Source organism: Seriola dumerili, unplaced genomic scaffold, assembly GCF_002260705.1.
Source record: "Seriola dumerili isolate Sdu_G_001 unplaced genomic scaffold, Sdu_1.0 BDQW01000302.1, whole genome shotgun sequence".
NCBI classification, from domain to species: domain Eukaryota; kingdom Metazoa; phylum Chordata; class Actinopteri; order Carangiformes; family Carangidae; genus Seriola; species Seriola dumerili.
Genome location: NW_019174557.1, coordinates 32,453 through 102,801, shown reverse-complemented (window position 1 = coordinate 102,801; position 70,349 = coordinate 32,453). Strand labels below are relative to the sequence as shown.

Genomic DNA, 70,349 nt, shown 5'->3' with positions numbered 1-70,349 from the left:
TGCTCCCAGGCACTTACTGAGTGGTCACATGTAGTCCACTCACAGAATGGCAGCAATGTGCTGACTGTCTCTGGTCTGCAGGATTTGCTGGATGTGCAGATCATTGCCTTCACATCTATTTTGATCGAGTATCCATCTGTCAGCACTGACTAATTTGATAGAGTGCAGGCTAAGTGAAGGAAATGAGAGAAATAGAAATAGTCATAGACATGGAGGATATTAAACGAGGAATTGATTTCACATCATTTTCCTGAACATTGCATTTTCTTGTGTGTCGGGTTCAAAAGATCACAACATGGGCATTCTTTTTTTTTCTTTCTTTTTAAATTGCAGATAACAGTCTTAATTAGAGGCAGCAGATGCATTCATCTTCCAACTGCTTACAACAGTTCAGATTCTCAGACAGATTGGTGTCTGTTGCATGTGTGTTGGACATCAGCTGTTGGAGGTAACCAGAGCATCTGGTGGAAACTTGTACAAACATGTGGAGAACATGTGAACGCTACACTGAAATGACTGAATGAGAGCAAGGGCGGAAACCACTGAGTTAAGACAGGTGCTTGAAGATCCCATTAATATCTTTTTTTAAAAATGAAAAATATACAGTAAGTCAAAGAATCAGAAAGATTTTACACTTTACTCCTTTGCTTTGCTGAATCATTACTGATGGATATATATTTTTTTCTTTAGTAAGAACAACAATGCAAGAAAAATGAATTTTAACTTGCTTTGGCAGATCATCTAAAATCTAGATTACCTATTTTAATCACATCAAATCAGATTTTGTTTCGTGTTACCAATTTGAAATAACAATCAACAATCTGAGGACACTCCTGCTGAGTCTGCCGCTTCAGCTGTTCTTGTGTTGGTAGTGACCTCTTAATGCATCATGAAGTATGGTTGTTAGGGAACTCAAGTCAAATCCATTTTTATTCATATGGTGCCAAATCTTAACAGAAGTTATCTCTTTTCAAATAGAGCAGGTCTAGACTCTTTATAATATTGATAACAAAGACCCAACAATTTCCACAATGAGCAAGCACTTGGTGACAGTGACACGGAAAAACTTCCTTTTAAAAGGCAGAAGCCTTGAGCAGAACCAGACTCAGGGTGGGCGGCCATCTGCCTTGACTGGTTGGGTTGAAGTCCCATGTGATTTCATAGAAAACACTAACAACTTCATAAAGTTCCCTATCTCTTAAGTACTGAGAGAGTGACAATTTTTTTGCAACAGAGAACACTTAATAAATAAGCTACACTAGATTCTTCAAAGAAAGTCTTTGCTTACCTGCTTTGCTGCATCTGTAACTTACTCTCATGTATTTATGCTTCTGCGCTGGCCATGGGGTTGTCCATCTGTCCGTCTGTACATCCCTCACATTCTCATGGACACAATATCTCGGTAACGGAACCTCTTCAGATTTGACACAAACATTCACTAGGACTGAGTAGATTTTGGTGGTCAGAGGTCAAGGTCCCTCTTCAAGGGAATCCTTTCACATTTGGCACAAATGTCCACTTGGACTCAAGGATGAAGGGGATAGATTTTGAAGGTCACAGGTCAAGGTCAGTGTGACCGCACAAAACTTTTTAAGCCATAACTCAAGACTTCACAAAGCAACGCTCACAAAATTTCACACAAATGGTTAATAGTCTGATAGAATCTGGATAAACAGGGATGTACAGTAATCTGAAACTAGTCTGAGTGGCGGAGGCATACAACCACAAGGCGGTAATTCTATTTTTGTTTTTTGTTTTTTTTATGTATGTATGCATTCTATATTTTTTTGGGGGGTTGGAAAATAGATAGTTTTGCTCACATCTCTTTTGATGAAAATGACCTTTTACACATTGATCAAGCTGAATAGCAATATAAAGTCTACCTGTCAAGAAGCAATAGAATAAGACAAACATTTGATCCTAGCTATGGTATGGTGGGTAACAGCAAGAGATGCATTTTAGAGTGTCATCTGTTTTTTTTTCTCCATTGATTTACTAGTTTAAGTTCAGCTACACATAGCCATTTTAAGAAATGTTCCCTGAAATAACAAAGTTTCTCTTTGTTTTATTTCATAGTGATTGTTGTCAATTGGTCATGAAGCAACAGGGCAGCATTTACTGGAAATGAATGCAAAAAAAAAAAAAGAAAATTTCATTTGCAGCTTCAGATGCCACCTAAATATGAATGTAGCAATGACAGCAGAATGAGTATGTGATATGTTTCCCCAAACTTTAAAACTAGGTTTGAAATAGCTGGAAATGAGACAATGAAAATGTCACAAAGTAACATAGATACACACCATACACACACAGAGACATTATAAAAACTAATAGACTAATATGCTTTTTCAGCTGACTGTGCCTCGCTGCAATATTCTTTTGTTTTCTATATCTATCCTCACTTAACAAAACTGAACAACCTTGTGGGTGTCTGATTGTAACCATGGAGATGAACTTGAAGGACCCTATCAAAGGGAGCCATAACCTTACTCAGCCAAGCCCAGCTGGCGAAGAATAACAATATCAGCTGTCCCAGTCCCCTGCCCCGAGACACACCCAAACCCATGTGCCCCCTACACACAAACACACATGCCCTCAAAGACACACTGATAAATTGCTTATGCAGAGAGGAGGGGGGAATGCTATGTGTGTTTATTCATCCCCCATATTGCTGCAGCATAAAAAAAATCACTCCCCAACATCCCTGCACCTGACCTTCAGTGTTATTAAGGGGGCTCCTTTATTCCTGACACTCTCACAGCTCTTCCCTGAAGAAACCAATTCATCCATTTTCCAATAACTCACCACCCTAGGCAATTATGTCTGTTTTTCTGCCACCTCTCTGCTTCTCAATAAAGTGCTCATAAATGGGGAGGGCAAAGATGTGAATCAAGGAAGTGATTTTGAAAAGATTGCTGGGTGTGTGAGGAAATGAGACAGTGAGAAAGAGAGAGAGAGAGAGAGAGAGAGAGAGAGAGACAGAGAGTGTGTGTGTGTGTGTGTGTGTGTGTGTGCGCGTGCAAGAGTGAGAGAGATGGTTGCGTTAACAGATGCGTGAAGATAGCAAAAGTGAAAGTGATTAAAAAGCAGGAGTTAAAAGGAGAGAGCGAGGGAAGGGTGGGTGGCAGAAGTTGTGAATGTGACATGTCTGAAGCACAGAGGCTGTGTTCAGCTCAGCTGGGTCCAGAAATTGCTTTAGCGATGCATACAGTTAAAGAAAAAGTGTTACGCATTTGAAAAATTGAAATCATAGGTACATCAGGTCACCCACATAGTGATGTTATTAGCTTACCCTGTTGAATTTTTATCATAGTTTTTGTCATTATTATCAATAACCTAAGTTAAGAGATAGTAATAACTGCATGCTTTATGCTAGACTCCATTTATAAAACGAAATCAATCAATTTATATATCATTAACAAACTAAAGATGCTCCAATCAATTGATTTATGTTTCCTGTTCTAGCCTTGCAGAGGAATATATTGGTTAGGCTAGTAAAATACTACTTGTATGATAACATATAACACATTAAAATATAATGCAATGCCCTGTTCAGGTTCTGTTTTGCAAAAGGTAAAATAAATAAAATAAGTCACAGTTTATTAATCTGTAAAAGTAAGAAAAATGTAAGTGGATCCTCACCGGAAGTATTAGATATTATTATTAAAAGTAAATGTTGTTCAATTAATCCAATCAGTCTTAATTAAACATTACACCAGTCAGATTTCAAAGTAAATGTGTTAATTCTGTCCTACAGCAAAGAACAGAAAAAGTGAGCTCCTTTGGTCTCACTGCAGTGTTCTATAGAAAGAAGGCTGAGGCTGATTTGCAGTATCTCCACACACACACACACACGCACACACACACACACACACAAACACACACACACACACACACACACACACACACACACACACACACACACACACACACACACACACACACACACATACACATTTACTTTTGTCACTTTTGGGGAAAATTTATAGACTTGCTTTCATTTCTTGGAGACTTAGCCCAACCCTAACCTTAACAAGGACTAACCAAAACCTAACCTTAACCATTGGCCCAGAAATCAACTGTTTCCCAACTGGGGACACACTTTTTGTCCCCATAAGCTGCCCCGAATTAATTGTTTTTTGGTCAGAAATTTGTCCCCAAAAAGTAACCTAAACTCTCTCTCTCTCACTCTCTCTCTCTCTCACACACACACACACACACACACACACACACACACACACACACACACACACACACACACACACACACACTTGATCCAGTGTTTAATGTATTCTCTGCTCAATCAGTGACCAGAAAAATGGAAACTCCTGTTCAGTATCACCTTTGTCTCTGATAGCAGCTGCCACATGTTGTGACCGTGACTCAGTTAGAGACCTGTAGCCTCCTGTGTTAAAGCTGACCATGCGGACAGCACAAGCTTCAAACAGCCAAAGTTGATTTCATTAAGTAAAATTTAATATATCTTTTATGTCCCTTGGGGGCAATTTGTATAGAGGTTTAAGCATGCCACTGAAATATTTATAGACTTTGTTGGTGCTTAGTTATAATTGATTCATTCATTGATACATTGAAACAAGTCATTAAGTGATTAATTAAATTTTCATTTAAATTGTGCAATTAAAAACCAATTAGCAAAATTAAGTAAAGTTTTTAATTCATCATTACATATGCCAATTAATAATTCCACTTCATTATTCTGTCTTTAAATAAATCAATTAATTTTAGATGGATTTTTAAAAATTCTTTTAAATTTTCATTTTGTAGTTCAATTTACAAATGTATTTACATAATACCTAACAACTCATCTGTCTCATAGCCTACTTTGAGGTTTCCATTTCATCCACACTTTAATTTAAAGACGCCTCTCTTTAATTTTAAGACATTTCATTTAAAGTTGTCAGATGTTACGTCTAATCATTGTTAGTGTCGTCAAGCTGTATACCACAACTGCAAACTAAGGTTACAATGTGTAACCTTAGTTACTCCGCTTCAGCTGCTTTGAAATTGCAATATTTTACTTGAATTCCCCCATTTAGTATTTATGAGCAGTATAAATTTAATAGATGGTTTATAACACACTTTAATGTAGTTGTGAGGCAACATAAGTGTATAACTTATATGTCAACATCTATAACTATATCTATAGGACTCCCATAAGTGGAGGCTTATGTATTAAATAGATAATCTATGACAATATAGTATAACACATTTTTAATAATATGAAATATGTCTTCCTAAGACAATTATAATGGCTTTTTATTAATAAGCTGTTCTTATAGCTGCTTATATTATGGTGTGTTGAATTAATGTGTATGAACCATTTATTTAATGTTGACAGCTTATAAATGCCAATATAGGGCGACATAACGTAAAGTGTTACCTAAAAAATGAACGTTTGTGATTATTGAGAAAAGAGGATTAATTGTGTCCATATTTTAAAGGACTACTCCATTCCATAAATTACGCTTCAGCTTTTATGAATCATTTAGGTTGCCAGATGAAAAGTTTTGAACTTCATAGAGAATTAAACATTAAAACAATATCAACACATCAGTAGAAACTCCCTATTCTACTGATTTACACTTAGTACATATCAGTTTTTTTCACTGAAATATAGAAAGAGAAACCAGCTAGAGGCCATCATCAGGAACATGGGACCACTGGAGCTGTGACTGCCTGTCAACGTGTTGACATTGGCGCCCATGAGTACTCAGTAGTTATTACTATATTATGACATGATATACTCAGTACTCATGGGTTGGATCAAACCCGTCTTCTATCTAATCCTTCATTTTGATCTCAGCTACACACCTGTAAAGTTTTATTCTTCATCTTGCACGTTTGTGAGGCTATCATGGCAAGAAATCTGTCCACAGACAGACACCTGTCGAAATATTTAAAACCGCCTCTGTGGTAGTTCTCCTGTGATCGTGTCTCCAGGCCCACATTTGCCATGATGACACACACACAATCAGGAACACTCTCACACAGTCATAACCCATGACTTCAACTTATCAGAAATGGCTCCCACTTTTGGAGATTCTGTTCCTGCAAACTTTTTCGTCAAGCATTTCATTAAAGAAGGTGTAATTAATAAAAAAAAATTGATAGTTTTGGGAAAGGTATTCCTTTAATATTTATCTCTATGGTTATTTTCTCATTAGTGTGCTACTCCCTCTGCATCCCCCCGCTGCTCATGTCTCACAGTTGGTTTCACCTCCTTCTCTGACAGTGGCGTGACTTGTTTACAGGTGGATTTCTCCAGAGAGACTAATAATACCCACAACTAAGATATCAGTGCTGCCTACACCACACACCCAGGCTCAGCGAGGGAGAGTGAGGTGGAGAAAGCGAGGTGGAGAGACAGAATAGCATTTGTGGTGCTATACATGTAATATGTAAATACATTCATACACACATAAGTGAAGAGATTCACAAGACAAGAAATGTTCAATTATGTATTTTTATACAACTTTCTTTCAGCTTTATTTTTTCTGTCTTTTTCTGGCTCCCCACCCCCCCACCCCCTTCACTTGGACACACACTCAGACTCACACACACAACACTCGATTCAACACTCATCGTCTAGACCTCTACACAGCCAACACACAACATCACACACACACACACACACACACACACACACACACACACACACACACACACACGTACAAACACTTTCAGGTTCGTTCTGTACACTCATCCACTGACACCAAAGTGCCTGGTGATTGCTGGGACTTAGCTGGATTGATATTTTAGACCCCATGTGTAACCACGTATGTGTGTGTGTGTGAGTCTGTCTATCTGTGTGTTAATCCGTTTTCACAGTAAAGTGTGTATGTGTGGATGTGGATGTATACACATATACACAGCATATCTACACAGCAGTGAATGAGTAGTTATAGCAGTGTCTCCTGAAGGATCTGCGGCTGCATGTGCTCGACTTGCTGTGGAAGCTTCAAAAAAGAGGGATGAAGGGGTGTGTGGGAGGAGGGAGGAACGCTGGACAGAGGCAATCATCTCTTCATAATGACTATTAAATCTTACCCAAAATGGAAGAGAGCTTGATCCTCCACATTCAGACTCCAAGACCAGAACACTTAGATGACTGTCTTCATTATGCAACAGCATGCACAAGGTTCCCATTACCATTCTCCTGGTGATCTGAATATTGTGGGTTTTACTCATCACTCTGTCCATGTTGCAGTCCATATCTTTACAGCATATTAATGACTCAGAGCTGCACTCAATCAATATTTTTAGTAATGCTGGTGGTGTGGCTCTAGGGATGGCAACTTTGTACTGACAGTCAATCTCAACAATTACTTTATGGATTCTCATGAAATTTTATACTGACATTGGTCTCCAAAGAATGAATCCTGATGACTTTGATGATTAGCAAATGTTAGCATGCTAACATGCTAAACTAATATGATGAATATGGTAGATGTGCATCAGCATGTTAGCATGATAAGATAGCATTTATCTTAAAGCACTGTTGTGCCTAAGTACAGCCTCACAGAGCAATCGCTGTATACTCTCACAGATTATTATCACCCAACTCTGTATTTCACCTCAGCATCTATGGAGCTTTTTTGCCAACCGTAGCGATTTGTTAAGGTTTCCAGCTCATAAACTCAAAACTCCCCTTTTATTAACCTCGTTTCCAGAGGCAGGCACCTATCTTCAGAAAAAAAAAACTTTCATAAAATCACTGTACACTACCTACCTTGCACCAAATAACACAAGCTATCAACTAGCTGGTGATCATATAGTGGAGCATCTAGGAAGCTAAAGACAGTTGGTTCTCAGTTCTCAGTTGGTGGTGGAAACATTCAAACGAGAGTGATTATTGGACATACATTCATTAGGTGGACAGGAACATCAAAATGAATGCTAATATTGCATATCATGCTATAACAGTTTTACAAGGTTATATATATATATATATATATATATATATATATACTCTCACACAGTACACAGCCTCAGTCTGGGTGAAAAACTGCAGCTCCACTCGCTGAGCAGAGTAGACGCAGAGAGAGGTGTGCCTCTCACTCGCAGAGCAATACTGGTGACTCTCTTTGATGGAAAAACTTGTCCAAAAAGTTGCTAGATTGGTCACTAGGTGCACTTTTGAAAAAAAGTCATCAAAGGGATCGGAAACAAAATGAAATGAAACGAAATGAAACGAAATGAAACGAAATGAAACAAAATGACGTAATAGAAACTGTTCATGCTAAATCATTTTGAAAGAGAAACAACTGGAAAAGTCCAACATTTGCGCGACCGACGGTGAAACTCACTCACTCACCATTCAAACATACTGAGGCTTATAAAAAACATGAGACCTGCATAAACAAAACAATTTGATCGCCAGTACATTATGGTTCTTGGCAAAACTATATCTGATATATAGAACTTAAAATGTTCCCTGAGAGGGAATGCTTGGCCTCAGTTATAGAGGATTGAGCATTATTCAGTCTTCCTGTTGTACATTCCAGATTTAGTTGATTATATAACCAATAGCTCTATTGGTTGTTATTTGACAAAAACTATGGTAATCTGCCTCTAATATAGATACATAATGAATCATTTTCATGATAGAAATTAGTGTGTAGCTAACCTAAAAAGGGATTCAACAGAAATAATAGAGGAAATAAATTAAAAATTACAATATTGTACTGATAGTTTCTTTTATTTACTGAAACAAGAATGAAAACAAATGTCTAGTATTCTTGGGGTTGGTAAAAGGACTGGCAGTATGCTGAAATTCTTTATTTGAAATGAGAATATGGTGGAGCATGAATTTTGGAGATATGTCATACACATTCTGTGCTATTGGAATAGTAAAAATGTCACCCAGTACACTCTTAAATATATTTTAAACAAGTAGAGAGATACTGGGTAGAATATGAATATGTCTCATTTACAGTTTTCTAAAGGAATGGCCTTTAAATTATCCACAATGTCCAACCTAAACAGCCTATTAAGCCACCCTGTTTGCCTCATTAGTGAAGATGATAAGAGGGAAAATATGTGAAGTATTGTATCAGATTGTACTTCATTATTCAATTGGTTTTCCATTTTGGTCTGGGAAACACTTATGAAAAGGGAAGAGGATTATGAGAGAGGCTGGGAAAGTAATGTGTGCCAGCTAATATCAGGGGAATTCCTGAATAAATTAAGCACAAAACACACACACACAGACACACAGACACACAGACACAAATACACACACACACACACACACACACACACACACACACACAAACACACGCACACACACAAATAACTGACCCTTACTATTCCCACGGCATCTGCTACCACAGAGTCCAGTTGGTCGAGTATGAAAGCCACAATGATCCAGAACATAAGAGGAATTCACAAAAACATGATAGGGAGTTGGCCCAGAACAAAAATAGATGAGTGGATATGAGTGGCTTTAGTGAAACTGTGTGATTTTAGTCATTTTATTAACAGGTGATTAGCAGTACTCCTAATGTTGTAATGCAGATTATAAAGCAGTGATAAGCCATGGATGACTCAGTCATTATGACCTTTTTAAATACCTAATTCTGGAGAGACATTCAAAGCACAGGGGTGGACTTTGCCTATGTACTTGTTTTTCCATCATCAACAAATTCCATGAAAAGGACAAAACCATCATTGTGTTCATCTCTCAGTACTTTCCAACTTTAATGCCCTGTCTGTGACACTCAGCACCAAGCCAGTTCATTCCTATACTCAAGATTTAAATCTTTAAAACCGTATGTCACAAATATATAGTTTCATTAGATCAGCTGGGCACTGCAGTTTATAGCCAGTGTCATTCAAACAAGAGAAACTACTGCATTTGTTAGGGACGATTCTCACCTGCATGTTAAGTGGCCGGTCAGAGGATGTGAGATTGTCTAATAATAAACTACAGTGCCCATGTTCCTTTAAAATGAAGGAACATGTAATCAAGTGCATTTATGTGTTTTAATAATAGTTCTGGACAACAATGGGCCATTCTCACAGCAGACATGTTGACTTGTGTTTGAATGTCCGCTGTGAAAAGAGTAATACACAAAGACTAATGAAATGCAGTGTATTAGGCTGTGGCTACACAGGCAATACTTGTTATCAGTTCAGTATTGGTTTTGGTTGTTTCATATGATTAATTGACAGTACAAAAAACAATGAATATCATCAGCCCTATCCTTCAACCTTTCTGTGTCAGGAGCGAATACCAATGAAACAGTGTAATATGATGTTTCTTGTTTCTGCGAGTTGTTTTGTTTTTAGCATATACATATAAATCATTAGTGCCATATCTGTTTCTTTGATGAAGTAACAGCATAACTGTAAATGCCTTGTCTTCCTTTGCAAAACCTAAAAGTTGCTTCCAACAATAATGTGGCAGTTGCACTGTGGTATGGAGTTTTGCTTCCCTGATAATGACAGTATTTTGCTGTGTGTAACAATTCAAACACCATCATTATGGGTTCTGCCCATGAGTAAGACAACCCGTCGTGTTATGATTGTCATAGAAACTGTTTTATAAACTGCACTTTGGCTTTATATGTGCGACCCCCTACCATCAATACCACCACCGCTGCCTGTCCCCCGCAGAGTTTGCCTCTAAAAGCTGTAAATATACACCTTTTTTAACAGGGTGTACTAATGAAATATAGAAGGCTTGGATGCATTTGAACTGCATTTCATAATGTTTTTGCAAATTAAAGCTTATAAACACACCGCAGGTGCTTCTAAATATGAGATATGTAGTTTGATATGCTGTGCACTTCAAATCATTCCATTATTCTGGCTAAAAATTAATGAGAGCCTCTTTTTTTTAATGTAGTGGCTAAAGGGAAAATCAATCTTGTATTATACCTATAATTCTGGACAGTGTAATCAGTATTTGTAACACAAACAACTCTCTCTCAAATGTAGAAACCAACTGAAAAAAAAAACAAGAGAAGAGACAGAAAATGAGGCACAAGCAGTAAGAGAGCAGAGAAGGAAAACATCAAACATTGCTTGTTTGCAGTTGTTCATTGTCTTATGTTTTGCACACTCCCAGCTGGCAAAAATGATGTGCTGCTGAAAAGTCCCCATGAAAAACAAACATTAGCATCATAAAGCATTGCTTGACACATACATTTTCTGTTTCTATTTGGCAATGATGGTCAAAAATTCTCTAGCAAGCACTGTGGCTCTGCTAATTGTTTTTTTTCTGTTTTTTTTTTTTGCCATGAGGAATAGAATAGGACAGACTGGTGACAGACTGTAGGCGGACAATGCTAGCCTGAATCCAGCACCATGGAGCACTCGTTTTTTGTTTTCTCCCACATTAGTCACATGGGTAAGGAATAAATTTGAGTGAAAACAAAAATGGGGATTCATGAAGCTAAGGCAGGCTTGGAGATAGTTCATGTTGAATTTGACAGTGTTTTTATACACATGTGAACTAATTATCTTACAGCCGAGCCACTTGAAAAATATTGTTAGTGTGACATAGCAGAATAAGTGGGCCTAAAGTGACACTTGACAGCCTGACAGAACAGTGCTTTGACTTTCTTATTTCTAACTTTAGGAGAGTTGTTCATGAATATGAATCAAAACTTAACTGCAAACCACTTGGGAAAAATATATGAAAATCCATTTTGAAATTTTGTGGTAAGCAGATGTTGTTTTGAAGACTTTGTTTGTGAACTGCACTGTACTGTGGACGACAGTTATTAAAGATGCAATAAGAGAATAGAGAATGGGATGCAGAAGAGAGGGTTACACGCAAACAAGACTGTGCACACAAACATGTGCGCACACTTTCTTATGTCTGCACACACACACACACACACACACACACACACATACACACACACACACACAAACATCAGTAGAAATGATACGTTTGAAGGGTTTAATAGTGGAGATTATCGAAACGTGCACGTGCACATGCGCAAGCACACACACACACACGCACACACACACACACACACACACACACACATCAGTAGAAAGGATACGTTTGAAGGGTTTAATAGTGGAGATTATTGAAACGTGCACGTGCATGTGCACATGCGCATGCACACAAACCACGCACACACACGCACACACACACACGCACGCACACACATAATGTGTGGGCCCACATTATGGGCCTGCTCCTCAGGAGTTGGCCCTTCTGTGACATTTGGAAAGGGCAAGAGGAGCATCACTCAGACACACACATACACACACAGCTTTGACCTCCACACCATCAGGTGTCAGCATAGCCCCCCCATACAGAAGCTCAATACTCAGATTAACATCAGGAACCAGGATTAGCTTGCCCCTGCAGGGTTTGGACAGCACACACTCGTTTCACCTGGCTGTCCTATAGCGCTTGGGTGCCACCCACACAACCACACAGCACACTGACACATACGTGCATCCGGTCGTAGCACGCACAGACATATTTGCACACACATGGATAGGGTAAGACTTATTTGGCATTTACTTGCGAAGGCTGACATTAGGGAATGAAGCTAAGGGAATGAATATAGTCAACGAAGGACTTCAACTATATAGTATATAGATGTGTGTGTGTTTAAGAGGAGAACAGTGGAAAGAGAGGGGTGCCTTGAACCCTTGGTGTACACTCATGATCCTCCATCTCCAGTTACATAAACAGCAGAATAATGCACTAATGCTGTTCGTCATCTCATATTCACATGCCTATAAGACTCAATTCTGGGACACTATTTCTGCTACAAAGTACAGAATAGTTGAAAAACTGCCTCGGCAACAAAACTCTGCCCCATCCTTGACTATCTGTACTGTCTTACATAACGATGCCTCACCAGCCACCTCACAGCAAGTGAGCTTGTTCAAAATCCCTAAGAGGCGTCTCCTTCTTTTAAATTGTCAGATTTAGCAAAGGATTGTCTGGCTTGACCAACGCACTTATCACCAGTCAGTCAAAATCAGACCACTGGTTCCTTTGATGCGAGGTTTTAAGAGAGGGTATGCTAAAAAGTGTCTGAACAAAAACCACAGACTGCTGGCCTGGTTTAGAGCGTGACAGCATGTCAGACTTGTACGTCTCCTCTATTAGAGATGCCTTGTCCCATGATCTCCTCTATTTATATTTAACGAGGAAATCTGGATGCTTCTGCAGTAAAGGTGTGCTTTTCATTCAGAGAGGTTAGCAGAGGAGCTACAGCCCTGAGACTGGGGTCAATACAGCAGGTTTGGCTGTTTTTATCTCCTCCGTCTGTCTGAGAGGCTGCAGCTCCTCTGGTACGATGAGTCACTCACCAGGCTGCAGCAGAACATAATGCTGTTCTACTGCCACCTTGTGGTTACTTCAAGTTCAATTCTAAAATCATCCTTTTTCACAAAATCACCCATTACAGCAAAACAGTATTTAAATGTTTGCCAACACAAGATGCCACTGTAAATATATGCACCTTTAATTTACTTTCATACCAATATTAGATATAAATGGCCTGAAATTACAGTTTTATTGATATATACAAATATTGTTATACACATAGCTTTATGCACTTTTGTTCAGGGCTGTTTTTCTGTGGTTTTATAGTTTTTCCAAGGTCCAGTTAATGGAAATTTTAACTCTCCATGCATACAGTGATATTTTAGATGAGAGTGTGCTTCCAGTTTGGAGAAGTCTCTTTGGACAATACCAACCATCCTCTCCACAACATTCTGGCAGGACAGAAAAGCAGCTACAGCTGCAGCAAACGTCTCATCTCACTGCGCTGCAGAACAGAGAGGTTCAGGAGATCCTTTGTTCCCACTGCCATCAGGCTATGCAACACCTCAGCCAAAGGAAGTGGACTAATTCAATTATTTTTGTTCATTTATTATTAACTGTTTTTATTATTATCATTATTAGTAGTATTAGTATTAGTATTATTATCAAAAATGAGCTAATGGACACATGAATTTCTATGTATTTCTAGTATCTATCTATCTATCTATCTATCTATCTATCTATCTATCTATCTATCTATCTATCTATCTATCTATCTATCTATCTATCTATCTAGTTTCAACATGACACTGCCCCGTGCTCACAGCTCAATGCCCCGTGCTCACAGCTAGGTGCATAAAGAAATGACTTTCTGAATTTGCAGGGGAGGAAGTTGACTGGCCACCACAGAGCGCTGACCGCAACCCCATCCAACACCTTTGAGATGAAGTGGAACACCAACTGCGGGCCAGGCCTTATCTAAACACCATCAGTGGCTGCACCTCACTAATGCATTTGTGGTTGAATGAGAGCAAAATCCCCGCAGATAGGCTCCAAGATGTTGTGGAAAGCCAGAAGTGAGAAGCCTGTTATGGCAGTATATTTATGCTAATGGTGCTGGAATGAAATGTTGAATCAATCACATATAGGTGGAAAACTTGTATGTCCTCGTATTTTGCTTCATATACTTTTGGTTATGTAGTTTATCTCACAGGTACTGGTCGGCTTTCCTTGTATTGTGGTAATGACATCCTTCTGCCTGTTCAACTGCAAACCTAACCAGAAGTGGGGGCTGCAAATTAGATTCAGCTAGATGACCTATATACTGTATAACTGTTGCACTTCTTTCCTTCCTTCTTACTGTAAGTATTATTATTTTTCAGTTTTGTCCTTATTAAATAAACTAACAAATAAATAAATATGTCATAATCCTTGCTTAGAGTTTGTTCCCTCATGGCCTTTGCTGCCCGAGTAAAGGCTGCAAAACAACAATCTACATCGATGGCATACTCTCAAACACTCTGGGGCACATTACATAAACCTACACATGATGTACAGTAGTACACTGAGTTCCAGTGTGCAGTATCTGCCTTTTCTTTCTTTGCCTTTTAGAGAGTCCAACAGCAGTTCGACCCAGGCACCAGAGAATACAGCAGAGACAAATGTGAGAACGAGACAGAGGATAAATAAAAGGGAGAGAAACTCTGTGTGTATGTGTGTGTGTGTGTGTGTGTGTGTGTGTGTGTGTGTGTGTGTGTGTGTGTGTGTGTGTGTGTGTGTGTTTGTGTGTGTGTGTGCATGTGTGTGTCTGTGTGTGTGGCTTCTCTGTGTGTACATGAGGTACTTTCAATTCAGAAGCTGTGACATCGAACTGTCAGTGAAGCCCAGAAGTGCTGACAGGTAGTACACACACACTCACACACACATGCACACACAAACACACACACTTTCTCATACCGTTGTAATTGAAAGCCGTCACTTTGAGATTTTCTCCTCCACAGGGATTTGCACTGGTTGTCTGCAGCTCCAGGACTTCACTCGTCTATTCTCTTTGATACTACTCCTCACCTGTAGATTACAATGCTGACTCTCTCTTTCTCTTTCCCCCTCTGTTATTGCAGTACATAATACACGGAACCCCCCACCCCCCACCCCACCCCCACACACACCCACACACACCCACACACACACAATTTAAGCAGTGAAAAACAACACAACACTAGACCCCTACAGATTAACAAAGAGAACACGGTGACTCTTAAAATGAGACTAATCCTGTCTCCAGTCCAGTGGTTACACCTTGACTTGCCGAGGTTGTTGTGGCTTCAAAGTGTCTGCAGCTGAAGTGGTAAGGTCGAGGTTTCTGAAGCAGTCACTTCATAAGTCTAACTACGCTCTGATGTCCAAATCTTTTCCCTCTCTCTTCCATTCTCTCTCTCTCTCTGCTATGACTAAACAGTGTAATTCATTCATTATGGATTAGGCCCTAAATTAGGTTAGCACATATTTAATCATTCATGTGGGCTCACTTCTTTGACTGGCCTGCTGAATCATTAATTAGGAGTTTTGGAGATGCTAATTTGTTCTATGATCCACATGAACATCTGAAAGTTGGATGAGCTGATGCCCGTTTTTATCTTCTGTGCTGTTTTTTTACCTGCACATAAAGAGTTTTCTTTAATATTGCTTATCAAGGACAGAGGATAATTTTTTTGGAATAATACACCCAACCAAGGACTTGTGTCCACTCACCCACCCACACACATAAACAAACACACCAGAGATCACACTGAGACTTTATAATCTCAACATCTTTTTGATATTAAGGCACATGGACAGATGGAGGATATGCGATAAGATGAGCTTACACCAAAAATATCGAATGCACACAAACATGCACATACGCTCCTATTCATTTTTCTTTTTTTCATTTCCCTGTGGGGTGGCTAATAACAAACTTTATATAAAGAAGAACTCTGGCATGGCTTTTAAAGAGAAAACACAACACATGAAAAACTAAATTAAAATAACTTATCATTGAGATATTGTACCTTGCTCACTTTACATACACATGCTCGCATCTTTATACGATAGATACCCACATAAGAGACAAAGAGAAGCAAACTGAGTTTCAAATTTGTGGCATTTTCTTTCACTGTTGGGAGTAAAAAAAAAAGAAAAAAAAAGCTCAGTACAGTGAGTGTGCTCAGTATCACTGTGTGCAGTGCATGAAGGGATAAATTACTACAAACTGTGGAACCTTTCAAATCACACTCCCTGCTCCACAGGCAGAGTCATGAGGTCAGACCTGCATTTCACTGAACAACTGATCTGTGAGTTAGTCTTACTGTTTCCACAATTAATGTATTGAATATATTTGTAAAGGCATTCCAAGGATTTCTTTGAAGACCCTGAAAATCTATTTTTGCCAATCAGCTGTTTTACTGTGAGTGATGGGCTCCTTTATGAATGTATTATTCTCTGCTGAAACAGCTTTGATTATTTCACACAGAAGATTTTTATATTTCTTTTTTTTTTCTCTGCGCTTATCTCATTGGTTTCAATCAAATCTGACCACCAACTCAGAATTACCTTGGAACAAAGGTTTGATGCACCTCCACTCACAAAGTAAGCAAATTTACTTTTAAAGTATGATCTTATCTTTATTAATATTTGCATATATTTTGAATAATACAAGGAAGCATCTTTTATGTTAAATCCTGTGCCAATTAATCTATGCAGGAAACCTTATGCATGTATTGGAATTGAGAACTGATTTTAAAAAATGCCCTCTATCCGCCTCCTACATTTTGAGCTGAACACCATACTCTGTGGCTTATGCTCCACACTCTGCTGCTGCTCGGTGCTTAGCTCTCCATTTGCTACAGTGACCTGGTTATACTGCAGCCTTATCTCACCTCTTCCCTCACCTGATTACCCAGTGGTGGAGTCGCCTTTCCTCCTCAATACAGCAAAGTCTGGCTTCAGATGGATGAACTCCTGTGCTCGGTTTCATAACAGAATCTGTAGTATGTGGTGTAGTTATGGCCTTTTCAAACTTGCAGCAGCTCCAGCCTCCCATACAGCTTGTCTTTGGATGCAGTGAGTGGTGACAGGTAAAGCTAAATCATATTTATTGATCAATATGCAAGAGAGATTATAACGCAGTTGTGGCCAAAGTTGCAATATATGCACATAATAATTGTCGATTCCTTTAGGGAGTGGAATTTTTTCTTTGAAAGGATGCCAGAAGACACTAGCTTTGAGAGCTGTAAGGGCCTCACATCTAAACTCATGTAGTCTCAAGAAAACTACAAAGTCATATGTTCATTCTAAAACGATGGATGCCGGTGTTTTCATCTCTGCGATCTGTAACTTTCCACATTGTCAAATTGCAGATGTTATTTTTCTACTTTGTTGTATTCAGTTGCTGATGCAAAGAAACATTATTTCAGTTTCACTGGTTTATAACAGTTGAAACAACAAAACAAACATAAACTTGTTTTACTTGTTTGTTGTTGCATGTACTAGGGAATATCACTGACTAGGTGATGACACACAGGTGGCGGACACATGAAAAAATGTGATCAATGTACAACATGAACATTTTCTCTTTTTTTATCTTAATTTGTCCCTTTCTTTGTTTGTTACCCTGTTTGTATGTCTGTCAGGTGTTAGTCTCTCTTGTCCCTGCACTGATAAGGGAAAATAGGAGAGAGTAAGTACTTAAAAAGATCCACCAGGTGACGCCCTTCTGCTATTTACTGCCTGGAACAAGAGGTGTAATAATCAGAGGCGCAGTGATTAAAGAAATACATCCAGCAGTAGGCCGACTAATGAGAAAATGTATTGAATGAGTACTCTTATAATATAATATATAAATATATTTAAAAAATAAAATCCTGCATTTCAGGCATCACCTAAAACAGTACATCTTATTGTTGCAATGAATTTCTACGAGGTTGGACTGTGATTTGTTTTGTTAAAATAATAATGCACACTTGTGTATTTAATGAGTGTCGATGATGGGGGGTGGGAAGTGGGGGGGGGGGCGGTGGTGGTGGTATTGACCACGAAAAAATCTGTTTCCTCTTTTACGATATGTTGTTTATTCAGTCGTTCTAACAGTACAGTATATAATATCTTGTTTATTTTGAATGATTAGTTTTCGATGAATGCTTTTCTTTTGTTATAATGCACTAGTATAATATGACCCACATAGAGAATTGTCGTACGTGATGACGCTTCCCAAGGATTAACTGTCGACATCAGACAAATCGAACAAGAACCGGAAGCGCAGCGTGAGAAGGAAAATGAGATGTTTTGTGTGCATGAAGTTTGTTAGCTATCGTTAACTTCTATTATCTTTGAAGAAACCAGATAAAGCGGCGATTTCTTGAACGAAGCATCTTCCCTCTGGTCTATATCCTCTGAAATTACGCAGTCCTCCCGGACAAAACCCGTCACTTTCTCTGAGAACAGGAAAAAAGTGTCAGGTAACAACGTTCAGTAAATCGGAACGCTAATGCTAACGTTACTAACAAGTGTCAGACGTTTGCTAACTTACGTTGGTATCCAATTATACGAAGTAGTAAAGCAACATTTGATGAAATGAGATAACGTTAGTTATTTTGGAAAGGTTTACATTATCACAAAAAGCAACAACGCCAGGCTAACCTAGAACCATGCCGACTGACAAGGTACTTGTAATCTGACTGGTAAACGAGCTAGGCGATGTCAATTTTAGCTAACTTGGCTGTTATTTTCCTCTCAGATGTTATTATATTGGTGCGAGAGAGCTCATCATTCATGTTCATACCATGTCCACACACTTTAGCCGCTGGGATCAACATCAGCAGTTAAGCTATGGAAAACCTCTCGCTTAATATCAAATTGATTTATGCTGGTTCCCCTAAAGGCCTACGGTCATTGATTGTCGGTGGGTCATGTCTTGCAGAGGAGCCCTGTGTGTCAACATTCAGACCTTTGTTGTTATTACTATTGTAAATTATATTTAGATGGTGCTTATTCCTAATAAATGAAATGAAATCAAAAAGTGACCCACAGAAACCTTAGAGCCAGGTACTGTAACACCAGAATAGAAGTACAGGTTGGTTTCTGGTTCTCTGTGGAAATGATGAGGCTGCCATGTGTCGTCTGCTAGGTGCACTTGCTTGATGAAGGTGATAGGGAACATATTCAATGCGCAGGGGGTAGAGATGAAGGTGTCAGCCGGGTCTCTGCAGCACATTGTTACTACAGATTCCCCAAACCAGGTTAACACAGCTATTGTTACAGTGTGATACCCGCTTCTGTACCAATATGCAACAGTTCACTCTCCTAATTATATGTAGTTTTGTGAAACGTGCCTTAACTTGCTAGGCTATGTTTGAAGAGATGCGGTCATCTGTGATAGATGACTTGAAAAGTTACACAAACATCTCAGTCTGAAGGAAGCTTTGTTGAATTGTCTTTTGTTATGTCTTTATCAAATTGTTGCTGTTTTTGATTTTATTTTGTGCTCTGTCTGCCAGGATGGACCCAGCTCTACTGAGGGAGAGGGAACTGTTCAAGAAAAGAGCTCTGTCCACTCCAGCTGTAGAGAAGAGACAAGCATCCTCAGACTCTGGATCACACAAGAAGAAGAAGCCCAAAGTTGACAAGGAGAGCTCCTCAGGGTCCAAAGGCGTTGGTAAGTGAAGCAGATTATTTTAAAAATGTATTATAATGTGTTTAGTTGTAGCAGTGAATGGCTTCTTTCTGGTGTTGTAAGAGGGCTATATATAGACGGAAGCCATGGTACTGCTAACATAATGCATCTTTGTAACACTGATTCTGGTGCCCATCACCACCGTACTTTTCACATCAACAGCTGATACTGTCTTATTATATCATTATACTGGCTAAAGCAATGCCATTTTAATTCCTATTAAAACTGTCATATTATTTTCATAATTTTAGTAGCTCCTCCAAACAAGTAAGGTTTGCTTCGATATGCCCCCCCCCCCCCGCACACACCTTTAAATGATCAGAGCATAGCTTGAAAGTAAAAATGATATGATGGGACACACAAAAATAGTTGTTTGTGATATAAATTTGACATGTTACATGTCATTGGATGTAGTTGGATTTTGAGCAGTGGCCTCTTGTCACCTGGCATTTCATGTAAGTTTGTAACCTCATAAACTGATCTCTCAGTATAATCACAGACCGCCCGCTACTTCTTTAGCAGAAAAAAAGAAACTGGTACATAATTAAGTGACAATTTATTAGGCATTTTGTGGTAAGGCATATGAAATTATACATTGTGCTCAATATGACATGATAAAATACATCACTGTGCAGCAACAAAGTGTAATTTGTCATCTAATAATAATAATGCAATGCTTAACATGTTGACGGCACTGGCACAAAATTTACTAAAGAACAGAGAAACACAGGCTTTGTCCAAAGCAACGATGAAGTCCAACCAAACTTGATCAGTTTCTTTGTTGCCTAGCAGGCCCTTTTGGGAAACAACAACATTTTCTGTCTGTGTACAACATTTTACCATGTCTCATAGAAACTCATTTGTACGTGCAGTACTCACAGGGCAAATGTCGCTGAGCAAGAGAACCTGTTTTTTAAACTCACTCATATTGAGGCTGAGTGGTGTTTTTAATTTTAACATGTTTTGGCCATGCAACGTTATACTCCATCAAAGAAAACAAAGGAAAAAAAGTCCCACCTCAGTGTAATCCATTCTGCCACAGCCTTCATTTTTAAGTGTTGTCAGTGTTGTGTATTTTTTATTTTTTTTTATTGGGCCGCACTACTAATACTATTTCTACTGAGGTGCTCTCTCTCTTTATCTCCTGATTATGTCAGGTGTAAAATATGGCTTACATGGTCTGCCCTCTGTGTTAAGTGGTAGTGAATCTGGATTGTGTGAAGATTCCTTTGTAACTGAAGCGGTAATTAGACTCACTCCAAATCAGTGAAAAACTGCCCCCTTCTTCTTTACATTGTTCCGTTACCTTATCTTGTCTCTTCCCTCCACATCCACCAAACTGTGAGCAATTGAACTACTATTACGCAGTTTTAGACGTCCATTCCTCAGGGGGTCAGTGCCGTAATATTGCCCAACTTAGCAATGACACCCGAATTCCTGCTATTCCTTTTCTTCATCATTGCTGCCTCTATACCACCTCAGTGTGGGATTCTGGCTCCTTGCAAATGCTGGTCATGAGCTTACTGCAGCTTCCCGGCCCCTCCTCCTGTAGCTGGTGATGTGTCTTCCCTTTGGCACAACACCCACAGTCCAGTAACTCATAGAGCACGGCCAAGGCAGCCAGAGACAGGACAGTGAGGATGAAGAGCAGAAGGATGACGAAGCACGCCACATTCCAGCCGTCATGGAATGGGTACACTTCCTGGACCTGCAAGGAGACAAGGGGGAGAGAGACCGCCCCTGGGTGCCATGGGAGATTACTTGGGTGTATAGTGGTAGTGATGTTGGCCATGATTTCTCCTTGGAAGCAACAAAAACAGGGAGAAAGACAGATTGTTAATGCCTGTGCCTGTGGTTCTGGGCTTCACTGCTAGGTGATGACAGCAAATTAGAGAGTGATGGTTGTAGTACTTGTTTCCATGGTGAGAGAAGGATTAAAGAACCACTCTTTAGGCCATAATATTTAGGATCGTCTTTCTTTTGAATGTGATGTAATATTTTTAACCTGATATAATGGGCTGTGTGGTGCCAAAATTTTAGATGCATTGGCCCCTAAAATCAATAAATATTTAAAACAAAACATGTGCACTGCTAATGTGCTGTTTGAAAAGGACACAGTCTCACTAGAGACCACAGACAGAATGGGAAGGCCATTTCCTCTCTTAAAACCATCAGGGTTTCTTTTAGGTAATTTGCTGTAATGTGATTATAGTACTATATATATATACATATCATGTAGTAATTTGATAAACTGCAGTGTCAGTATGTACACAACATAAACCCTAGCCTACATCTTTCAGTACAGAAAGGACTCTTACCTAAATAAAAAGACACTGTTATTAAAGCAAAGTGTTATGTTGCTGAAGAGCACAAACCCTACTGAGGCCATCTGCTCAGAACCAAAATAAGACTTAAAAGCCTGGTTGGCAAGGATGGGTGCACAGCAAAATGTTGCATCTAAGCTTGGTTTGCAACTCTTAGGTCACAACACTTGACAGAATGTTGTAGTGAAGGAATTGCAATAAAATAATGAAGGTAAAAGATGTGCAGGGTGCATATTGTCAGGGTATTTGTCTTTCTTCGGCTATCCTTTCACATTTTCAGCCAATGCCTACCATTTTAAATCCTCAGGGAACAGCATGCCAGTATCTCTGTGTGTCCCCCCCACATACAGAAACACACATATACACACACACACACACGTATACATACATGTTTTAAAGACACACTTGTATGCACCCCCTGCCTTCCGCACACACACACAAACACACACACACAGTCACAATCACAATCACAGACATCACCTACAGAGATCAAGGCAGCTGACCCAGATTATTTGAGTCAACCACTGAAAGGCGTTGCGGGAGAGGGGCATAAGTGCTTCTTTTTACAGTAGAATAATCCTGTCTTTTTTTGTGCATTTCTTCCTACGATCGTACAACTTTAACTGGGCTTACTGTGTGTCAAAGGATAGATTTGTGGCAACCTAGTACAGCTATGTGTGAGAGTGTATTTTAGTGCACTTTGACAGAGATAGGTGAATGCTCCTTGTGTGATTGTAATTTGGTTTTCCATGTTACCTGAAACTGTAATGTGATAGAACCCGCTGTTGCAGTGGCGTCAGTTGTCTCAAGAGATCACACATTTCACCTCAGAACCAAAGTGCCTAAGTTATAGTCTTGCACTGGTTCCCTTACTCAGCATGATATGTCCTCAATAATGTGGGAAAGGCACCTATAAATTGGAGGTTTGTGTGTGGTTAGGGTTGGAGTTAAGGTTACCTTTTGTTCCAAAAGATTACTAACAATCATTGCCCTGAAAAATACAGGTGACCATGTCAGTTCATTTCGGTGGGATTGTTTCATCATTGAAGCTGTTGTGGTGTATTTATTTTTTGGCAACAATTTTTGTTGAAATTTTTAGGTACAAGTTTGGTTTGATTGTGTCTCAATACAGTGTAATACATGTGTTTTATTGTAAAGTTAGTTGAGCCTCTGTTCAAGTTGAAAATTGGCATATTTCACCCTTCTTTGGATGCTGACAAAATGCTTACACTGTGACTGGTATAATCCACACAGCAGCTGGTATCTCACCCTAAATGAGCCCCGCCCCGGCTGAGCTCTTAAAGGTGTTGTAGGACTATGATATTGCTCTCTGGCTAAACAGTGGTTGTCTCTCACTAAACACACAAACACACAGACACACTTAGACACTGGTAGTGCCCCTGGTTGACTCCTCAAAGCTGTTCGTCGCTCACTGATTTATCTTCAGAGCCGTAGTTTGCACCGAGTTCTGAGGCATTTCCACAAACATAGCCCGACATGATGCACACGAGTACACACATAGACCTAGAAACCCACGCAGAGTTTCTGATGCTTGAAATTTAAGTGGCACGAGTGCAGACACATCCATGTTTATTTAATCCATTGCGTGTCTGTGTTTCATTCTTGGCCTTAATATTAAAATTGCTATGTAATGATCTCATCTTAATTGATGTTTTAGTATGAATTCCATTTCCCATACATAGTTGTCATTTGTTGGTTTGCATTTTTAGATTTTTCTAATGCATAAGGAATTGGCTACAGGAATAGATCTGCTGCATTAAAGATGTATGATTTACCAAGTAAATGCTGGATTACTCAGAAAACCCCTCATACTCATAGCTGCACATTTAGACCAATAACAGCCTGCAGCCTGTAGCTTAAATTCATACTGTGGATTGTTATGATCTGTTGATGTATAATATGCACACATTTTTCTGAGGATGCTATTCTGAAAAATATGCAGACTCACCTTTGTCTGGCTCAGTCCTGTAGAAGATGCAAGTCAACAGATGCACTCTCCTCTTTTTTTTTTTTTTTTTTGGTGCTCCACCTATCGCTCTGTCTTCCACTCTCTCCCTCCTCCGCGTTCACTCCTCGACCTGTTTTCCTCCTTAGCACTCTCATGCACTTCCAGCCGTTGCTCGTGCACTCGCTCGCTCCCTCCGCCACTCCTTGCAGCTCTTCATGTCTCAGCTGAACGGCACGGGCTTCTGTCCATCATTGGCTCTTTTCTTTTAGCCCTGCCTCTGCACCGTTCGTTAACCGGCCTGTCACAATTTCGCTGTCCTGCCCACAGTGCAGCTCACAGCGACAGAAGCTCCCGCCTACAGCATGAATCATTCATGAATCACTGTCTGTTTTCAGCTTTGATAGGCGAGTGCTGAGCCCAGACCTCAGACAGTCTCTGGGGGGGCGGGGGGGGGGGCAGCATTATTGAACTCCCAACAGAGAATAGGACCAGCTGGCCGGATTTCAAATCACTCTTATCAAATTACGCTCATATGATGCTTCAGCAGTATCTTTAGAATAATTTTGTTACATTGCAGGATAAGGCAGGTGATATTTTATGTTTTTCGTTTTGTCAACAAACCCCCCTGAAAAGACCAAAACCAACAATAAATTGATCCAACTAACAAGATGTGTAACCAAAGCCTGTTCCTAGCTTGTTCCTCTGTACAGTTGAGCTCCAATAGAAACACATCAGTGGTCCACATTGTTGTTTTAGGTGACACCTTCCTTCTTTACCATGAACACATAAACATGGACAATGTATCTTATTTTGAGTAAATTCCACATACACCTTCCTGCTGATTTGAAATTACTTTTTTTTTTTTTAAGTATATATTTGTGACCCGTTTTAAAGAAATGCAGCTTCAGTAGGAATGGTGCCACAGAATATGAATAAGAAAAATGTAGAATAATGGATAGTTACCTCATGAAAATGTTGATTGCTGATTTGATAGCACTTACACAAGCTGGTGAGAAAATCGTGTGTAATTGATTTTGTTTTGTTTTTTAAACAGTTTTTTAACAAAGGTCTTTTCACTAACACCTGTGCTATCTGTCTGTCCATAAAAGTCCACTGATGTCAGCCTTTATAATACATAATGTGATATTTAAACAATTCACCCAAACTGTTCTTTTTTTCCACAGAGTCTAGTAATGGAAACTTTAACATCAAGACGAGCTCTGGGTACAAATTTGGCTGTCTGGCCAAGATAGTCAATTATATGAAGGTAAGCCTCTGTAAAAGATTTGTCGTTCACACAAAAGGAACTTTCTTTAGTAATTTAGATGCGATTGTATTAATCTTTGAGGTTTTGTAGACATTTCAGTCTCATGGACATTGTTCCCCTCCAAGTTGATTTAAGTTCTCACAATAGCATCCATTTAATTGCTAGAATTTAAGCATGTTGTCATCTCCATCAAAGCTCCATAAAACCTTGACTTGTTGTCTATTGTGTCAACTGAGTGAGTCAGCTGTGTACACTGTGTAACATTTGGTCCCCGGTCTTTCTTTGGTATGTAAACAGCTTGTTTATCGTGCTGTGGCTCTGCAGAGAGGCAGGCAGGCCTTGTCACACTTGCCGTCTGACTCAGCCCTCGCTGCAGAACTCATACTCAACTTGACAGATTTTCTTTGAATGTGTGCCTTTTGGTGCCATCTGTTGAATAGTTAAAACCGTGTTCAATGCCCTGACAGTTGGATGAGAGGCGCAAAATCACTGTAGACACTGGGCTAAAACGCTGTCAGAGGTGTAGGATTAAGAATTGCTTACATTTTAAAATAAGCTCTGAGGAAGATTTTATGCTGTTGTTGACTCTGTATGTGTCTTTTCTATATTTAAATCCATGTGCTTCTCTGTCCTTAACTCTCAGACAAGGCATCAGAATGGTGACACACACTTCTTGACCTTAGAAGAGATTCTGGATGAGACCAAACTTCTTGACATCAGCATGAAACAGAAACAATGGCTCATGACGGAGGTGTGTTTGTGTCTCTTTTGTATTATACAACATTTTATTTATCATCAGCAGTACACTTGTCCTTGTCCTACACCATCACACTGACCTATTTTACACCTGAAATCCACAAAAAATACTTGATTTCCTGCAGTCACTTGTAGGCTGACGTGAGCCACTGGCAACAATTTTTCTATAACGACATCCTGTATGTTGCAAAAGGAGGAAGCCTCTGAGTAGCAACTGAGTGATCATGCTGATAGCACGACATGAAGTTACTTCTGTTAATAGCAACTACATGATCTGAATAAAATATTGGAACAACTGTAGCTGAAAATTGGCTTAAAGTGTGTTCAAATGATTATTTATGTCTGAGCCGTATAAATATAAGATGTAATTTTTTTTATCTATTTAGTTTATTTTTAACGGGTAAGAAAATTAAATTAATACTTTTACACATCTCCTAGCTGGTCTACTACTTAACTAGAGACTTCAAACTTGAAATTTATTACTGCACATCTCCCTGCAATTGTCAGGCCTTGGTCAGCAACCCAAAAATTGAGGTACGTGATGGGACATATGGCTTCAAGCCCAAGTACAACCTGAAGGACAAGAAAGCCTTATTGAGGCTGCTGGACAAACACGACCAGCTGGGCCTGGGAGGAGTGCTGCTGGACGATGTAGAGGAGGGGCTGCCCAACTCAGCCAAGGCCATTAAGGTAACATAATAAATACAATTTAAGCATATGCATGTATGCAAAGATGTCACCTAATACATACTGTTCATTATGTTGATTCGTGAAAGGGATGTGCATTTCTGTGCAACACCCAAACACTGTGGTAAGTAAACAGTAAAGCTGTATTGACAGAGAAATGAGCTCTCATGTGATCATTCACAGGCTTTAGGAGATCAGATCATCTTCGTGACAAGACCAGACAAGAAAAAGATCCTGTTCTACAATGACAAACACTGCCAGTTTGCGGTAGATGAAGGTGAGAATTAGTCAGCTTTTACTAAACTTTTACCAGCTCATTTACCAAGCACATTTTGATACTAATTTTAGCCATTTCCTCCAGGCCTCTACTTGGTTTAGTTTGTGTTATTTCACGTGTTTGGTCAAAATCATGAAATAATTGGATGTCTAGCTCATTGATCATTCCTGTTTCAAAAACCTTTTTTCTCTAAATTGCAGAATTTCAGAAACTGTGGAGGGGCGTTCCCGTCGATTCCATGGATGAAGAGAAGATTGACGAGTATCTGAAGAAACAAGGCATCTCCTCCATGCAAGAAACAGGACCAAAGAAAGTGGTCAGTGTCTTTTGGTCTCCAGTGCTTGATTTTTGTTCTAACTTCCCAAATGTAAATAAAAATTGCCTGATTTATTTCCCTAAAATTAAAGGCTTTTAACATTTTAACACTGAATACTGATATTTGTTCTTAGTTAATTACGGATTATCATAATCAGTGCTGATTGCGTTTCTGTGCCCCCTGCAGTTACCAGTTCAAAAGAGGAAGAAGCAAGGTGGGCAGAGGAAGAGACACTTCAAGACTCACAACAACCATTTGGCGGGAGTACTGGAGGATTATTCAGATGGCGTTCCTGTAAAGAAGTGAAGTCCCTTCCCATCACTGCTACATGCCCTCAGAGGAGCTTTGTAGAATCTGTAAATCAGAAATGGCTGTAGATGGAGACTCTGGCCACACTACAAGACTTTTCATGGGTGTCTGTTATGTCAAACAAACTAGCTTCTTTTCCTTTCTTTGAACTCCTTTCAGTGATCCGTGGTCTTGTATTACATGGAGTGAATACAACCTGTGTTGTGGAATCCTTTTCAGTTTGTTTATTGATCAGTGATGACTGAAGGACACTGGAGGAAAAGGGTATTGAGACCATTAAGAGCAGTGAATGCTTTTACAAAGACTGTCATCCTTAAAAGGGGCGCAGCAGCCTGACTGTTAAAGGTAATGAGTTTAAGTGTGTACATACTTTTTTCTTCATTTCACTTGATATATTACAAAGGGGTGTGTGTGGAAGGGTTTATTTGAGAGGGCAGCAGTCCTCATCTGATGGCAACCTTCCATCCTTTTTATTAGGAATTGCAGAAGACATGTTTGTGTTGTGCAGTGCATCACATTGACGTCTCTCATCCAGCATGAAACATCTTGGACATTACTTCCTGTGAAACTTCAAAAATATTTAAATTGTTTTACTTTGCAGCACCATGTCATAATGGTTTAAAATACTAGAATTTTTTGAACTTATTTTAATAAATTACACTGTTACAGGATACTGCCTTGTTGCTTGAGTTGATTTACATGCACTGCAGTGGCAACAATTCTTCTATACCTGTTTATTGCCAAAAGTATTTAAGAAAATAAAATGTGTCATTTAATGTTGGTCTGTTCCTCCATCTGGAGTCACACTGAAAACATTCTATGAATCATGTGTGTTCTTACTGAAATATTAGAACCTTGTGATGAAATTACTGATGACTGCTGTGATCAAACATTAGTACAAGGTGCACACCATCAGCGTTTTTGAAGTTATTTAATTAATCATAGAAAACAGTACATCAGCACAGCGTGAGAAAGATGAAATGCTTAATCATCTGTTGCTGTTAAGAGTAGCAAATAGTAATCAGTAAGTGAGAAAAATTACTGAAGCAAGGTATTATATAATTATATACATTCATGCTTCCCTCCAACGAGATCTAATTACATATGGGTTTGCAAGCCATTAATAATTCAACTTAGAAACTATGAAGCTAAATTTTAGCTAGTAGTGTGGCCTGCTTTGATTGTTTTCTTTAAATGGTGGTAGTTTGGCAAAATCTTCATCAGAAAGTCGAGCTGAAGAGTCTGGGGCTGTAAAGACAACAAAACAAACATGTATTAACTAATAATATGTAAAATACGTAAAAGTGGTGTTTTTCACGATGCTTTCAGCTTTAGACATTTGGCAGTTGGGCATATCTGAAAATCATGTATCCACTTAAAACCACTGTATATCCGAAAAACTAAGATTAGTAGGTTTTCCCTGAACAGGTTGAGCAGACTATGGAAGAAAATGCCCAATGGAAATTTAAAAACGGCAATGCTGTAACATGAATTATGGTACAGTCTGTTAAACTAATGGTGCCCAGAGTCCCACTGTTCTTCCTTACATGTTGATTTATGCAGTAATATACAAAATGTCATAGGACCAGCTAGAATATAAACATGGAGTTTTTATTGCATACTATTTAAGTTAGTGGAAGGCTGTAAAAACATGAGGCCTGGCATGTTTTAGCTTCAATTTATGCTTTTGTGTAGTAGTTCACACAGTGTGCTTTTGTATACAGCATGGTTAACAACCATTACTTTTAGTATTTATATATGTAGGGCCTTTCAGACATAAACACGACTGAGTGTGTAACCATTCACAGAAAGTGTAGCAAGTGTAGTTCAGCGAGGGTAGTTTTATAGTCATGTACAGTATGTACTTGCTAGCAGTCACATTTAAAGTAGGCATATTTAGTTAATCAGGTGTTATGTCTCTTCAACTCATACATAGAGCTTTAAGTAACAATTTGCTTAAAAAACAATAAAATGAGTGCATTAAAATGAATATGGATCAGTTTGACAAAAGAGCTAAATCTGACTCATGGACACTAAAACAAATGTACAAATGGCATAAGAGGTGGATGGACTAGTACTAAAACCTTCACAATCGCAATACAATCTACTAAAACACCACAAACTAAAGCCTCCATTAACCACAGAGTTAAATCAACACCTCTCAGACACAAACCTACATTTCAGTGGTCCATCTGTGAGCACAAATTGTAATGGAAAATGCTTTGGTTTTAAAGTTGCAATGCTAATCATAAGCCTAGGGAACCCATTTACACCCCCAAAACACCACCCAGACGCGTGTGTCCATACCTGTGGTCTCTCTGTCTGAACCCGTCTCATACACCCAGAGCCATAGATGACCGTGTTCTCAGGTATGACCTCACAGGTGTTGACCTGACAGAAGGCTCCAATGATACAGCCACTGGTGAGGATCACATTCCTGCCAACGTCAGCTAGAAGACAACATAGATGATATTTGATACAGCTAGTGACTGCTTTCATCTAAATGCTCCAACCTTCTCTGCAGATGTGGGTTTCACTTCTCCATACAAATACACACTGAAAGCCACACAAAGATGCAAATATCCTACCTTTAGATTCTATCACATTGTTGTCCCCAATCTTCAGGGCTTGTGATACTGTGAATTGTCCATTAAGGAAAAATTTAAGAATCAACAGATTGTTAAAACATGAAATCACTTGACTTACAGAATAAGACGGGTCGACTAGTAAAAAGGATACCACAGCCAACTTCAAATACATTGTTGATGCCAATGGTCATTGTCTTTGGTTCCACTTCAGAATCTGGGGTGATGTTTTCTGGGTAACTGCAGAGTAGAACAAATAAGTTTGTAGTTATCAAGATACAGGTAAGGACTGGATTACAAAAAAGACATGTCACATGCACAGATGGGTAAGACAGTGATCTTCAGGAATCAGGAAACTTGCATTACCTATTGATAATCAGAGCTTGCTCCTCGATCAAATTCCCCTCTCCAATCACTATTGGTCCTGCTTCTGCAATAATACGAGCTTTTGGGTGGACCACTGTTCTGGGGCCTGAGTCAACAGAGAGAGTATAAAAGGTATTTTTGGTTCACACACCTGCTTAAAGTAAATCTGCAGAAATCATTGAATGTCTGATCGGCTTAGAGGTAAAAGAAAAAAAAGAAAACAAGGTTTCTCAACTCAGTAATGTTTACTGGCCAGTGATGAAAAGCGACACATCTTACCTATGGTGACATCTCCTTTGATTTCACTTTCAACACAAACTACGGCTCCAGCGGCTATTTTGACACTGCACAAAAAGAGAAAAACAGCAAGAAAAAAGTGTGGAGATGTTAGCTTACGTTGCTAGCTAGCCACTTCGATAAGCCGTCTAAACTACCTACGTGGTTACTTCAATGTGGCTATTTAGTCTTAATTTTACTTTTAATATTTAACGACACGATTAAACGTCGTTTACTGGTTAATATTTATATTACCTTTTCTGAGCATTTTGTTTGTCTGCCATTGTAAATAGATGAAGTCCTATGGGAGGCGCCGGCGATTCACTCGATCATCGATTTGGAATCCTTGCTATTATAGCATATGCGCATGCGTCATTCGATAAGTTAAAAAGAGATGGCATTTATGACTCCAGCACGGTTTAACACTGGTTAGGAGCAGTTCTGTTAATTTGAAAAAATTACCCAGTGTGTAATGATCAGGAAGAGACACAGATGTGAACTAGTTAATATAACCTATGGATTGGTTGAAAAAGATACGTTACCATAGCAACAAACAGTGTATCCTACATTTATGACTCCAGCACTCCATACAGTAATGATTAAGTTCCATTATAACGTTATCTTTAGTTGTATCCTTAAAATGTAATTTCGTGATCCCAGAGATGTCTGTTTGTTTTGCCAGGAAACACAAAATGCTTGGCGAAAAAACGTGTAAATCCAACATTCCTGTAAACGCAATGGCTGCGGAGTAAACAGTAAGGAAATTTTCAATTTAAACGTTGGTTTTGTGTCAGGCGAACAGTTTTATCTGTCTGGACAGACATGAGCCATTAGTGTGAGAAACGAATGTGAGTGAGTTCACAACTGTGACCAACGTTTCATAGCAACAGAATGTGTAGACACCTGCAAAAAAGGTTTACTACGATTTCTGGGGTCTTATTAAACAACCAAAAAAATAAGCATCAGTATAGTGGTATTGATCCACAGGTAGTGGGATCAATACCTGTTGAGGGCAACGACCGGGTAGCGTTAATAATGTACTTTGTCCCTTCTCGCTTCCATTACAATGTCAAAACAAGGAAGGGTCGGAAGTAGAATATATTATGGAAAAAGGGACACGAAAGAAAAACTCAAAAGGCACATCTTCAATAGAGGGGCTGAAGCACGCAAGGCAGGAAGAAATGACACAGCCAGAGAAATATATGTTTTCCCTTGCTGCCATTGCTCTGGTTGTAGCCGTTTGCGTGGCACCACTGACAGCTGAAATATCTACATGTAAGTACACAGCACTGTTGACAAGTGAAAACTAACAGCAAGATAGTGTTAGATAGTTAGCATCCTAGGTAGTTACCTAATGTCAAGAAAATACTTGCATCACCACCTGTATTTGTTTAAATTACATACCAGCAATGAATGTGGCTTTTGTCAACCATCTGAAGATTCACCACTATAGATATGTTATTTAGGGTTTAGGTTTAAGATTCTACTCTTAAGCCTAATGCATGTTAGCTCGGAGCTAACTGTAGATTAGCACTGGAGGACATAGTTCGCAGTCCAAGAATGAGCTCCAGTCATTTAAACTTCCCTCTTGGGGGGGTATTTTGCGGATTAATTCAGCATGTGACCATTGGGCTCTGCAGCCATAACTTCAGCCCTCTCACATGCTTTCCTCTTCAAGGCAGCAACGGCTAGCTGTAGCTTATAGTTATACTGGACAGTTTCTTCCACTCTGGCTAACCATCTAGCTACCACGCACTTCGGTATGGTGTAACTTTCTTGTCCATAACGATAACAAGGAACCATTGATTTGAGGTAAGTTACTGAAAGTTGATTGCACAGCTGCTGTCTTTACGATGGCGTTAAAAAGTAAAGCCTTTAGGGTATTATTATCTCTGGCTTGTACAATACCTATGTCAATATGGAGTTAAGAAAGATGGGATTATTTTACGCGTGTGCATTTGGTTCATATACATACCAGTGCAAATGCATAGTAACACAATGTTATGGGTTTGTGATTATTGAAATAATATTCATAATGTCTGTGGCTTAGCAGTTGGGTGTGGTCAGCTACAGAAACATTGTAAGCTCTAGCATCTTCTGCATGTTTTCTCTTGAATGAATTTGCTAATGGATTTCGACTGATCAGCAAAATGTGCACTGCTGTTCCTTTTTCCAGCTGGCTTTTCATCTCATAAACACAGTGTCCTAAAGATGGATGAGGCAGTTTTGACAGTCAACAATGATCTGGACAGTGAGGTGGTGGTTTTCTGGATGTCAGAGCGCTGCTACCAGGTAGGCTCACACGCACCAAATATTCTCCTTCAGTTGACTCTTTGGATATGAGGATGATGATGTTCTGATGTGGACCCATGTTTCCTTGTGTGCTAGTGTTTGTACCAACAGCTAGGGGTGGTACCTGCAGCGCAGAGTCCTGGCCAGCCCGGTTCAGTTGACTTTGTTGTAAGCACACAGCATGAAATTACACTACAGCTCAACAGCACTCCTGTTAACCTGGAGTTGTGCACGTAAGTTCAATAACACAGAACTGGGCATATATTAGAATGTGCAAAGGACAAATGTGTCAGAATATTACAATGCAGTTCTCTCTGTAAGTGTCATATGTATATATACTGCTCCCACTGGTTGGGATATATGTGGACATATGTCCATACATATGTCCCAACTGTACCTTGTATCCCATGTATCCCATATATCCCAACCAGTGGGAGCTGTCTCTGACAGCTTAACTAAACAGACCTAAATATAACATTTCTTATTATTATATGTACCTAAATAAACTTTTTTAGTGGGACAGGATTTGGAGATAAGGTCTTACATGGCAGTACTCCCTTGTGTACATGATATAAATTAATATTACATTTGAGGGTATTTCAGTTCCACTTCACATTTGAGATGCTGTGGCACATTTAGTCTATCTAGAGTGTGGTGTGTCAACTAGCCATCCTGTTACGAAAACATTGTTGAATTACAATCTACATACATACATACATACATAGATACATAAAACTAAAGATCCATGGAATGACTATGTGCTTATATGTTGATCCGTTTGGCTGGTTTGCTATGTGGTTAGCATATTGTCTTTAATTCCCAGAATTCCATTCCACTTTGGGGAGCATGGAAACTACTCTTTGTGGGTGAAAAATCTAAATGACTCCTCAGTGGTCAACTGCTCTGTAGTGAATGATGCAGACCCCATCAACAGCTACATACGTGAGTCTCACACATAAACGCATTGATAAGCTTGTGTGACATGAACGTATGTCATGTCATACTGTTTTGATGCTATTTTCACCTCTCCCACTCTGTACCAAGTACACACTACATCTTATTAATGTCCCGCTATTTCCACAGCGATATTGGTAGCTTTTCTTATCTTTGCTGGACTGGCCGTGGTGTCTGCCATTGGAAGAACATTATTAGGGTAATCTAATTTTATGTTTCATTCCTCTCTATTTATGCAATAAATTCCCAAGTACAGCTGAAATGAGTTTTGAACTGATTAGAAAATCTACACAGTACATATACAAACAAAATCAATCTAATGATAAATTAAATAAATGATAGCCTAATTTCATTAGATTTGAATAATTTGTGATACTTGTTGTGGTGCTGTGTCATAATCATAATCTTCTCTGTTTTTTATGTCCTGACTGTGCCTTGTATCTTGAGCTTGTGGTTATTATAGAATAACTCCTAACCTGGTTGATTATTTTTGTTGTTCAGGCTTGATGTAGTGAAAGGTATCCTCTTCCGAATTAGTGGCTCCATGGAGACAGAAAGGCTCATCAACTCTGTGAGTGTTCCTATGTAGGGAAATTTTAATTACACCAAAACAAGTAAACAATTTGCAGCTTAATTATTAAGGATTGACTAATATACCAGATATTTTGGTATATTTTTAAATGAGTGATGCCCTGATACACTGTATATTTTTATTTTGTATTGTAGAGCAGTTCGAAAGTTTGTTTTGGAAAATGTGACGTTTGTATTATAATATAAAATATTTTAGATAATATATGCCGCATCTATTTATTTTGCAATGTACATCACTTGGCTTTCTTGGGCTGTTCATGCTTAAAAATTTTATGTTTTTAGTGGAGAGGTTTAGTAGCTCTTTTAAATGGTGGCTTCACTTCTCTTTCAAATCAAAGATGTTTAATCGTAGCTGAAAATCAGTTACAGGATGCTTATGTCTAGAAATGTTTTTCAATCATCTTCAAACCCTCAATGTAAAGGTATTAACCGGTATGCATGACTGTGTGCAGAAGTGTGTATGCTTCCAATAATAATATATTAATTTTACTTTCATCATCCAGGAACTGGGCTCCCCTGGCAGGACGGTGACATCCGTTACTGACAACATCCTCCCTCCTCCACCCAACCCCAGCAAGAGGCTGCGATCTCTGGACACATTCAGAGGGTATCCCATCCCCACTTACCCCTGCACTTCATCTTGCTCAAAGAAATATATAATCTGAATTACCACTTGGTCTGTTATTGGGTTAGACTATATCATGTGATTCTAACTGGAGTGTGACCTTTTAGCAGCTGACACTGGAAATGTCAGTTATTAATGAGCCCCAACTAATAATAATAACATGGCTCCATTGTTTTAAAGTTAAAGTTCTTGTTCCAAGGGATGAACCATTATCTCTATTTCTGTAATCTCTTGCCTGGAGGGCTCAGTGTCTTTCAATAATGTTACATTTTCTCTGTCTCCTGTCAGTGTCTCCTTAGTCATTATGGTGTTTGTGAACTATGGAGGGGGGCGATACTGGTTCTTTAGACACACAAGCTGGAATGGTGAGACCCAACGGGTTCTACTTTTATTGTTTTTTTTCCATGTCACTCATTATTCATAGATCTTGGTTTTGCAATTGATTTTGAAGCCTGTCTTTCCTATTTGTCTCCTTACAGGTCTTACTGTTGCAGATCTAGTCTTTCCTTGGTAAGCTCAGTTCAAAATGTCTACAGTTTGTATAGCATTTCTTAGTTCTGCAGATTAATTTATCCCAGTCTAGAATTGGAGAAGTCAAGAATTGTAAAACTAATGCTCATATTTTGAACAAACCTCACCTCATTTTCTCCTCACTTCCCCTTTTTGTCTGATTTTCTCTCAATTTGTGTTTCCCTCTTCCACCAGGTTTGTGTTTATAATGGGGACATCCATTGCGCTGTCAGTCAACTCCCTGCTGCGTGCAGGCTTGACTCGCTGCGCACTGCTGAGGAAAGTTGTGTGGAGGAGCCTGCAGCTCTTCATTATCGGTGTCTTCATTATCAACCCAAACTACTGCCAGGGACCATGTGAGTATAAACACACTTCTTTATGTTGGCTTCAATATCTCAAACCATTCATATGGATTATTATTCGACCGTGTTCTTTAATAGTAATCCAAACTGTGGGCGTATGTGGTTATTTCTTACTTTCTTTACTCCTTTTGTGGGTTTCTGCCTGCCGTTGTTCTCAGTACTCACACTCCATCCTCATCCACTCTACAGTATCTTGGGACAACCTGCGCATCCCAGGTGTGTTGCAGCGTCTGGCCTGGTCGTACCTGGTTGTAGCCAGCCTGGATCTGTTGGTGGCGAGAGGTCACCTTGACATCCTTACAACGGTCAGCCAACAGCTTCTTTTTATCCTCATTCTGTCTTTAAATTTCTATTTAGAAATTTGAGTTCAATATACTAATATACTCTAGTATATTAGTCAAATGTCTATAACTTCTGTGGCTACATAAAAGCACAAATTCATTCTGATGTTCTGAATGCAATCTCTGGTTTATTTACTGTGATAAATGTGCTTATGCTAAATGTATTTTGAAGGACACATGTCTCTGTTTTCTAGGGTGCTTGGTGGTCTCCTGGCCTTGACATCTTGCTGTACTGGCCAGCTTGGCTGTGTGTGCTTCTCTTAGAAAGCATCTGGCTATTCCTCACTTTCCAACTTCCTGTACCAGATTGCCCAACGTGAGTTGAGCAGGGCATGTTTGTGTGTCTTTTTGACCCATGTAATATGGAGAATGCGGTTTTGTCCACTTCTGATGAGTATTTGTGTCATGTGTCTTCTGTCTTTACTATGTGTCTATGTGTTTCTATCATGAAGTGAAATTTAATCACAGTTCCGTCTGATTATCATGCTTTGCTTTACTAGTGTCTGTCACTAACTGATTTCTGACACTGACAAATGTTAAGAAGTTGATACTGACTTTTTTGTCTCCTGTAATTACTGTAATTTTTACTTAGTTTCTTTTACTCACCAATGATGAAACTAGATTGAAATTAACATTCAAGTCTGTATATAGTTTTTCTTTTATCGTAAAGGAATTGATAAAAAATATTAACAAGTGAGTTAATAAGGAGAATCAAAACTGAAATCAGAGCTGATAAAATTAATTCCAAATCCCCATTCAAACTCGTATTTATTTTGAAACTGTAACCTTGCTCTTAATAGTCCTCATCCTACATTAGTAATACTGACCTCACCTCACTCTTCTGAATAGAGGCTATCTGGGTCCAGGTGGGATCGGGGACATGGGTCTATATGCCAACTGCACCGGTGGAGCAGCTGGTTTCATTGACCGTTGGCTGCTGGGAGAAAACCACATCTACCAGACTCCCTCGTCACGGGTTAGTGAACAGCAAAACAACCCAAACATACCAGCGGCAGACACTTTCAGTCTTTTTATAACTTGGGATTTTAAGCTTGAGCTTACATATCAGGTTTCTTTCTCACAGGTCAACAAACACTTTCTAACCCCAACCATGCTGACATGACAGGTGATGCAAGGGTAAACTGTGTACTAGAACTTTAGGGTAATTTACAAAAATCCACTTCTGTTTCCTTTTTAATTAAGGTGATTTTTGCAACGCACATGCCATATGATCCAGAAGGTGTTCTTGGCAGCATCAACTCTGTCCTCATGGCTTTTCTTGGATTACAGGTTTGAATTATATGAATTGAGGAATTCATTTTCTCTTTCTCTTTTTCTCTTGCTTCTATGCATATTTCTGATGTCAAAATTAATAATAATATAGCTCATTGGAAAACCAAAGGGAATCAAATTTTGATTTTAATTGTTGTATTTCCACAGGCAGGAAAAATAATCTTACACTACAGAGAACTCCACAGGAGTATAATGTCAAGGTTTCTTATATGGGGTCTCTTATTGGTAAGCACATGAACTTGTTATGTATGTTGTACTTCTACAGTATGTACACACTTTTATATCAGTTTTTTGCTACTTGTGAGTGTACTAAATGACTCATTGCATTACAAAGTAGTGTCTCAGTCACAATGTTTTGACTTTTCCTAAAAACATTCATTTTCAAGAGCATTTCCCCTTTTTGATTAAATAATCTCTTGTAACACACAGGGTGCCATATCAGCACTTCTGACCAAGTGTTCCACAGACCAGGGCTTCATTCCTGTCAACAAAAACCTATGGTAAAGTTTGCTTTTAAGCACTTTCAGATGGAACAAGATTTGCTCAGCAATTCCTTTTTTTTTTTTTTTTTTTTATAAAACGCAGTTTTTGACTGAATATTTGGAGAAATTCCTCACTTCATATTTACATGTATGAACACAATGTCCATCCAGGTTCCATATTTGCATTTCATTCTTAGCCAGCCATCTCCCTACTCCCAAATATTGAACACAAATATCTCATCAGAAGTCTAAAAGTGTAACTATGTTAAATTTTGAGCACAAGGCCAAGCTGGACACGCAGCCATGCCAGTGCATTGCTCAGCACAGTCAGCACAGTTGTTAACCTTTAGCACCAGCCACTGCGAAGAAATGTGCTTTAAAATATAGGTGCGGAGTTGTTGTGTGTTGTATGAAAGTAGTTTTGTGGAGTTTCAACAGAGAAAAATTCTCATCTCCAGATAAACAAAAATTTCCCAGTCCTCCTGGGATAGCCTTGAGAGATACATTTTTGCTGTAAAAGACACATTTAACCACTCGGCATGTTTCTGTCTGTTTGACTCTTAGGTCTCTGTCCTATGTGACAACACTGGCTTGTTTTGCCTTTGTGCTGCTAGTTCTGGTCTACTACACGGTGGATGTAAAGAAGTGGTGGTCTGGAGCACCTTTCTACTACCCTGGTGAGCACTATTATTAGACACAAAGAGCCGGATTAGTGGACAATTTTAGGAATGTGAATTTTTGACCTTTAAACCAAATTCTTACCAAAGCAAGCTTTGATTGTCCAAAATGAATACAGTTTCTAATTGAGTTGGTAAGAATGTAGAGATCAGGGTTTTGTGGATAAGTACTCAAATATCAGTACTTGTAAGTCCACAAAATAACTGAACTGGCATGATCTGTCTTTTAGGGTACTGAAAAATGAAATATACCAAATGTACCAACTGTAGATTCTGTCTGAATGTTTCTGTAATCATCATGACCTTTGCTCTACTCTCACCCCTGTGTGTAATTACAGGTATGAACTCCATCCTTGTGTATGTGGGCCATGAAGTGTTTGAAGAGTACTTCCCCTTCCGTTGGCGCATGGCCAACAGCCAATCCCACGCTGAACACCTCACCCAGAACCTCGTGGCTACTTCCTGTTGGGTGGTTATCTCCTATGTGCTCTACAGAAAGAAAATTTTCTGGAAAATTTAGAAGTGGGGCCTCTAAATTATGGGGCATTCAGACAAATAATAGCAGAAGACATTGTTTACATCAGAATTGCTGGAGTTATAATGTGAGTTATAATGTGAGAACAGAAAATAGGAGGCTGATATATTTTGTCAAAACTATGATGGTTCGCTGTCTCTGAACATATAAGGGTTTCTTCTTTAAAACAGCACTCTTTTTTTTTTTTTTTTTTTTTTTTTTTTTTTTTTTAATTCTCAGTCAGTAAGTTATAGGACCATAAATGTTTTAAGACTCCCAAAGATCTTCAGATATGAAGCAGCTGATCTCTGCCAAATATCTTAACTGACTCAGGAAGAACTTGTCCAAGAATAGTACTTAGAAAAGAATTTGAGAACTATAAAGACTGACATTGTTAAACTACTGTTTGACTAAGTGTTGTAGATACAGGTTTCATTCCTCATCTTGTGTCCCAGACTACAGCAGCAGGGTGTCACAGTAGTGGTTTAACAAGCTCTTGTTGACTTCCCCTTGGGAGAATCCCTGCTACAGCTGTTACTCTGAAAGCTGAAGTGGGTTTTTGTGAGACTGACTTTTCAAGTGCAGAAGGAGACAGCAAAATGATGTATGTTCTTAAAAAAAGACTACCAAGAATGCATTCATCATTTCCACTGCACAACAGAAGGTGGAAGTGATATTTAAAGAAAAGAGAAACAGTGTGTAGTGGTTTTAAAATAATAACGCCCAGCATCTATTAGCATTTATTATTGTGAGTTAGTAGGCCAACTCAAGTGCAAGTGTTTTCCATTTGCAATCCCCAACCCCACTCCTTCATTTATCAAGGGACCAGTGGTGTGATATGTGATGCTGCGTGTTAACAAGTGATGAGGGGGAGTGAAGGAGGGCTTGTCAGTTGACCCACTGAAGGTTGCTTGTCTTGCATTTTGGTTAAGTGCATGTGTATACTGCCCTTTTTACTCAACTACACATGCCCAGTTTTATGTTTGCATTGACAAAAATGATTTGTCTTTCTCTTGCCAAAAGTCTGCTATATTTGAGTAGCCATTTTTCCACATTATGTTAAATGTGTCGTGAATTTCCAGAAAGAAAATCTACTGTATGTACATGTGCAGGAGTTAAATTTTGAGATTTGAAAATACATCATACACTCAGATGTAAGATTAGTAGGCACACCTAGCTAAAACTATTGCAGTCTAATACAATAGGCCTGATATATGATATGAATTTGGGGGGGGGGGGACTGCAGCCTCCAGCCTCCAAAATGACCATAAAGTTACATCAGCACCTCCCTAAAACAGTTTAAAGCAGTTTCAATACAAACTGAACTTTATAACCATCATGAAGGGGAGATTTATTGCAGGACTGTTGTATTGCACTTAATTAGTTTTAACCTATAAACTGGGTATATATTTGATGATGTGCCCTATTCTGCAATTGGCAGTTAATATAACTTGTAACATTTATGGATTTATGGATTTTGGAAAACGATATGGTCAATATGAATCTAAATGCTGCGAGCGACCTTTGAATAATTGCTAATCTAGTATTGTCTTTTCTTGATGGAATTCATTTTTTCAAACTTTTATACAATTATTTCTTTTATATTCACCATTTGAAAATGAAGTAAGTTTATGTAATAAATCTTATTCCAAAGAATTTTCTGCTGTTGTTTGAGGCTTTGAGGTTTTATTGTAATGCTGTTCTAATGTGGTCACATTGTAATATCTCTAAGAATAACAATTATTCGTCTCATAAAGGTCATGTGAAGAAATGATATAAGACTATGTATTCCCAGTATTACAGCTCATGTTATACCTATTTATCTTCAAGCTGCACTTTCTGTCTCTTCAACGTAGGGAGGTGTAGTTTGCTTTATTGCTCAATAAGGCGTGGGAATCGAGTTACAGTGTAACTGACTTCTGAAAGAAAGCAAGTTGTGAGGGTGCCTCTTCATCTCGCGATATAATTGGTCCACCTTTATTCATGTCTATTGTGAGAGTTTTTCCGCTCTCGCGCGGCTTTGTAACTTTCCCACGCCTGTTGTTTTGGCGTCTGCCCTCTGCCCGTCGCCCCTCCCTCCCTCCCTCTCCTTCTTCTCACCCCTTTGCCCCGTCACACCTCCCCCTCTTTTTCTCCCTTCTTTTCCCTTCCAGTCTGGTTCTTCTGTTGTGCCGTTGGCTTTGGTGAGGGGGGCTGTGGGAGGGATCTCGCGATTGTTGGGACTTTTCTTCGGGGGGGAGAGTTAATCGGAAGATGGCGCCCGTTGTTACGGGGTAAGTGGTCAAGGCATAATTTTATTTAAAAAGTTTTATTTTCTTATGGTAAACCGTTGCCAGTTTGTGGTGTTTCCGAGTGATGACTCTGCGTGTCAACACTGCCGCCTTAGCCTCAGTAAACCTACCCCACACTGTGGTACTTTGAGGCTTGATGTGGGGTCTGTTGTGCTAAACTATTCTTCGTAGTGTCGCCTGGTTTCTCTGCCATTTGTTGAGCTGTCGTGCGATATTAAATCAGTTTCAAACTATTTTAGAAACTTTTTGTCATTCAACAGTTTTGCATTCGAGCTTAACTACTTCTTTTGTGTCTATTTAATTTCTGTTTCAGTAAGTTGAGTGCAGAAACAATGTAATATCATTACAAACTCCCCAGACTGCAACATTGTTACTTTAACGTCATAGCAACTGCTTTAAGTAGTTATAGCTGAATATACCTTGATTAGCATACATTTATTGGTTTAATTTAATTTTCCTCACAAAACTGTGTAGCTCGAAATATAAAATGGTCAGTTCACAATGTTTTTCCACCATTGAAACTTTTAAAACAAATCATATACATTGTCACATTATTGTATACTGTACAGTACCGCCATTCAAAATCTAAATTATAAGGGCAAACTGTTTCCATATGTGTGTTTTCTATCTGAGTTCTCAATACAGAATGAAAGCCTAAGCACACCTGCATTCACAGATGTCACTGACATTGTGCGCCTGTCTCTTTTCACCCACTTTCAGTCAAGCTTTTTTTTTTTTTAATCTATGCTACAGTAGCCAAGCACTGACACCACAAGTAAACACTATGCACTCTGATGTTTTTGTTTTGCAGGAAGTTTGGTGAGCGCCCTCAGCCTCAGCGCTTGACAAGGTAGAGGGAAACATAAAGCACCCCTTCACATTGCACAGAGCTCAACACTTTTAAATCAGTGCAGAAAGCTAATGGAAAATGACTTGATTAAAGAAGATGCAAGAATAATTTGTACTGTGCTGTCAAAGTGTTAAACTTTGTTCTCCCCCCTCCATTTCAGGGAGGCTATGAGGAATTACTTGAAGGAGAAAGATGATCAAACAGTGCTCATACTGCATGCAAAAGTTGCACAAAAGTCATACGGCAATGAAAAAAGGTTTGTAGTTGATTTTGAGTTTGTGTGTGTGTGTTTCATAGAGAAATTTTTACTGATGCATTGGACGTTGTTGTCAAATAGGTTTTTCTGCCCTCCACCATGTGTGTATCTGATGGGCAGTGGCTGGAAGAAGAAGTTGGAGAATATGGAGAAGGACGGTTGCACCGAGCAAGAGGCCCAGCCATGTGCATTCATTGGCATAGGCAACAGTGAGCAGGAGATGCAGCAACTCAATCTGGAGGGGAAGGTGTGTAGTCATTTATAATAACGCCTTACTGCAGAATTATATATATCTTTCTGATGATTGTAGCAGTGCACACTGTAGATAAAACTCTTCTCACTTCAGTCATTTTAGCAAGAACTTGTTAGTACATTATTCTGCTTTACCACTGATGAACCATGCAAAGTAACCACAGCATGAAAGGTACAGCTGCTGTGCAGTTTGCAGTTTGACCATATCCTCTGTTTTTCTCTGCAGCCCTGTTAACTATGTTCATACTATAGCAGATATTGTTTTCTTACTGCACCAATGTCATTCATGAACTTGTTCTGAGAATAAGTTGAGAGGGAAGTGAAAATGGGACAAACACAAATACACACTCTCATACAAAATCCCCTAACCTGTTTGTTTTCCCTACGTCAGCACTTCTGCACAGCGAAAACACTGTATATCAGTGACTCAGATAAAAGGAAACACTTCATGCTCTCTGTGAAAATGTTATACGGAAACAGCGCCAACATAGGAGTCTTCCTCAGCAAGAGGATCAAGGTGATCTCCAAGCCCTCCAAGAAGAAACAGTCCTTGAAAAATGCAGATTGTGAGTTGCAGACTGTGTCAGTACAAATACACACATATTTTATCTCATGTAAGGCCAGCACATATAGACATTTAATTTTAATTTGAAAAATATTTTAATTTCTGTTGGCCTGTAGAAACACTGTATTATCTATCTCCCTTTGTCCTCACTCACTCTTTCTCTCTTTTTGTCATTCCAGTGTGTATAGCTTCAGGGACTAAGGTAGCTTTGTTTAACCGCCTGCGTTCCCAGACGGTTAGTACCAGGTATCTTCATGTGGAGGGAGGAAACTTTCATGCCAGCTCCCAACAGTGGGGTGCCTTCTACATCCACCTCTGTGAGTCACCATTTTCTTTATTAACGTTCTTTTTTTTCTTTCTTTTCCCATTTTATTTTATCCTCTGTGCCCATTACTGTGATTCCTGTTTTTATTGATGAACAACAGGTTACCTGCTATGAGTACACACAATTTACAGTATTATTATCTTATCTCATATGTCCCTTGATTATTTAGGGACACTTAAGTGATTATTGTGTTATGTGATTTTTGTTTAGTGGATGACGAAGAGTCTGAAGGGGAGGAGTTTGCTGTGAGGGATGGCTACATCCATTATGGTCAGACTGTCAAATTGGTCTGCTCTGTTACTGGCATGGCCCTGCCCAGACTGGTATGCATGTGTTTATTGTCAAATAGTATGTGAGAAAGTGCTTTCATACCAGTGGTGCATCTAAATACATATACATATCTTTGTTTGTGTGTATCTATGGTGTGTGTGTGTGTGTGTGTGTGTGTGCGTGCGGGCGTGCGTGCGTGCGTGCGTGCGTGCGTGCGTGCGTGCGTGCGTGCGTGCGTGCGTGCGTGCGTGCGTGCGTGCGTGCGTGCGTGCGTGCGTGCGTGCGTGCGTGCGTGCGTGCGTGTGTGTGTGTGCGCGTGTGCGTGCCTCAATGCCTCAGGTCATTCGCAAAGTGGACAAGCAGACGGCATTAATGGATGCAGATGACCCAGTTTCGCAGCTCCACAAGTGCGCCTTCTACCTGAAAGATACAGACAGGATGTATCTCTGTCTCTCACAGGAGAGGATCATCCAGTTCCAGGTGGGCAATTGTATCGTTGGAGTGATTTTAATTCTGTTTGGCACCATTGTTGCCAAAATTCATTAAAAATTTACCCATAATTCAAACATGAAGTAGTTTAAGATGTAGATTGTATTATTAAGCTACTGATTGTATTTTCATTTTTGATAAAAAGAAACAAAGAGAATGTAATCAAGCTAGGATAATACTGCTGTTTCTTCCCATAGCCAGCAGAATATTAACCTGTCTGCTTAGAACACTGCTCACAGGACCTGTTGTTTGAATAGACATTTTTTTATTGAGCACTTCAGGGCAAGAGAAGAGAGTCTTTGGCAAGTTCCTACCTAACACTCTGGTAGCTTGCACATATGTGTTTTTCCCTTCAGTTTACATAAAGCAGGAAGTGAAAATTTATTTTATTTTTTTTATTTTTTTTTATTTTCCAGGCCTCACCGTGCTCCAAAGAGACTAACAAAGAGATTATTAACGATGGGGCTTCCTGGACTATTATTAGCACTGACAAGGCAGAGTACACCTTTTATGAGGGCATGGGCCCTGTCCCCACACCAGTCACACCTGTTCCTGTGGTGGAAAGTCTGCAGGTACTTGCACAGTCTATTCTGTTGAAAATATGCTTGTCATGCTTTTTTATCAGTAAATGTAAGTGTCATTCTGGTTACAAACTACTTCCCTTTTAAGTGTTTACTCAGCTTCTAGGGACATTTTTTAAGGATATAAAACTTTTTTTTTTTTTTTTTTTGTGTGAAGTTAAATGGCGGAGGAGATGTGGCGATGTTAGAGCTGACCGGACAGAACTTCACCCCTAACCTAAGAGTGTGGTTCGGAGATGTGGAGGCTGACACTATGTACAGGTGAGTGTTTATATTTGTGAGTGCATATTAGTGTGTAATGACTTCAGTACTCAAACCTTGTTTCATTTGTCCGCCCAATAAGATGTGGAGAGAGCATCCTGTGTGTGGTGCCGGACATTTCTGCCTTCAGGGAGGGCTGGCGCTGGGTGAGACAGCCGGTGCAGGTCCCTGTCACGCTGGTCCGCAATGATGGAATTATCTATGCCACCGCCCTCACCTTCACGTATACCCCTGAGCCAGGGCCACGACCTCACTGCAGTGCTGCTGGGGCCATTCTGCGGTCACATAGCACCTCTTCGTCATCACCGGCGTCTTCATCTTCGCCATCATCCTCGCTGGGTGGGCTCGGGGACGGCCAGGGGGCTTACAACAGTAGTGACTCAGGAATGTCATCAGGAGCATCGACCATGTCGGTGCTGTCATAGTTATACATATTTCTAATGTGTATGTGTGTTGTTTTGTATGTGTGCTATGAATGAGTGAGAAAATGCATGCATGTATTTTCCAAAGAGGCTCATGGACCTGTGAAGAATTGCACAGACTTGGAAACTCTTCATGAGAGAGCAACTGCAGAATCATGAGGAATGCAAGAGAGATTTGGGGGGAAAAAAAGACAAGTTCAAAGACAAGACTTAAGATAACTAACTCCTCTCCTTAGCTCCCTCTTGTGGACTGTTGTGGACATGTCATAAGCACCACTCAGAGGACCTTGACATCCAAGATCTTTATCTAAAAGAAGATGAATCTGCCATCTGACTCTCACAGCAACCAGACTTGTAAAAGAACCATTTTGTTTTTATACACCTGCGAATTTGAGAGCTATGTTCACTACGCTTTCTTACTGCCAAGGTCATGTTTTTACTGAAAAGCTTGTTGATTTTATCTGTTGTGAGCAAGGGAAACATTTTGTAAGAGTAACATAGTTTTTGCGGACCAAGGAATATTATTATATTATTTTATTCATATTATATTTTATAAGCTTTTGCTGAGGTACATTTTGACATTTTTTTGTATGATACTGCATAGTAAGTTCACTTTTGTTACCAAATAGAGTTTGTCATGTTGGCTCCTGTCTGAGTTTTGTCTCAGTGGAGAGGTTAAAGTGGAAACGGCTTTTAGTAAATCTCCAATAGTCTGACTGCAGATTCTCTACTTTTATCCTCACCTCTTTTTTAATATCCACTGATGTGTTTTGGAATTAGAAACCCAAATGCATACTTACTAAATTGTCATTACAGAACTTTTAACAATTCTACATGCTGTAAACAATATAAAAGAAACAACAAGACTGTGTTTTAGACAGTGAAGTTATGCGCCCATCTTGCTGCAGTTATTGGCGTAGCTGTTCAGTCTCTTACTACTCTATCAAAAATGATATTTTTGATGAGCGTAGAGTGTGTGTGTGCGTGCGTGTTTTTGATAATATATTACACTATCAGTGTATTCTGGGAGACCAAGGTCTAAATTTAGTAATCAGTATGCTGTTTCTGTACCAGAGTGTTTAAACTCAAATCTGAACATAATCATTTCCTCTTGTTTTTTCACAGTAGTGATGCCTTTAAACAAAATTCTTAATTTGGAGGAACTTTGGGTCCTAATCTCCTCCATATTTTCAGACATAGTCGGGGAACAAAGAAGGAATGTCAAAACGAACTGTCTTAAGTTCAAATCGTTAGTGTGACTTTTTGCCTCTTTGATGTCTTTCACTTGGAGGGGCCTTAAAGAGTCCGTTTGAGATTGCGCTTACGTGTTGGAAGAAGAGCTTTAACACCGTCTCTGCCTTGTAGCTTGCAGGCCTACCCTTGCTGTTCACATATGATAGCCCAGTAACATCATGTTGGGATTGAGCCTTGTTGATTCAGGTTTTGTCAAACATGGCTGCAAATACAGTAGAACTAATTTTAATACAATGAGCTGTGCTTGTGCTTTGGGTCTTATGTGATGAGGTGATGGTTTTGTACAGGATTGATAGTTAACTTGCCTTAAAAACCACTACCTGCAGTACCTGTCTTGCTCAAAAGTACTTACAGAGAACCCTCATTTGCATCATTCTTTTTGCATCATGCTGTATATCGTGTTTCAAGATTGACATTTAAGTAATATGTGGTAAGTAAATGCGGCAGGTTGACCTGCTTATTAACAATTGGAAGTTTTAATGATGGTGATGTGAATCACTTAAGTTGTTGAATATGTGTTTTCAGCTTACCTGAAAGTAGATGTTGTTGTGTAGAAAAGTATTTACATCACAACAGTCCAGCAGCATTGAGCACCAGTCTGATCAGCCTTTGCGTCCACTCTCCTATCATTTTCTTTCCATGCTCTCAGTAGACAGTTGTTGGATTGATGCAGCATACTGCAGGTGCTTCTCTCTCTTGACTGATAGAAAACGTTTTATGTAAGTTCTGTAACAGCAAGTTTGTGGATTTGTCAGTATTACATCAACACTGTAGTGTGATCCCTGCCTGGCTCTGCAGAAGTCTGTGGAGGTCTGTGATATTCTTTATGATTTGCACATATTATTGACAAATTATTGAATTTTTGGTCACTGTGATGTGGACCTTCAATCTTACCTTGTTGGTTTCTTCTTCGTATCTGTATTCTCATCCATGCCTTGCTTTGATGTCTTGTACTACTTAATGTCAACAAGGCCATGTGTGAGGCAGTGTAGTGCTGTCATAAGGTCAGCTATGAGCTAGCATGCTAACAAAACCTCATCATGTAATTAGACTGGTGGCTTTATGAGCATTTTTCTTTCTTGTGTTTGGAGAGTTAAATGTCTTTGCTCTCATATCCTGCCTTTTGTTTTCCACTGCTCTATCCCTATATGAAACCTACATCTTTCAGTCTTGTTTAAAACTCTGTCATACAGCACGTAAATCAATCTGCCAGCAAAAGGTCAAGAATAAAAATGAGCTGAAGCTCAAGGTCACTTGTGTATGTGTTTAGGTGTCTCTTTGTTTCATACACATCATCATTGAGCAGACCAGGAGCTCTAAGACTAAGGATAGATATAATCAAAATGCACATATACTGTATACTCACACAGGTCCTTCTGAGGCCTTATTGGACACTTACCACTTGGGCATGCTCCACAGGGTAGAGGTCAAATCTGCCTCACTATTTTTAAACTGGGAGCCAGATTGCTGGAATGAAATCTGACACTTTGTTACTTTTAGTGTATGTGTGTGAGAGAGAGAGAGAGAGAGAGAGAGAGTTGTGTGGTCTGTTTGTGTCCCTCACACTTTATACTAATAATTTATACTAAAATACTTTGAGACAGACTGACCAGTGCTTTCTGTACAAGTGTGTCAAAGACTTTGCAATCACAAGCCACATATGGACATCATCAGAAACCCAAACAGGTGTACAAACATTTGCTAAATCCATGGCATAGCTTGAAGATCTGGCCAGGCCATGACGTGACATATGACGTGCTATTCCTGGCACAGTCATGATCTCAAGCAACATTTCCCATAGTGAAGTCTAGGGGGCTTTAATTGATCCCTAAACCAGAACCAGTAAGGCCAGAAAATGCGGAGGATAGTAAACGATCTAGTTAGCTCATGGGGTGGTGTTACCCCTCACTGTTGAGCATTATAAGCAGTTGTTCAGCTCTGTAACAAATGGAGGTCGAAAAAAAAGGAGGTCACTGGATCAACACTGTAGCAAAGTGTGTGGAGTGGAGAGTGGGGTTGGGTTAGGAAACATAATAAAGTGTTGGGGGGCCCTGTTGAGAGAGAGAGAGAGAGAGAGAGAGAGAGAGAGAGAGAGTCACAGCTTGACGTCTGTTGGGGAAAAGGCTGACAGAAGAGAGAACACAGAACTGGACAAGTAAGATAATCTGGTTTATAAAGAGAACACCAGCCGACACAAAGCAGACAACTGGACACGAGGGACAGAGAAGGTGAATGCGCCCTGAGCAGGATTATAAACCGATGTTTCCTCCATCTTCTGACCTAACCTGATCTGGTTTCCTGCGCCCTTCAAGTCCTTAGATCTGCTGTGCGTGTGTTTTTTCAAATAAGGATGGATCACTCTCAGGACCATTTCTTCTGATGTTTTTATTTGACATAATATGGATTTATCATAGCGGAATCTGTCGGTTTTTTTCGGATTATCCATTTTTGGAGAACTTTTACGCACAGCCTTAGTGTTTGGATGACTCTGCAAATCATTACTGCAGAGTTTCTTTAAAGTGTTTTGAAACTTTTTCGTGCGCTATTATACATTTCAGGTTGCACACTAATCCATCTTGCCTGATTTCTCAAGTGAATCATCAGTATCACATCTCGCTTCCTGGCTGTACCCGTAATAGCAACACAGATCGCTTAACGCTTTGCGCAGACTGACAGGGGTGCCCCCTAAACTGTTGGTGCCGTATATAGTCTTTCTTCATTTGTTTTGAGGAGTTTCTCGACTCTGGACGGAAATATTGTCTGCCATTTGAAATGCTGCCTCTGTCCCCTCTGTTGCTGCTCGTTTTCCCCGCTGTGGTCTTTGTGGCCGCGCAAGGCGCTGGGGACCTCCAGGGTTTCACCCTGCCCGGTGGGAGCGCAGGCTTTGACCCAACAGGTAGGCCTATGTGCTGAATGATGCATCCACAGACTCAATCAAATGGGAACGCTGGACATTGGCTGGCAGCACATCAGTCTAATTTGCACATGTCACATCTAAGAACGACAGTCAGTCATGCTGTTTCTGTAAATTATAATAGGGCTTATAAAAACATTTTTTTTTAAATTGTTGTTTCGACTGGTACACAATCTTAAAATAGATCTTTGTAAGTTTTTTTCTATTTTATTCTCATTTTTTACTTGACTTGACTAGAAACAGTTTTACTTAGCTTATTTTTCAGCCAATTCAGACCATTTTGATGATACTGAACGATGGAGTGAGCTTACTCATGTTAAAACACTATTATTCGACAGGCAACTAATCCTAAAAGAACAGCTCAAATTATCAGGACACTTTCTGTTTTGTTTTGGAGTCTTTGTGAATCTTGCATATGATGCTTGGGAAACAAAACCCGCAGTCTTTCTTTACATGAACTAAAACATTTTATGATGCTATTAAATCTTGCATGACCTTGTCAAGGGATTTTTTAAATAGTCTGTCTTCGTAGTTAATCCAGCTATTCCAATCCTCTGCCCAGCACAACAGCTTCAGCTCACCTGTGGAAAAGGTTAAACTCAGGTCGTATGGGGAGTTCCCCCAGACACACACACACACACACACACACACACACACACACACTCTGGACCTTTGCATACACCACAGATATTTGATAGCCCATCCAGCTGAGATGTCTCTACTCTATTAAGAAATACAAGTTTCATCATCAACCAGGGGATCAGTGTCGTTGCTCTGTACATTGGTGGTACAGTCTACATCTCCTGGCTGTGGGAATGTTTTTCAGAATACTGACATTGTCAAGTGCAGATTGTCAAGAATTCTAACTATTTATTGCCATATCAAATAATTATTGAAAGAAAACTCATGGCAAATGTAACCAAAGCAGACAGCGAACAAAGAAACAATCATTATAGGTCATTCCATCCCCTTATTTTCAGTGTCTTCTTTCTGCATCTATAGAAACCTCATGGGCACGCCTGATGCTTACCTAGTAGATCCATGTTGCAGGATCATCTAGCACTAACATACTCCTATGGTCCAGTGCTGACTTTTATTGGACTAGTTGCAAGAGGATTTGCTCCACATAAAAAAAAAATACTACTACTTCTGAGATTGATACCAATATTTTTTTGCACAAATCACATTTTCCTAGTTTCCCATAGTTTTATTCTTCCTTACATTGTAGGCAGGGAGCGGCTAGTCTAACTGAAGCTGGCTATGATAGTGGGTTTAACTGGCAGGCGTTTGACCCCCTGTCCCTTGAGCTCCTTGGAGCACCAAATCTCTAGAGTCACAGAGACAAAAATGGGCTCTGACTCACTAGACTGACAGATGACAGAAAGCTGTGCGTCACCTGTGTTGCTGTACTGTACTTATGGCTGGAACACATTGTACGATTTAAAGCCTAATTACAACAGTTGATTTGGCCTTGATGACTGATTTTCCAGAGACTCATCGTCGTGTGACCGAGTACATTCAGTACACATTGTCTGCAAAAGTCTGCCAGTGTGTTCTTGGTTTTGGCGCACAGGATCTATGGATTGATTTATATGACTTGACTGACTAAACCTACCACCTATTATTACTTCTACAAATACATAACTACACAAGAGTAACTATGGTACATAAGAGCTCTGGTTGTAGAGTGGGCAATGACGTGATCTTGAAAAACAAAGAAGGTTACAACTCTGACACTTCATGGTAATGGTGGTAAACATGCTTTGAATGACTGATGAAAACACAGGTCTAATGTAATGTATTGCATTATTTCTATGTCAGCAACAAATGGATCGAGGTTCTCTCTTGTCCTTGGAAACAGCAGTTGCCAAAACAATGTCACTTCATGGCCCATTTAGAAGCTAATAAATGGATCTTGAGGTGAGATTTTTTTGTCAGTGTATCGTACTGATTGTGCAGTTGGTTTATTATGCATATTTGTCTAGTTTATGTGGATCGAAATGATTGCACTTTGCAGATATTTAGGGGGGATTTAAGTGTTAATAGACAGAAAGCCCCATAAGGTACCTTTTGATAAACATGCAATAAATTATTTTGGGTCCAGGCTGTATTTTAAGAGAAACCATGGGCATTGATTCATATTTATTTTTCGTGGAAATGTTGAAATTTTGGATAGACAAACAGAAAAGACTTATCTGATGAGACTTATCTGATGCCCAGTATAAGTAATAAGAATATGTGCACTATTCTGCATTCCCTGTATGGGCCAAAAGAATCACATTCACTCAATGCTGAGCAGATGTGATTAGCTTTCCTTGTATCTGCTCTAAAAGGAGCAGTGAACACACAGAAAAGATAGTGCTCAATCTGTAGATCAGTGTAACTGATCAGCTGAGCTGGATTGATGAATAACTGAAAGGTACTCCTTGGATATGTTGAGTGAAGTAATGATTCATAAAATGTCGTTGCCTTCCTGACACACATAGACCCCTGCATGGTGGTGTCTCCGCCATGTATGAGCGAGGCAGATCGCTACAGCCTGGAGGCCCTGCGGAGCATCCATCAGATGATGGACGATGACCAGGATGGAGGGATTGAGGTGGAGGAGAGTCTAGAGGTACAACTTGCTCTTCATCAAATATTTAACCTATCTACTAATCTGTTGTAAATCCTAGCGCTTGTATGTTCCTGCATGCAGGAAGCAGAAAGGGTAAAGCAGTGCAGCAACAGGTGTCCTGGCTGGTGGTAGAGTCAAATGCTACTTCAAGGATAGCAAGGGTATAACTTTTGCTTTTGGCTCGGTGACAAAATTGGTTTGGACTAAAAGAATACTGGAACATTGGTGACCTTCATAGATATAATTAAGAGTATAACTCCTCTTAATGTTTCCTTACTCCACCTTCTTATATTCTTCACAAACATCTTGAAACAAAAGAGTGAAGAAATATTTATCAAAGTTAATATATTTGAATTTGATAATTGCATGAATTTCTATTGTCAAATAATAAATAAATAAATAAAGATAGTATATCAATCAATTCATAAATACCACAAATGTATGTGTTTTTTTTGTCAGACCTATAATATTTAACAGTTTCCAAGCATATTTTTATGTGGGATAAAAAAACCAAAAAAAACATGTAATTGAGAAGTCAAAAATCAAAGAAGTACTGGCATTATCAAAACTTTTCTATTCAATCATGTGAACAAGTAATCAATTTGATCTCTGTGTATGGCTCTGTACGTGTGTAAAGGCATATTAAATGCATATAAAACATGTTTGCGCACATGTGCAAATGTGCCTTAGTGATTTGTGTATTCTTTTTGTGTTCAGTTTAATATTTCAGAGTAAATAGAATCCAGGGTAGAAAAGCATTTTGCCCAGAGAGTCTGTGAGTCTCTAGTTGTATGTGACATTGATAGTAAACCCAGAATTCCGGAATGCCTTCGCCTTCCAGAATGCAGTGCAGGGATACAGTATCCAGGGGCTCGGGTTGCGGTTGCCATAGAAATGTCAGGGGAGGGGCCTGGACTCATCAGAACATAGCCCCAAGATTCCTCTAGCCATCATATGAAGCCTCCGTTTGCAGCCAAGAACACATTCCAAGACAGCACTAACACACACAACCATGTACACATAATCTCTGAAGTTTGCAATACACACTCATGCTTCTGCATCCACTCTAAATAAATACAGTCCCAAAACACACACTCATTATTCCTAGATTGAAATCCAAGGACATAACATACTGCGACACCCACCCAATTTATTTTGGACAGGGAGTCTGAGAGTTTGTGCTCAGCTAATGTTATGTGCTGGTGACCTCTAACCTGGCTTTTGAAATTTGTGTCTGAAAAAAATTCTTTATTCCTGTATCCCTCCATTTATGCAGTTCATCATTGAAGACATGAAGCAGCAGCAGACCAACAAGCACAGCAACCTGCACAGAGAAGACCAACATATCACAGTTGAGGAGCTCTGGAGGGGCTGGAAGTCATCTGAAGGTGTGTGTAGATGCATTGTTTTATTTTTTATTTTCTTCAAACGTGTCAAGCTCTACTTTGTCTGACTTTTTCTTTCCTTGTCTCAATTTTCAGTACATAATTGGACACAAGATGAGGTGCTTCGCTGGCTGAAGGAGTTTGTTGAGTTGCCACAGTATGAGAGAAACTTTAAAGACTTTAAGGTCAATGGAAACACACTACCCAGGTGAGGATAGACACTGAGGATCCTATAGTCCAAGACCAAGACTGACTCTCTTGTGTGCTGTTGCCAAAGCAGGTCACTGTAATAACAAGTCAGTTGAGCTGAACATGTGCTGCCTGTGACATCTGTTCACAGGATTGCAGCAAATGAGCCTTCATTCCTGAGTATCCATCTGAGGGTTCAGGACCAGAGAGACAAACAGAAGCTCAACATCAAAGCTCTGGACGTAGTTCTGTTTGGGCCGCCTACACGTAAGAACCTTAAGTCCTCACACTCTCCCTACTCTAATGTCTCTTGAATGGATCTGTTCCTGTTTGCCTATTTAATTTACACACACATGTACAGTCCAGCTTTCCCACTTTCCCTCGACTTTTGCAATATTTGATGGACAACAACTGGCATCCAGTGAAAAACCCTTAAAAAAACCCATAAAAAACCCTTTAAAAAAAAATCTACATTTTCGACAAATAGAACAGAGTCATTGTTAACATTATCAGTAACATTTCTACTGTACACATACACACTCCCGAGGAAGAGTCCATTTTGGCATGTGGGTGGATGTACAGAAAGCTAGTCAGTGAAAATATGGAAGGTGTGTTTTTGGCTTACTCCATGTTACTAACTTTGTGTCCTTAAGATCCCCCTTTTTATTCGCCATTATCCCATCAATTATGATTCATTTATGATACATCAACCATTAATAATCATCCTTCCATTCCACCACAGGTCCTCCTCATAATTACATGAAGGATCTGCTGCTAATTGTGTCAGTGGTGATGGGAGTTGGAGGCTGCTGGTTTGCACAGGCTCAAAACAAAGCCAGTAAAGTCCACATAGCCAAGATGATGAAAGATTTGGAAAGTCTCCAGAGGGCAGAACAGAGTCTCATAGATCTACAAGAACAGTGAGTATTCAGTAATTTTCCATTGTCTGTCACTTGCTGTACATCACCTATATGACTTTGTCTCAATTGCACTAATAACATTTTCACATTCTCAGACTGGAGCGAGCCCAAGAAGAGAAGCGTAATGTTGCAGAGGAGAAACAGAACCTGGAGGAGAAGATGCGGGATGAGATCATGGGAGCACAGGAGGAGGCTCACCGTCTGCACGAGCTGAGGCAGGGAGCTGTCACTGAGCTCAGCCGCCTCCGATATGCAGAGGAAGAGCTGGAACAGGTAGGCACTACGTACCATGCAAATAACCAGAGTAAACAACTTCTTGTTTGCTGTGGTGACTCACCGTCTTTGCTGTACTGTAAATAGGTGAAAGCCAGTTTTCACCAATTCTTGAAATCACTTATGTAGCATCCAACATTTGACTGATGGCATCCATTTAGGTCCGTGGGGCATTGAAGCAGGCAGAGAAGGACATGCAGGCAAGCTGGACTGCCTCAGATGCTCTCCAGCTGTGGCTGCAGCTGACACATGAGGTAGAGGTCCAATACTACAACGTCAAGAAGCACAGTGCAGAACTACAGCTTGCCACTGCCAAGGACGAGGTAATGCAGGAGGAGGAAAGAGACAAAAGAAGAATCTTAATACATGGAAATTATTGAGCAACTTTTCATCTTCACCTTTTTGTGCATCTCACAGTTTTTCATGAGTGTGTCAGTGGTGATAATGGAGAGACATTTGGAGTGATTTGCACTGGATCATAGACCTGATCTCTACTGAATGACCCACTTCCTGTTGACTGACCCACAAACTATACTTCCTTGCAGGCAGAGAGGATTAAGAAGAAGAGGAGTTCTGTGCTGGGGACTCTCCATGTTGCCCACAGCTCCTCTCTAGACCAGGTTGACCAAAAGATCCTGGAAGCAAAGTGAGTCACAAAATTACCTGTGCAGGTTTGTGCAAATGTGTCTGTTCCAGTAAATATGTAATACGTAATGTATGTGACAAACATCTTTGTACCGCCTAAAGGAATGCCTTGTGTGAAGTAACAGCCTGCCTACGGGAGCGTCTCCATCGCTGGCAGCAGATTGAGCGCATCTGCAGCTTCCCCATCATCAGGAATCCTGGCCTAGCAAAACTCACTGCGCAGCTTTACACAGAATCAATTGCCTTGGGGTTGCCCCGAGGGCCCCAGCCATCGTGTTCATGCCATAGCTCTTTACATGGATCTATAGAGGATCTTTTAGAAGAGTCTGCGTCTCCAATCTTACCACAGATGCAAGGTAAATAACATGAATCGTGGGTTTTTGTCTATTTGGTGTCCACAGTGATCAGTCAGGTGCCTGTTAGGGCCATGGCATGTGATTCACGTGCATGTTTTGTGGCTGAAAATCTGTTGTGTCTGTGTTTGGCTCACCAGCTACAGTAGTTTACCAACTAGCACTGCAAATAGTCCCTACATCACCAAGCTTCTAGAAACAAATAACACTACTCTGGTGTTACCAGACATTTTAGGTTGAAAACTAGGGGTACATATTCATTGCTACCACTACACCACTGCCTGTTATGTTTGGATTCATCATTTTCGCTGATTGGTTCATCTTTGGCTTTCCTCCAGTTCCAGTTCCACCACCGAAGCGCTCTCCTCGAACGCGAGGATCCACCATATGTCGGCCTCGTCGCCCTGGTGTCATTGCTCAGCCACCAGCTGCCATGATCTCGCAAGACCCTGACCTTCTCATCCCCATCCGAGCCCCTTACCCTTGCTTTGATGAGGAAGAGGAGCTCTTCCTGAAAACTCTAAAGAAACAGTATGTCTGCTTGCCCACAACTTTTAATGGCCACCTTATTTTTACACAGTTTCAGCAACACCTGCATTGAGCCAATATGTTTGGACATTCCATTAATTCCTTCCTTCTTTCCATCCTTGTTTCTTCCTCCCCTTATTCTTCCTTTCCTTTCTCTCACTAATAGAGACTCGCAAGAGGATTATATGACTTCACCTCCTCTCAGCAAAATGTTGCGTAGTCCTAGTGCTGATGCTTCCTCTGAGAAGCTCTATCATGATGACACTGAGCTGCTTGCAGAGAGCTCCATTACAAAGCCTTTGAGTAAAGAAATCGAAGCTGTTGTTGAATCTCCAGTTCGTAAAATTTCTATAGAAGAGCTTGAAGCTTCTGCAGATGTTGCATGCAGGAAGATAGCAAAAGACAAAGTGCTGGATACTTCTTTGGAATCCCCTTCATTGAAGAAGTCCAAAGAAGAGTCTTTGATAGAGGCTACATCAAGGAAGATATCACGAGACAGGATGGAAGTTCCCACGGATGTTACAATTAGAAAGGGGCTTTCAAGTGAGTTGGATGCAGAATTTCCATCCAGGAAAGTAGAGAGAGATATGATAGGGGATTTGATAGACACTACTTCACGGAATATATACAGAGAAAGAAGTGATTTACCCCTGGATGCGAGAAAGATTCTTTGGAATGAATTAGAAGCATCAGCAGATCAACAGGCACCAAGGAAGATATCAAGAGGTATGATGGGGGCTTCAGTGGACAGCGCCTCAAGAAAGATAGTACAAGATGATGCTGAGCATCTGTTTGACTCAGTATTCAGAAGAGTTACAAGAGATTCATTAGGGATGTCCCTAGACACAGGTTCTAGAAAGCTTCCATGGAATAAAGAAGAATGCCAGCTTGATTCCTCTGTGAGGGCATTAGCAATGGACAAAATGGTTGAGACCACAAGAAAACCACCAAGAAGGATATCTAGAGAGGAGTTGGAGTATAGTACAGATACTGCTTCCCTAAAGATACTACCCAGAGAGAAATTTGATGCACCTACAGACACCTTGTCATCTACAGAGAAGCAAGAGTTTTGTTTAGAACCATCACCAAATAGGAAGATACTGAGAGATGAACATGAGATGTCTGCTGGTTCTCTAAGAAGGAGAATACCAAGAATGCCAAGTGTTGATGTTTCAATGGAAATACATAAACAATCAACACTGAGGGAGGAGATGGGAGCATCTGAATCAAGTTCATCTCCAGGTCGAATTGGTCAGCCAGACCTTATGGTAACCTCCCAGGCACCATGGAAGTCATCCTCAGACCTTTTCACTGTTGGCCCATTGAGCCAGCTTGTATATGATGGAATCCTTGAGAAGTCCTGCAACTCCACACCAACAACCCCGACCAGCCTCTCTGCCTCAGTACCTAATCTGCGTCAGAACAGGCTGCAAGCAGAGATGGAGAAACCTCTTCCACCACCAAGGGTTACCCCCACATCTCCTGTATCGCCCATCGAGACTGGAGATGAGAGGACCAAGGATAAAGAAAAGAGCAAGAAATCCCTGAAGCTCAAAAATCTTTTTAAAAAGAAAAATGAGTCAGCTGCAGCAAAGCATCAAAGTGGTCTACAGAAACTCTGACAATCAGCCAAGAATATTTTCTTTTGTTAACATTTTATTGAACCAAAAAAGTTTCAGAACCTCATTGAGATATTGATGTTTCCATACTCTGAGTTTGGTCTTAAAAGCACTGACAGAATCATGATACATGCATGATGTCTAATGTTGCCTGTAAAAAAATGTCCAGAAGATATAATACATTTGGGCACATACGTCAGTTGCATATGTAAGGAGATCAATATGAGGCTCAGTAAAGAGTTTTTACATAACTTATTTTATATTTGAAGATGATTTCTTTTGCTAAGTCTTATGTAGACATATGGTTAATACCATATATTATTTTAGATGCAGATTTTTGATGCTTTGCCTATGGTTGAAGGATTAAATGATGTTTAAACAGATGCTGCTCTTCTGTGCAACAGAGTCAATGCTTGAATTCAATTTAAACCTCTATTGAAGATGCAGCAGAAAATGAAAACATTCTGTTCTGAGAGAAATGTGGTTATATTTAGTGTTGTCTTAATAAAAGATCTTTCCCCTGATCTTGATTTGAATCCTATCTATGATATAGAATATGAAAGAGAGTCTGGTCTGACATTTTTGTTAGTTTTTCAATATACCTGCATTATACATGGAAAAAATTAGTAAGGCAATTGGAAAGCCTTGAAAACCTATTTTATAAATTAGTGTTTTACTAGGAATGATGGGCTTCTACATGAAGACCATATTTAGACCAGTTTCGATTATACTACATGAGAGATTTCTGTATTTGTGTTTTTTTCTGTGTGTGGGAAGTTGGAAAAAGGTGATGTCACATATTTCCATCAATCAGGTTTTAGCATCATTTGAATCAAAATCTGATGAGTTGTAGAGTTGTTAAACCATTAAATTATCAAACAACAACCATACAGCACTGCTGAAGCAGATTAGCCAAGTGTTTTTTGAGGTTTAAACCCTTACTATTTTTCTTAACTTTACATTTTATTGTTGTTTGATTTGTGTAGGATTTAAAACCAAGTTTTCAGGGGCCTTAAATATGTTTGACAGCTGGGTTGGTCTGCGCTAAGAAAACTTAGCCTTGATAACAAAAAATGCTTCTCTTTAATGGTTTCATATCATATTTTGTACAGATTGTTGATAATCCTTATTGAAAGAGGTGTCGGACAGGGTTTTAGACAGCCTCTTTTTATCTCAAGCATCATCAAATACTCAAATGGCATTTTACAACCAACATCAGCACTTTTAAGGTGTGATTCACTTGCAAAATGTTGCTGAAATAGACACAAAATAACATTTTTATTACATTGTCAAAGGCTGTCATATCTGAAACTGCTGGCTGCCTTGTATTTGTTTATTTATTTATTTTGTGCACAATTCACTTCCGGGTATCTCAATCACAGAGTGGTGGTTGTGTTTTTATGAAGGGCAGTGGGGCATGTTTGACAGTTGGTGTACCAGTAACAAACAAATAATCCACAAGTTTGGAAATGGATCAGGCTTAGCATAGCCAATATTGGCCCATTTAAAGAAGAATCAGTCGTGATTCTGTTCCGTGGATCAGTTTAGGGCAATCCAAGTTTTATTGAAAATAATAATCCTATATTTGAAAAATGCTCAAGAACAGTTTCCTTGCTAAAATGACAAACTATATTTTCTCTTTTTTGAGTGCATTTAAAAGCATATTTTGAATGCTTGAATTTTTCATGTTTAGAGATTATTTATGTTTCTACTATTGTTTACAGGCATAAAGTCAGTACCTTGACTATTTTTTTAATTCAAATAATTAAAAAATATAGCTTTTAATTGATTTTAAAAATGCTCATTGGAATATGTTTTTTTTTCATGTCTTCAATGTCTTTGTTTGAGTGTCAAGTGTAAGGAATATATGAATAAAATGTTTTCCCTTGTCTTAGATGAGGACAACTGCTGAATTTTAGTATGAAAATATCATTTTGTGCACTGTTGTTATCTACTGATTTATTAACAACTGGTGATAGAGGAAATAAACAATATGAACTAAAGAAATCTTGTGCATTGTTCTACAATACAAAAAAACCTTAATCATTACCTATAAATTCTTTCAGTCCTTTGTGAAAGAAATGTTAAATGTGTGCCTGCGATAGATTATGAGTTGAAGAACTGAACCTTCAGTAAAAATCAAACATGATAATGTTTTTGTTTTGTTTTTTAACAGTAAAAAGGTTATTCCAGCACAGTGACTTAGAATTTCAGAAGCACGGTATGATTCAGTCTGGACTGTTCGACAGTAAGGTCCAATGTTTTTGATGGCATTTTTGATGCATTGCATTGTCTTTCCACTAGAGGTCAGGTGAGTTTCACTTGGAGAGTCTGGTTGACTGGTCATTGATTATACACTAGCTATTTTCAGAACGGCAAAGTGTCATTCATCTTACGCCAAAAGAAACAGAGTAGTATGAGAAATACAACTACTAAAATGAGGACCAACTTCAAGGACACACCAACAGCGTGTCCTCTCACAAATGACAACAAAAATTTCAGCTTGGCCAGATGCTAGAACGTACATTTTGATGTTAATCATGTTAAGCATCTTATTCAACATTATAAAACAGTGACTATTACTTAAACAGGAGTTAAACAAAGAGATTGTGACATGAATAGTCATCATCAGCCCATGGATTATATTTCAGATAGCATTCATAGAAATTCATTAATTTACATTGTGCATTATAAATGAATTAGAGGACAGTAGCTTGGCTTGTTGTTGCTTGACAGTGTGTTTCATGATACGATTACTTGCAGATTGTATTGTTTCTCGCTTTAATTATGTTCAAGGTTGTGCTTTTGAATATCATTTGAAAGTCAGCAAATACTCTTATATAATACACTGATGGGTGATGATCATTTTGTAAAAACTGTGGACATGCTGGTCACATTAGGAGATATGATATTTTGTTGTATTGTTTTAAGCATTGCCTTTTTTTTCAATTGTGGCACAGATAAGCTTAAACAGGACACATAGTTCCTGTGGTTTCTTATTGTTTAATTTTAAATAATCAATTTGTGCCACATAATGGTCTAATTACATTATTTTTGTTGTGTGAAAACAGCCAAAGACCTAAAGATGGTCCTGTTAGTTTTTGGCTTTGGTTTATTACTTATCATCTCCACTAGAGGTCAGGAGTGACTCAAATGGAGCCAGTGAGGCTACTGAGTAATGTTGAGAGATCACACCATCTCCCCTATTTGTCCCAACAGACTTTTCCAATTTTAACACACTGAATGATAAGAGAATCATTCGTGCTACAGCAAAAACAAACAGGCAATACATAAACAAATAAATGTCCACATGTTTGTGATTCAGATATGAGGATTGAGAGGAACAGTTTATCCTGAATAAAACCTCACTGACACTGATATCTGAAAGAAATTTGATGTGTATTAAACCACAAGGTGGCTGCAGAGCTTCTGTAATCAGTGTTTTATTTCAATTGTTGCAATCGTAGCAACATCACGACTGACTGATCACATGGACTGCATACTGTGGTTTATTGTACACACTGTATTCACTTGTACCTTTTTGAAACTGACTTGACAGCTTGTTGTAGATGTATGCTTTGGTCATATCCTGTCGGAGGAGAATGTTTTGCTGCAGACCGTCCGGCTAATCTTCTGATTTCATTGTGCCCTGCACAGATTCAATATACCTTGTGCCGGGCTCAACACAGCAACCCCATACCATAACTGAGCCTCCTCCATGTTTACCACTGGGATGGTGTTCTTTTCTTTGATAGCTTCCTTTTTACTTCTGTGAAGGTAGAGGTTTTGTAACTTACGAAAAAACCTACAATCTGTTTCATCTGTCCACAGGACATTCTCCCAGAAGCATTCTGGCTTGTCAAAATTTTTGCAAACTCCAGTCAGGCCTTTGTATGTTTCTCTTTTAAAAGTGGGGTCTTCCAGGATCTTGGTGCTCACATCTATTCAGAGAGCATTGTATGGTGCAGTTGGACACTATTGTACCTCTATCTTGGAGGTCAGCTTGTATCTATTCTGAAGATTCAAATTCTCCTGGTGTTCAATACGGGGTCAATTTTCCTCTTATGGCAATATCTAGGGAGGTTGGTTATGGTTCCTTAGACCTTAAACATTTGTGATCATGCTCAGCAAATATTTTCTTCCTTATCTCTACAGACAACTCTCCTTTTTTTCTCTTTTCCACATTTCTTGTGGTGCACAATGAGGGCTTTTCGCATTTTAAATAGGCGGAATGACTGATTGACTGATGACTTAAGACTGAAGGCACATGTGATAATTTTGAAATACAGATGACAATCCACTTGTTTATCACCACTTCTAAGGGGTCAGTCATTTTATCCAGGCCATTTTAGAAGATCTTTGTAGAATAAGGAAGAATTCATGAAGAGTTCAGCTCTTTTCATTTCTTTATTTTATTCTATGGCAAACTAATGGCGTGCACATATGCATGACAAAGGCGCTTTTAATTTCACAGACTATTGTTTCAATAAGGTGTTAGGGTACTAACACTTTTATCCACATCTGTAAATACAAAATGGTAATAAACCAAATTAAATAATAAAAGAATAAAAATAAATTCATCATTATTGTGGTTCATACCTCTAACAAACTGGCCATTTAATCCACAATAAATCGCAGAAGCAATGAGTAAGGCATTCACCTGCATCACTTATTCTTTCAAATTAATTTAATGCAAATTATTATGCCTATCCATTAGAATAGAGACTACTGAAGTAAAGGGGGGGCAATCAAAAAGATAGTACAGCCCATTATATGTTGTGTGTATATGTAAACAGCTCACAAAAGACAACTGTAATAAAAATAATTGATTTATAATAATGTAATAATAACAAGTAAAGAGTTAATTACAAATATTCCATACATATTCTACATGTAAAACAGTACAAGCTCATATTACTTAATGATAACTAATAAAAATAATAACAATATGTAAGTCAAGATTTAAGTTTAAACAGTTCTCAACGGAAAAGTACATTTAAAACTGTAATAATGTGTATGTGACTGTTGTCAACTGGTTGATCACAAACCTGATACCAAATCGGCCACACAGCTTGCGCTCACACACTTTGTGGTTTAAGATCTCTAGGGGTGTGTCACAAACCACAGGACATTGAAAAATACAAAGATACAAGAGGAAACCACAAGTTAAACTGTTGACCTGAATTTGAAACATTTCGAAATTGGACTTGTTCAATTCTATTTTCTTTCTGCCTGAATGAGGCAAATGTGCTTTTGCTGTATTTCATGTCTACTGGTGTTTTTGTCCATCCTTAACCCGGAACACAACTCGTGTTAAACACACATCTTCATCCTGTAAAACAATTCGTTATTTAGAATCATTTGCATGCTATTGTGCTGTTACACTGGACAATTAACAACCTCAGTACATTTAAAAGACTACATTTATGAAGAAATTGCTGACAAAAGTGAAAAATAAAAAATTCTGATTCTGAACATATGATGTGTATAAAAAAGTCTTCTGTTGATTACCTGATTCTGTCTTGTTTGTCCTGTGCTGTTTGGTCTTTTCTGATGAACTTCAGGTTCTTTATCTACAGAAATGAATACAACACAATTTCAGAGTAGCCCTCAAATGTACAAAAGACTATCACAAATATAGCTATCTTATGGTATTTAGTCTTTACATGAATAATTACTCTCCAAAATGTCTGAAAAAAAAGACAATATATAAAAAATACGAAATAACACAAAAACATGACGTAGTAACTCTGAGATAACAAAAAGTACCTGTTTTCTGACAGAAGTGATAAACCAAAATAAAGGAGAGGAAAGAGGAGAGAATAGTTAAAGCTGGCGTGAACACCACCATCATCCAGGGCACAACACTGGAGTGAGGGCATGTTTCTCTGTCTGAGTTGTCTTCTTTTCCTGCAGTCAGCAAAACATTTTTAGACATATATGCATCACCACTATGAAGTTTGACTTGTAACATGCTTGATATTTATCCTGTTCCTCACTGATGGATCTTTTCCAGCTTGGACCTGTTTTACATTTTAGTTTAATATAATAGCCTAACAGTCAGTATTGCTATATCTAAACAAGGTTCATTGGTGACTGATTTTATGCCAGCAACAGGTGATATCGGGAACACTTTTATTCCATGTGTTAAGGTGTTTTCTGGTTTCTCAAATGCAAACATTTTACAGAAGGAGGATGCATATAAATATCAATATGGAATATATTGCACAGTAAGAACAACCCACAACACTTCAAACCTAAGCAGTCCATGATTTGGAAGAAATCCCTTGTAACTTGTCTTTAACTTCAGAGAAAGTGGCTGTATTACCCTGGATTCTACCTCACAACCTTGTTCATCATAATGTAGCCCATAATATTGCTCATGGAGAATACAGTTTTGTATGTTGGATTTGACATGATCACAAACTTTAATATAATAGAAAAAGAAAATTATTTTTATTATACAATGTAGGGATCTGTCAAATGGTTCAATTCCAAACATACTGTAGATTAACATACAAAGAAAAGTCAGACCAGAATAACTACTCAATAGAATCCTTGTTTCTTTGCCACAACTGTTCAACTGTACAATAATCATTTAATCAAAAGGTTGCAATCACTGTCACCACTATCACACTCACACGTATACAAAGAAACCTTACCACATATGATCCTTGTTGCTACATTGCCATAGTTGTAAATGTATTTGGAAGTGATTAATCCTTTATCCTCCACCTTGGTCTGTTGAGTTCCACAGTAGTAGAGCCCCTCATCAGAATCAGTGATGTTCCTGATCAGCAGGTCATAGGATTCAGAAGAATGGTTCTTCAAAAATTCAAAACGAACCGAATAACCCATTGCTTTAAGAACAAGAGTGGGCTGGTTCTCATGAGAACAGTTCCTGTACCACACTATGTATACTCCAGTTGATATTTTGCAGTCACAGTACAGAGTGATGTTTCCTCCTGGTCTGACTGTCACCTCCGACACTGGTTTGGGAATCTGATCCTGACTGAAAGAAACAGCTCCTGCAATAAAAACACAGTCATAAAAGTAGCATTACAGGATTTCACAGCACAGAAAGTGCAGCTTACTAATAAACAACAATGAGTATGTAGATATAAATTATTTGTAAAATGGAACATAACTATAATTTAGTCATCAAAATTTTTTATCAAAAGAATTACCAAAGAGAACGACCAGAAAAACGCGCAGCCCGTCCATGTGTGATGATGACAGAGAGCTCAAAGAGAGCGAAACACATTTTACTCATAGATATAACCTGCTCTGACTTTTCCATTAAAGGAAATGTAAGTGGTGATTGGCTAGTTGAATGGCTCACTGACTTATGTTTTTTTTTTTTTTTCTTTTTCTTTTTTGTGGGTAATCACAGAAGCATTAACTAGAGGCAGATAACCCTCACGTAATGCAAAGCTATGAGATAAAAACATGTTTGTACAGTGCAGGGCAGACTCAGTCACTGTATAATTGTGCTGTAAATTGTCAGTCCGTTGTTAAAATTTTAAAAGATTAAACAGGACTAGTTTATAGTAGCGTTTATAGCAGCTCATCTGAAATAAACACAATTAGACACTCTAATTAAAGGCTGCTTATTTTTATTTTTATGATCTTGAGAAAAGTTTATTATTTTGTTCATGTTTAGATTAACTGGTAAGATATACTTTTTAACTGCTCTTGTGCACATCTGCTTGATAACATACCAAAGTCAGCTCTCGTTGATTGGTGATGCATTGATAGGTGATTATTACTATAACTTCTGAGAAAATAAATTGGACACAATGGTCAAATTAGGAGATTTTTTTTTTTCCAGACAGCTCCGGCCCCTGTCTCCAGCTCCTTTTCATTCCTCCCATGTTTTCTCCCCAGAGCTGCCATTCTTTATCTGTCCACCAGGTGTCCCCAGACTTTTTTCCTGTCCTCTGTTGCACCTGCTCACCTTTTTTCTATCTGCAATCACCTGTGTTTCCCCGCCCACTGACACACCTGTTCTCTGTTTCATCATCACCACAGACACTGTTTATACCTGCCATTTTCTCCAGCTCATTTTTGATTATCTCTTCCTGTTTCCTAGTGTTTTTGTGTATTGACCTTGGTTCTTGTTTTTCTGTGATTGGATTACTTTTTTTGCGGGGATTCCTGTTTCTTCTCATCCATCCATCTGCTTGTAAGCCATTTTTTCATTTATTGAAGGTTCTTAACTACATCATCCAGTCGGCGTTTCTCTCTGCCCGTGCTGTTCATTGACATTTGTGACAATGCCAATACATGTTCTTTTCTCCTGTTGTAGCACAAATCAGATTGTATGTTGCAGCTCAAACAAAGAAGGAACTGAAGGAATGAACCAAACCATGACCTGAATTTAGTTTCTTCACTCTCATCAGTGAGTTGGCTTCTGAGTAAAACTGTAGCTGTTTGGACAGAAAATCATTTCAGAAATCAAGACTATTTTACAGTTTTGTGAGTTTTGCTTGTGATTTTAGAATAATAGAAAACATTTTTTATAAAATTTTTAATAATACAAACTGAAATATATTGAAGTCACACAGGAGACAGTCATATTCAAGAGTATAGATAAAAGCATGTTTGCATAGTGTAACAGCATACTTGTTTTGCACTCTGACAGGAGACATAACAAAAATATAGTCCGCTGTATAACTGTTATTTTTTTAATGGACTATAAATGTATGTGTTTACTATAACATTCCAGCCCCCTTCCATTTTGAAAGATAAAACAGGAGGGCTACATCAGCAGTTATTGTAAACAGTGGGGCAAGTGATCACCAATCAGTGATTAATATAGCTCAGATCAATAGAAAAAGGTTCAAGTTACAACAGTAATACTTAAAAAATGATCATGTTGATTTGAGAATGTATTTTGTTTAAAGTCACAAAAATGCAGTCATTTTTCCCCCATTTTAAAAAAAATCAGATTACAGTAATTCAGTAAATCACTGGACTTGAACACAGAAAACTGATTCATTTAAATTTCTGAGGAATAACAATTTTCTTTTACTGTACATACACTATGTTTGAGTATAGTGAATGTCATATGAAAGTCAGTAATATTGCTTAGTGATGGATTGATCAGTGATGATAACTTTGGGATAATGTTAAACGAGAAATATACTTAGCTTCTGTTTGTTTAGGCAGCTATTTAATTTAAGGCCATTATTTGTGCTGTGCAAGTACAACCAAAGACCTCTCGGAGTTTTCTGGCTCTGTCATTTTGATGCATCATGGGTACTTTATTATGGATGCTCTCACTGGATTGCAGGATGGTCAAAGCTAATACTTAGACATAGTTCTTGGTCATAACATTGGATATCAAAGATTGGGGTACAGAATATCGAAGTAAGAGAACCATATAATTCAATTTTGACTGTAGGGAACAGCATGGGGTCAAAACGTTTTAGGAAAGTTTTAACTGTCAGCTATTACAGCATACCATTCACCACTGCAGCATCTCTCCACCCTCTTCTGTTTGTCTCAGCAAATCTTTTCAAGTTCAGTGTTGCTTTAAAATATCCTATGTATCTCTGAAAGAAGTTGCTGGAAAAGAATATAATTTTCTTTCAAGCCTTTTTCTTTTCTTTTCTTTTCTTTTTTTTTTTTCAAGAATCTGTTCTATGCCATCGGCTACGGGAAAAAGTAAATTTCAGTAATGTTTGTGATCAAGCTACAGGATATGGATGCAGATGAATGGCATGTCTCAAATATAATAAGTGACATTGCCATCTGTGTGTGATATCATACAAACAAAGCACACCCACACAAAACAAAGCACAGCTATGTTGAGTTGAGTCGTGTGAGGGGTGTAGAGAGCGTATGAGGATTTCCTGTGACCTTTACTGAACACATGGACTTCATGATATGGTTGAAGTTTACATTACTGTAACTCAATACCTTCATCTTCTAAACAATATGAATAGATTATAAATGATACAAAAAGTAGAAATGAAGCATTTCTGTGTGATATAAAGGACATTCATTACAGTAAGGCCAGATCTTTGTAGCAGAGGCAGCACAAGCACAACTCTTGGATGTAAAGTATAAAAATGTGAGATAAAATTTGAATTTAAAAACAGCAAAGCCCTTGATATCAGCTACATGTATTCAATGACAACCAGAATAAAAACTCAAAAAGGGCCTGCAGCAGATCAACAAGAGATACATTTCCCAAACTTCTGTAAAGCTATTAAAATTTCGCTTTTTTGCAACACAAGTTTTATGCATTGGGGTTGACTTGTGAATGGATTGTCCATGCTTGCATATCTCAGTTTGATTCAGTAGAAAGATATCCCCCTGCGTCATCCATTGTTGGCTGTGATGGAAAGGTTCTGTTAAATGCTAATGCTCAACAAAGGCAAGAATTCCTTTTCTAAACATGCTGTGGGGCTTTTACTGATGCTGTTGCCCATAAAGTGAACCATCTTACATTTGATGTCTAAACCACAGAACATGATGCTCTGAGTGTTAGAGGGTGACATCTGACAGAAAATATCAACCTCAGTTTTAACATCAACAGCCTGGCGACTAAAGCAAATTTGTAGGCAGTAATAAGTGGCTCAACGCTAATAAGTCACTTAAAAATAAAAATTGTGGATTCTTTATTTTGTAAATTACAATACCTCTCTCCTGTTGAGGCATATTGATGAAACCTTTGTAACCCTCATGGATCGAAGACCAAAGCTTTTCACTTTTTCTTTTTTTTATTCACATTTTCAATACGTTGACAAACGACAACTATATGAAAAGCACTGCACCCTTGTCTTGACTTACAGTCTCCATCCAGCACGTACAGTATCACTTTAGAGTATATGAGGAGGTGAGATAACAGAAAAAAACTGTCTATAGCTCAATGGCCATAACTTTCATTTTCAGTGGAACATACAGTACATTTACTATCATGTCTCTCTGTTCCTGTAGCAGAGTATGCATATGACAATTTTGTGTGCATGTTTGAGGTGAGATCTGCTGGGAAACCACAGATTCACTGTTTTAAAATAGCTCTCTGCTCATTATATACGCACTGCTCTGTGAAAGCCAGCGGTTTGCAGTGTCTAAATGAGAACAAGGCGTGTTTCTAAATGTGCCTTTGCTTCTGGTCTGGTTAAGAACTGGTTTTTGCACAGGTACATTGTAGCAGTTTATATCATCCATTGTTATCGCTTCTCAGTCAGTCTGCTGCCACAGTTTGGCATAATACAATACTTCCTGAACCTCATTGACAAGATCATCTGTGTGTAAGGTTGATCATCAACCCGTGGACCATTTTCAGGTAGTATTGGGAAAATTCAAGCAGCTTGAACCAGCCATGCTT

At 39.0% G+C, this 70,349-nt stretch overlaps 7 protein-coding genes across 9 annotated transcripts; 4 read left to right on the top strand and 3 right to left on the bottom strand.

Moving 5' to 3' along the window:
* Positions 1-18,541: 18,541 nt before the first annotated feature.
* gtf2e2 (general transcription factor IIE subunit 2) lies at positions 18,542-28,606 on the top strand. Its single transcript, XM_022758660.1, has 8 exons — positions 18,542-18,762; positions 19,801-19,958; positions 25,454-25,536; positions 26,180-26,287; positions 26,800-26,982; positions 27,163-27,256; positions 27,457-27,572; positions 27,759-28,606. Exons 2-8 carry the CDS (start codon positions 19,802-19,804, stop codon positions 27,876-27,878), a joined length of 861 nt encoding a protein of 286 aa, XP_022614381.1. The 5' UTR covers positions 18,542-18,762; position 19,801; the 3' UTR covers positions 27,879-28,606.
* Positions 20,516-24,501, bottom strand: smim18 (small integral membrane protein 18). The gene is made up of 2 exons (XM_022758662.1): positions 24,270-24,501; positions 20,516-21,776 (listed from the first exon to the last, which is right to left on the bottom strand). Exon 2 carries the CDS (start codon positions 21,766-21,768, stop codon positions 21,445-21,447), a length of 324 nt encoding a protein of 107 aa, XP_022614383.1. The 5' UTR covers positions 21,769-21,776; positions 24,270-24,501; the 3' UTR covers positions 20,516-21,444.
* A 244-nt stretch (positions 28,607-28,850) lies between the features above and the next one.
* On the bottom strand, positions 28,851-31,447 carry LOC111231531 (dynactin subunit 6-like). Its single transcript, XM_022758661.1, has 7 exons — positions 31,364-31,447; positions 31,112-31,176; positions 30,833-30,938; positions 30,621-30,706; positions 30,470-30,517; positions 30,189-30,331; positions 28,851-29,129 (listed from the first exon to the last, which is right to left on the bottom strand). Exons 1-7 carry the CDS (start codon positions 31,390-31,392, stop codon positions 29,037-29,039), a joined length of 570 nt encoding a protein of 189 aa, XP_022614382.1. The 5' UTR covers positions 31,393-31,447; the 3' UTR covers positions 28,851-29,036.
* A 720-nt stretch (positions 31,448-32,167) lies between these two features.
* Positions 32,168-39,972, top strand: hgsnat (heparan-alpha-glucosaminide N-acetyltransferase). 2 transcript variants are annotated; one of them, XM_022758688.1, is made up of 18 exons: positions 32,168-32,383; positions 33,285-33,400; positions 33,497-33,633; positions 34,224-34,342; positions 34,484-34,553; positions 34,856-34,925; positions 35,449-35,552; positions 35,859-35,935; positions 36,050-36,080; positions 36,276-36,436; positions 36,632-36,747; positions 36,978-37,099; positions 37,633-37,759; positions 37,987-38,073; positions 38,224-38,301; positions 38,506-38,576; positions 39,123-39,235; positions 39,574-39,972. In XM_022758688.1, exons 1-18 carry the CDS (start codon positions 32,212-32,214, stop codon positions 39,753-39,755), a joined length of 1,953 nt encoding a protein of 650 aa, XP_022614409.1. In that variant the 5' UTR covers positions 32,168-32,211; the 3' UTR covers positions 39,756-39,972. The 2 variants fall into 2 exon arrangements, with proteins under 2 accessions (XP_022614409.1, XP_022614410.1); XM_022758689.1 differs by lacking the exon at positions 32,168-32,383 and adding an exon at positions 32,785-32,920.
* A 1,932-nt stretch (positions 39,973-41,904) lies between these two features.
* Positions 41,905-48,810, top strand: LOC111231549 (recombining binding protein suppressor of hairless-like). The gene is made up of 11 exons (XM_022758686.1): positions 41,905-42,022; positions 42,852-42,890; positions 43,051-43,146; positions 43,228-43,393; positions 43,790-43,964; positions 44,143-44,280; positions 44,499-44,611; positions 44,898-45,038; positions 45,464-45,619; positions 45,786-45,889; positions 45,972-48,810. The coding sequence occupies exons 1-11, from the start codon at positions 42,003-42,005 to the stop codon at positions 46,312-46,314; spliced, it is 1,491 nt and encodes a 496-aa protein (XP_022614407.1). The 5' UTR covers positions 41,905-42,002; the 3' UTR covers positions 46,315-48,810.
* Positions 48,811-50,337: 1,527 nt separating this feature from the next.
* Positions 50,338-59,011, top strand: LOC111231503 (stromal interaction molecule 2-like). The gene is made up of 12 exons (XM_022758608.1): positions 50,338-50,434; positions 52,966-53,096; positions 54,373-54,484; positions 54,578-54,689; positions 54,822-54,937; positions 55,413-55,590; positions 55,686-55,863; positions 56,025-56,186; positions 56,409-56,509; positions 56,611-56,864; positions 57,200-57,392; positions 57,556-59,011. Exons 1-12 carry the CDS (start codon positions 50,338-50,340, stop codon positions 59,009-59,011), a joined length of 3,090 nt encoding a protein of 1,029 aa, XP_022614329.1.
* A 4,424-nt stretch (positions 59,012-63,435) lies between these two features.
* On the bottom strand, positions 63,436-66,252 carry LOC111231545. Of its 2 annotated transcripts, XM_022758680.1 has the most exons (5): positions 66,196-66,252; positions 65,671-66,036; positions 64,778-64,918; positions 64,520-64,581; positions 63,436-64,340 (listed from the first exon to the last, which is right to left on the bottom strand). In XM_022758680.1, exons 1-5 carry the CDS (start codon positions 66,230-66,232, stop codon positions 64,278-64,280), a joined length of 669 nt encoding a protein of 222 aa, XP_022614401.1. In that variant the 5' UTR covers positions 66,233-66,252; the 3' UTR covers positions 63,436-64,277. The 2 variants fall into 2 exon arrangements, with proteins under 2 accessions (XP_022614401.1, XP_022614402.1); XM_022758681.1 differs by lacking the exon at positions 64,778-64,918.
* Positions 66,253-70,349: the final 4,097 nt, after the last annotated feature.

Coding starts and splice junctions, on each gene's coding strand:
- hgsnat (XM_022758688.1), top strand. CDS start 32,212: ATGGAAAAAGGGACACGAAAGAAAAACTCAAAAGGCACATCTTCAATA. Junction 36,748..36,977: donor ACCTTGACATCCTTACAACG/GTCAGCCAACAG, acceptor TCTGTTTTCTAG/GGTGCTTGGTGGTCTCCTGG. Junction 38,577..39,122: donor CCTGTCAACAAAAACCTATG/GTAAAGTTTGCT, acceptor TTTGACTCTTAG/GTCTCTGTCCTATGTGACAA.
- LOC111231545 (XM_022758680.1), bottom strand. CDS start 66,232: ATGGACGGGCTGCGCGTTTTTCTGGTCGTTCTCTTTG. Junction 64,582..64,777: donor TCACTTCTGTCAGAAAACAG/GTACTTTTTGTT, acceptor TCATTTCTGTAG/ATAAAGAACCTGAAGTTCAT. Junction 64,341..64,519: donor GACAAACAAGACAGAATCAG/GTAATCAACAGA, acceptor ATTGTTTTACAG/GATGAAGATGTGTGTTTAAC.
- gtf2e2 (XM_022758660.1), top strand. CDS start 19,802: ATGGACCCAGCTCTACTGAGGGAGAGGGAACTGTTCAAGAAAAGAGCT. Junction 25,537..26,179: donor AGATAGTCAATTATATGAAG/GTAAGCCTCTGT, acceptor CTTAACTCTCAG/ACAAGGCATCAGAATGGTGA. Junction 27,257..27,456: donor CCAGTTTGCGGTAGATGAAG/GTGAGAATTAGT, acceptor TCTAAATTGCAG/AATTTCAGAAACTGTGGAGG.
- smim18 (XM_022758662.1), bottom strand. CDS start 21,768: ATGGCCAACATCACTACCACTATACACCCAAGTAATCTCCCATGGCAC.
- LOC111231503 (XM_022758608.1), top strand. CDS start 50,338: ATGCTGCCTCTGTCCCCTCTGTTGCTGCTCGTTTTCCCCGCTGTGGTC. Junction 53,097..54,372: donor AGGTGGAGGAGAGTCTAGAG/GTACAACTTGCT, acceptor CCATTTATGCAG/TTCATCATTGAAGACATGAA. Junction 54,938..55,412: donor TCTGTTTGGGCCGCCTACAC/GTAAGAACCTTA, acceptor ATTCCACCACAG/GTCCTCCTCATAATTACATG.
- LOC111231531 (XM_022758661.1), bottom strand. CDS start 31,392: ATGGCAGACAAACAAAATGCTCAGAAAAG. Junction 30,939..31,111: donor CAAAGGAGATGTCACCATAG/GTAAGATGTGTC, acceptor CTGTTGACTCAG/GCCCCAGAACAGTGGTCCAC. Junction 30,707..30,832: donor CAAGCTCTGATTATCAATAG/GTAATGCAAGTT, acceptor TCTACTCTGCAG/TTACCCAGAAAACATCACCC.
- LOC111231549 (XM_022758686.1), top strand. CDS start 42,003: ATGGCGCCCGTTGTTACGGG. Junction 43,394..43,789: donor AACTCAATCTGGAGGGGAAG/GTGTGTAGTCAT, acceptor TCCCTACGTCAG/CACTTCTGCACAGCGAAAAC. Junction 44,612..44,897: donor GCATGGCCCTGCCCAGACTG/GTATGCATGTGT, acceptor TCAATGCCTCAG/GTCATTCGCAAAGTGGACAA.